The sequence below is a fragment of the Geotrypetes seraphini genome, chromosome 1, assembly GCF_902459505.1.
Source record: "Geotrypetes seraphini chromosome 1, aGeoSer1.1, whole genome shotgun sequence".
Lineage (NCBI taxonomy): Eukaryota > Metazoa > Chordata > Amphibia > Gymnophiona > Dermophiidae > Geotrypetes > Geotrypetes seraphini.
In genome coordinates, this window is record NC_047084.1 from 173126038 (window position 1) to 173186985 (window position 60948).

Here is a 60948-nt window from a genome sequence, read left to right on the forward strand (position 1 = left end):
GTTTCTGATCCATCTATGTACGTCTCCTTCCACCCCATGGTTCTTCAGTTTTCGGAGTAGACGTTCATGGGGCACCTTGTCAAAGGCTTTTTGGAAATCTAGATATATGATGTCTATGGGGTCTCCTTTGTCCATCCGTTTGTTGATCCCTTCGAAGAAGTGCAATAAGTTCGTTAGGCACGATCTTCCCTTGCAGAAATCATGCTGGCTGGTTATCAGAAGTTCATTTTTTTCAAAATGTTGATCGATGTTTTCTTTTATCAGTGCTTCTGCCATTTTTGAGGCGCACATAAATTTTAAGAGCAGATCACACGCCTAAGTTTAAATGCATAATCTAAATTAAAACAAATTAACGCTAATGTGCTAATGGGCTCATTTTAAGATGCACGTACAAATGGGTACGGACCCAAATTTGCACATGCAACTCAAAGCACTATTTATAGAATTTGTGGGTTTGCATGCACATCCCAAAACCAACACAGAATGCATTAACGGGTCCTGCATTAGGATGCATGTTAATGCTTAGCACAGCTTAGTAAAAGGACCCCATAGTTTCATTAATGCCTGCCATACTGAGCCCTGACAGGAATAAATAATGGATTTAAATTCTGCATGCATCACAACTATACTCTTTGTATGGAAAGTCTGAGGGCTCCTTTTACAAAGGCGCGCTAGCGGTTTAACGCGCGTAATAGCGTGCGCTAAATCGCCGGATGCGCTAGCCGCTACCGCCTCCTCTTGAGCAGGCAGTAGTTTTTGGCCAGCGCGGGGGTTAGCGCGTGATGAAAAGTCGCGCGTGTTAAGCCCGCTAGCGCGGCTTTGTAAAAGGAGCCCTGAGTTATGATGAACAGGAGTAAAATAGAGCTCAAAGTGCAAATTTATCACTAAGTAATTTCAGAACTTGCAGCAACCAAGGGAAACTAACTTATGGAAAGGCTAGTTGCACATGTCAGAGACCGCAGAAAAACATGGTGAGACAGAAGTTGTAAACCTAGGAAACTTGCAGACCAGTTAACATGCTGAAGAGAAGGAAATAATTAGACAATTCAGTGATCTGTTTTATTACACTTTGGATGAGCTGCATAAACCAGAACAGTTAGCAGAGCCTCTTCACTACTTAGGCTTAATCCTCAGAAAAAATAAAACTAAATCCTGCCGAGCTCCTCCTGCCTTTTCTAATGTGTTCTTCTCTCCCCTAGACTCATCAGCTATGATTTTCCTTATGTGGAAAACATTTCAAGTGCTACTTAAATCACTTTTTATAGCTTTATAAATAGCTATGCTTGGTACGTTATGACGTTGATAAAAGAACATTTTTAGGTTATGTACTTATCCTTTTCTCTTTTTACAAAGAAGTACTTATTCATATTTCAAAACTGGAGTAGAAGAGGGATAGATGCAAAAGTGTCTACACAGTACATTTGGGTGGTTTTTATTCATACCGTATTAAAGATTAAAATTTAGAGGATTACGATTAATAATAATGTACTATGGTCGCGTGCCCGCATTCAAGATGGCTGCCTAGCGATTCTGCTCCGCTCCAGCCCTGCCTATTAAGTGCCTCCACAGCTCCTCCGAGCGCGTTTTCAGGTCCCACGTCGCAGCCTGCACTTACCGGAATGTCTTCTAAGCCCAGTAAGTCAGACTCTGCCCTGCCTGCGAGCCCCGCTCCGCCGCACTCCGCCTCTAAACGCTCCAAACATGAGCCGCCGTCTCCAGCTAAGGCCCCAGCCGCCCACGCGGTCGCGGATCACAGCGCCTCCATTTCGCAAGACCTGCAGATTCTCCGTGAATTGATGCAGGAGAATCTCGCTGCTACTGCCGACATCAAAACAGAAATGACCAATATAGTGACTCAATTAAAGCAGCAAAACGCCCGCATTGAATTAGTAGAGGAACGTTTAACAGCACATGACGCCCAATACCTAGCTGTGCAAAGAGACTTGCTCAAAATTTCATCTCTACAATCGGATCTTGAAGACATTTCTAACCGCATGCGTAGGAGCAATGTGCGCCTTCTTGGCTTACCGGAGTCCACAGAGGGGAAAGACATGCTGGAATTCTTACATTCTTTCATCCCAAAAATGTTAAAGATTCAATTCTCTCCTCCTTTGGAGATCGAGCGAGCACACAGGGTCCCCTCGGGCCCCCCCTCAGCATCCAAGCCTCCGAGACCCATTGTTATGAAGCTTTTACGCTTCCCACATGCTCTCCAAATATTGCAATCCGCAAAATCTACCTCTAATTTATCTGTGGATGGAAAACGGATCACGTTTGTTCCTGATGTTTCAAAAACTACTGCTCAAAAGCGAAAGGCTTTCTTGTCCATGCGGCCTCAACTAAAAAGTATTGGAGCACAATATGGGCTCTTCTACCCGGCCCGGATGCGGGTGACTTACCACAACTCCACTAAGAACTTTGATTCGCCAGTGGACCTTCAAAAATACCTTGATGAATATGTGGGAGCAATGACCTGACTGATCAACCCTATTTGTTCTCTTTACCGCTCTAGAGGGCTGTGTTCCTGTTTCTTCTGCGTCAGCGTTCACCATGAGGCAGGCTGAGGAGCGGTTTGCTGAGCTCCTCTTGATAACATGCGACCCCATCTATGGAGCTTCGTTTATTATTCTGTTCTGGTTTGCTGTAAGCATGATTCTGCTACCTTCTTTTCCTTCCCCCTCCTTGTTCTGCCTGCACGGAGTGGTCATCTTCTTTCCATCTTATCATGGTCTCACCTAAATGTCTTCAGTTGCTCCTGGATTTCATCCTTCACTGCTAAAATAAATGGTTAAAATTCACCTAGTCTCTCTTAACGTCAATGGGATTAACAGCCCCATTAAAAGGAAAAAGATCCTACACTACTTCAAACACTTGGAAGCGGATATCTGTCTACTACAAGAGACTCATCTTTCCCTAGAGGAAGCACAGAAACTGTCAGGGGGCTGGGTCCAACACTGCTTCGCCGCACCGGCTCAGGGTAAAAAACATGGTGTTATCACCCTGATGAAGAAATCCCTTAATTTTCAACTTTCCTCTCATAAATACGACCCCAGCGGCCGATGGTCCCTTGTTGAAGGTTCAATAGAGGGTCAACCTTTAAACATCTTCAACATCTATGCCCCCAATGCTGATGACCCTTCTTTCTTTCATTCTTTCCAGACTGCGAGCTCCGTCTCTTTAACATCTCACACCATTTTCGCTGGGGACTTCAACTTTCCCATCGACCCATTCATAGATAGGTCTTCTACTTGCCGCCCTGCTAAGCTGGGAGTCCGCACTGCAGTTCACAAGTTAATGGACTTATATGGATGGTCTGACATATGGAGAATTTTTCACCCAACCACCAAAGATTATACTTTCTACTCTGCTCCCCATCAATCTCACTCCAGAATTGACTACATTCTAGGATCCAAAGACATTCTGAATCTTGTCTCTTCCTCACGAATCCACGACATCACTGTTTCAGATCACGCAGCTGTTTCTTGTACAATCCAATGGTCTGTTCCCTCCTCCTTTCGACAATGGAGAATGAATAACTTTCTCCTTCATGATGAGGACTTTCTCTCCCACATTAAGAAGGAATCTCAATCATTTTTCGACATAAATCTTTCTTCAGTTACAGACTTCTCCCTTGTCTGGGAATCCTACAAAGCTTGGCTCAGGGGAGAAGTGATCAGTTATTCTGCCTTTCAACTCAAAAAACGCAAATCTACCATTCTTCAACTGGAATCAGAGATCCACTCTTATGAGTCTCAGCTCTACCACCACCATGACCCTTCCACTTATAAAAAATTACAACTTCTTAAATTTCAATATAATGAAATCTTCAGCTCGCTTGCCTCAGCTTCCATCTTTCGCCGATCTGCTACATACTACTCCTCTGCCAACAAATCTGGTCGTCTACTGGCTACATTCCTTAAAGGCAAGCACTCCAAACACAGGGTCACTCATATTAAGTCCTCTTCTGGCCTCCTCCACACCTCTACCAAGGACATTTTAAAAGAATTCCAAACCTTCTATGAAGATCTCTACTCATCTGAAACCTCCTCGTCTGCTAACTCTATTCCAGACTTTCTTCGCTCACTGAATCTGCCCACTCTGTCTGAATCCCAACAGCAGTCTCTCCAACAACCACTTTCTTCTGAGGAAGTCCTTCGTGCCATCTCCTCTTTGCCCTCAGCCAAAGCTCCAGGTCCAGACGGCTTAACCTCAGAATTTTTCAAGACATTCTCAGATCTCCTATCTCCACATCTGCTCTCTTACTTCCAGAACTTATTGTCTAATCCTTATGGACTCCGTCGGTTCCTAGAAGCAAACATCATTGTTATACCGAAACCAAACAGAGATCCTCAACTTGTGAAGAACTACCGACCAATTTCACTCCTAAACCTGGACTACAAAATTTTTGCTAAACTCTTGGTATTCCGATTAGAAAAAGTTATGCCTCATCTGATCCACAGGGATCAGGTGGGCTTTATGAAGGGTCGCTATGGAGCGGATAATACTAGATTATTATGCCATGTACTCAACTCCACTCTGTCGGACACTAGCCCTAAAGCCATTGTCTCACTTGATGCTGAAAAAGCGTTCGATAGAGTGGAGTGGAACTATCTGTTTACTGTTTTATCTAAATTTGGTATTCCTCCACCTTTCATTCATATGTTATCTCTTCTTTACAATAGTCCCACTGCTAAACTGATTGTGAACGACGAAGCTTCCTCCTCCTTTACTCTACATAGAGGGACCCGTCAAGGCTGTCCTATATCCCCCCTTTTATTTAATTTAGCCTTGGAACCCCTCCTTGTAGCCATTAGAACCTCATCCACCATAAAGGGTATCTCAATAGCAGATATTGAATTCAAGATCTCTGCCTATGCAGACGACATCTTGCTATATCTTTCAGATCCTGAACCCTCTTTGTCCTCCTTGATACAGTTAATCTCTTCTTTTTCCTTGATTTCCGGATACAAAATTAACTGGGACAAAACTGAAATTATGCCCTTAAATGATTCCTGTCTCCCTTTTACTATCTCCTCTCAGCCTTTTTCCTGGGTTTCAGACGGGATTAAATACTTAGGACTCACATTTGGTAGAGACATCCGCTCGACTATACAACTAATCTCTTCCAAACTCTTCACTCAGCTCTCCTCCATTCTCTCTTCCTGGTCTCCCTTACAGCTCTCATGGTGGGGCCGATTAGACACCTTAAAAATGATGGTGGTACCAAAACTCACATACATCTTCAATATGTTTCCCCTCCTTTTTCCACCTTCTCTATACAAACAACTGGAATCCAAGATGGCGAGATTCCTCTGGCATGACAAACCTCATAGAATTGCGCTTTGTAAGCTGAAAGCCCCCACACACCAGGGCGGTGTCAACTTTCCAGATCTCTACTGTTATCATAAAGCCTTTCTATTAAGACAGGGAGCGGAGTGGCTCTCCTCTCCTTCCTTGTCGGACATACCCAATTGGTTACGTTTAGAAACGTCCCTTGTGAAACCTCTTCCCCTTCTCCGCCTGATGGGCACTGCGAACTTCCTTGATCACCTCAAAAATCCTATTCTCTCGATAACGCATAAAGTCCTCACTGAACTCGACTCCCGCCTTGATATCCCTTGGCATCTCTCCTCCTATTGTCCCCTGTGGTATAATAAGCACATCTAAAAGACCGCAATGTACCAAGTCTAAATAATCAACAGAACAACTCTACAATAGACTGGTATAACTAAAGGTTTAAGGATACCTATAGAATTGAATTGAGGTACTCTCAGATACCCACTACCAGGATCATCAAAGATCTCACTGGATTTATGTATGCGGGTTCAGATATCAATCATCGAGTACCAAAATATGCAAAGAAGTGCTCTAAAGTGTTTTGTGAAAATAAATAAATATTCAAAATTAAATAGAAATATATTGCACTTATCTTAATACACCCTACGGGACCCGTTTCACCCGACTTGGGCTTCTTCAGGGGTCAACTATCTAAAAAATGAATACAAAAACATGTTAGACACACTTAAACCCTCAGATGTGCTTATATCTATAAAAATAATACAGATGACATGCCTCTAAATTTAAAAAGTTAAAATTTTAAATATACTAACTTACGTGTGTTGTCTCGGATTAACAAGACAAAAATGGCGCTCTAGCATTGAGAACGCCGACGCATGCGTGTTTAAATACTAAATTCTTATCGAATAAGCGCATGCGTGAAAAACTAACTTTAAGTAAAATATATTGTCAATAAAACACCCTCCAATCTATCATGTTGTTTAATCCCTTTGGTGTCATGGTTTGAAGTCTATAAATCCATCTGATTTCTCTTTGCGCCAAACGTTTTTTCCTATCACCCCCTCTATAATTAGGGGCTTCCCTATCAATACAAAAACATCTTAGATCTTCAAATTTGTGTTTGGCAATAGAGCAATGCTCCACCAAAGGAGCCGACATTTTGTTATGTTTTATGTTGGACTTATGTTCTATAATGCGAGTTCTAAAACTCCTGGTGGTCATCCCGACATACACTCTCTTACAGGGACAAAAAATAACATAAATCACAAAGTCAGAAGAACAAGTCAGAAATTTGTTGATGAAATATGTTTTTCCATCAACTGGATTGGTAAAGGAATTTGATGTGATAGTCGAAGCACAAATACTACAATGGCCACATCTATGGAAGCCATTAGGTAAAAGATTTCTTTGAGGATCTTCTGTACAAGTGTCTCTGGTAGAGGAAAATAGTTCTTTCAGGTTACGTTCACGAGAAAACGCCATTCTTAATTGTGTTTGTTCAAAGATTTTCTTTGTCTGAACTATTTTCCAATTGCTTTTAAAGATCTTGGCTAATGTATTACCATCATTGAAATACTTTAACACACATGTCATAATCTCATCGTTCTGATCATTGGTCTTATTGTTCGTTTCGTCCATCAACCACTCTCTATGTATGTATTTCGCTCTCTTTTGCGATTGTTTTAATACATGTTGAGGATAACCCCTCTTTTTTAATTTTCTTAAAAAGTTCTTGGAATGAGTAGAATAATCTGTGTCTTGAGTGCAATTTCTTTTAATGCGCAAAAGTTGTGAGAATGGAAGATTTTTCTTTAAATTGTATGGATGACAGCTATTGTAACTCAAAAACGTATTCCTATCAGTGGGTTTAGAATACAGGTTGAATTCAAATTTATTAGAATTTTGTGTTATTTTCAAGTCCAAAAACTCAATCTCTTGTGAAGAATATTTCATTGTAAATTTTAAATTTTCATCACAACTGTTCAACCACTTGAAGAACTCATTTAAGCTATCTATAGATCCTTCCCACAACATGAGAATATCATCGATGTATCTGAACCATTTAAAAATAAATGGTTCAAATGGAGAATTCCGTATCCAGACTTTTTCAAAATCACACATATACAAGTTGGCAACAGAGGGTGCAAACACTGCTCCCATTGCTACCCCCGATTTCTGTTGGTAAAACTCATTATTATATATGAAAAAATTTTCTCTCATAGCAATTTGTGCTAGATTCAAAATGAAGCTAGATGGAATAAAATGAGGTCTTATTCTTTTTTCTAAAATGTCCTTGATGACATTTAAGGCTTCACTTTGCGGAATAGAGGTATAAAGTGATGTGACGTCTAAAGAGACCAACACATATGCGACCTTCTGTTCAGTAATCTTTTCAAGTTGCTTCATAATATCCTTCGAATCTTTGATGTAAGATTCTGATTTGGTTACTTCGTGTTTTAAAAACTCATCTATAAAACTAGACAATGGCTCCAATAAAGATCCCTTTGCTGACATTATAGGGCGACCTGGAGGGTTTTCTAAATTTTTATGAATCTTGGGTGCCGTATACAAAATGGGAACCATAGGATTAGGTGGATTCAAAAATCTATAATACCTGGTAGCGGGTATCTGAGAGTACCTCAATTCAATTCAATAATAAGCACATCACCATTGACAAAAAACCTGTCTCCTGGCCTCATTGGTTTAATCATGATATTTGGGACTTGGGTTCGATAAGTCACCCTAACGGAACCTTTTTCACATTTAACGATTTAATGGAATCTTTTTCTATCCACGCTTCCCACTTCTATCAGTGGCTTCAGCTAAGATCATCACTTAAAAAATCTGGCCTTTTCCCTGTATCTTTTCGCTCGGCTCCCTCCTTATATACCTTCTCTCGACAATTTCTAGCCCTAGGCCACACAGCTTCACACTTTTACAAACTTATCAAGTCTCTACTTCCTATATCACTATCCGCTTCACAGACTCCCTGGGAGACGGATCTTGGGATCTCCATCTCAGAGGAAGCCTGGTCCCATGTTTATCACTCCACCTTCCACACTTCCCGCTCAGCTTCAAATCTCCAACACATGGTCTTCCTACTACATAGAGCAATGTGGACCCCAATCAAATCACATAAAATTAATGCCTCTTATTCAGATCTCTGCTGGACTTGTCAATCTGACACAGGTTCCCTCAAACACCTTCTCTTTTCCTGTCCTGCAATTATTTCATACTGGACCTCTACCTGGGACACCATTTGTTCCATCTTTCATATCAATATACCCTTAACCTACCAGATGCTCCTTCTGAAATCCTTTGAGGTATCCACTTTGATTTCTGACTCGAATTTTTGTCTGTTTGATCTCTTACTCTCCTTGGCTTTAAAAATCTTACTTACCTGCTGGAAGGACCTATCCAAGGCCTCCTACTCTCAATGGTGGAATCTTGTATGCCTCACTTACAGAACTGAGGCTTATTTAGCTAAATCTTCTGATAGATTTTCTTCCTTTCAGGTGAAATGGTCACTGTTGAAATCTTACTTGCACTCCATCTCTTCCTCCTGAACTGACCACTCTTATCTATCTCTCTTTCCCTCCTTCTATTTCTCTTCCCTTTCTTCTCCTCTCTTTTGTATCATTGCCTTTTTCATGCTTATATTTGCTGTTAGGAGGTTTTTCTAGAGTTAATTTGGGATATGCATTTGTTGTCCCATGGAATTTATAGTTATGCAATCTTATTTGTTGTGTACCTTTGAGTGTTAATTGTACTCGGATCAGCATGTTTCCAGCTGTTCATTATGTATGTTTACTCTTTTCCATGCATTGTAAACTTAAAATCTTAATAAACAAACCGTGACTAAAAAAAAAAAAATATATAATAATGTACTATGCTCCAGCCACACAACAAGACCAACAAGAACTGAGCCCACCAGCTCAACAGAAAAATGGTTAGTGCAAACTTATAGGGATTTTAGAACTAATAAAACATGCTCATGTTTGTACCAGATACATTTTTTAAATTCTAGGATGTTTTCAAAGGCATGAAAAAAAAAATCACCTTTCCTAGAAACTAACCCCCCCCCCCCTTTTTTTTTTTTTTTTTACAAAGACACAATAGTGGCTGCCAAACGGCAAATACTCCGACACTCATTGAATCCCTATGGGCTTCAGAGCGATTACCTTGGCCCGCCGCGATAATTGCCTTTGTAAAAGAGGCCTAAGACAGTAGAGAGAGGAGAGACAGAGAAAACAAGACTAACCCCCTCCCTTTTTTTTTTTTTACAAAGTCGCACTAATGGCCGCCATACGGCAAAAGCCCCAAAGCCCTTTAAATCTCTATGGGCATTGGGGCAGTTACCGGTGCGGCAGCCGCTAGCAAGACTTTGTAAAAGGAGGGAAGGGAGGGGGAAGCTTTTAGAACTAAAATGAAAATACTTGCAAAGTTGTAGAGATGAATAAAAATTTAAAAAAATGTGATCCATGCTAGCTTGTTTCCCCAATTGTAACCCAGGGATTTTCTCTGGGTAGTTGAGTGGATTGTGCTATCAGGCCAAAAAAACAGAAGAGTCCCAGTTAAAGTACCTAATATGACAGTATGAGATTTTGCCATTTCAATTGTGCTACTAGATGTACACATTATATACATAAGAAACTAAAAGTTCACCAGGTGTGATTAAATAATAATGGTTAATTAAAATGAATATAAAACATTCAGTACTCTTAAGAAGTAGCTATTTTCTGAAAGCAGAAGTTCATTTATATATTGGATGCAATTTATATTTTTTACATTTTGGGGGGGTGACAGATAAGGGAGCATAAACAGATATTTGAAGATTGAAATGAGATAAATACATTTATTATCTATGTTTATGTATGTGTTTTAGGAGAAATATGAATTATATTCATGAATGCTTTAAAGAGAGATGTGTGAACTGATGCAGAAATTTTAGGTATGTATGAAAGATACACAGAATGATTTTGTGATAAACTTGAGAGATTTTGAAATTACTTTTGGAATTTGATTTCTGTATGTCCAGGTAATTTAAAAGAGATGCTCCAGTTATGAATCCTAATTCCAAATAATCCTCCCCTTTTACAAAACCGTGCTAGTAGTTTTAGTGCTGGTTGTGGCGGTAACAGCTCTGATGCTCACAGAATTCCTATGAGCTTTGGAGCTGTTACTGCCGCGGCTGGCACTAAAAATCGCACTACGGTTTTGTAAAATGGGGGGAGGGGTGGGTAGAATATGTGGTAGTATTGCTAATTTAATTGATAAACCACATAAATACATGGACAATATATTCATTATTGCATGTATCTATCTCTACATATAGCTCCAAACCTTTTTAAGATCCTGTTAAGCTAACCACTTTTACCACATTTTCTAGCAACAAATTCCAGAGCTTAATTGCACATTGCGGGCCATATTCTATGTATATATGTTGCCTAAAAAATCTGCACCAATGTGGTGCTAAGCGAAATGTTATAAAAGTTATGCATACTGTATAGAATCACGCTTAGCACAGCCTAAGCATCACTAAGCATCCCAACATTTGGGCAAACCCTATTTATGCAAGGGTTTCATTGGCCTAAATGCCTGCACCTAAGTTGTGTATACTACGTTTAAGTGAAAAACATGTGCTTAACTCAAAAACACACCCACGATCCACCCCCCTAACCATGCCCACTTTTTACAATGCGCTTTGCACAAGGCACATACTGGAGGATGCAATAATGTCATTGATCGTCGCTAAATCTGTTTTCACAGCTTTAGTGATGATCACTGTTACCGACCCGATGCACATAACGGCCCACCGTGTGTTTTTCCCCTCGATCACCCATTTTCCGATCTGGCCATGCATATTAGCTAAAACCCCATGCAAAATAGCTAAGCAAATTGATGCACTAACTTCGCTTGGCTATTTTGCATGGAGTTTTAGCGATTGTAAAAACCAATTGCTCTAGACCTGTGGGTAATTGTGTTACCAAAGGTCTGCCTGTTTTTGTTTTTTTTTCAATGGCCCTCCCCAATGACCCCGACAAACTGTCCCCCTGACTGCAATAAAATGCAGGAGGGATGCCCTCTCCCTCCTTCCATCAGACGCCGCACCCCCCAAAAATGGCAGTAGGGATGCTCACTCCCTTCTGCCAATGGAAGTCCCCTGCTGTCCCCTGCCACCCAAAAAAAATGGCAGGAGGGATGCCCCTCCCACCCCACCCGAAATCTCTCCCCACCACCCCAAACCTCTCCCCGAACTTCTGACGTACCTCTTTAAAACATTGGAAACAAGAAGCCCACAGAAAGGCTCCTGCTTCAACCACCAGTCCCAAATGACTTACCTTCCCCTCCCTAAGGAAGTTTTTATACTTTATTAAGCTAAGCCCCATTGACTGAAGTACCTGCTTGTCCCTCTCCATTGTATTTTTCCTTTCCATTCTTTACTATCTAAATATTGTAGTTCCTTCCTATTACCTTTCATACCAGTAAGTCATTGTCTGTCTGTAGGTTTTCGTCGCTGTATAGAAAATTTGTTTTTAATGTCTTCTTTTAATAACACTATGTAAAACCGCTTTGATATTTGATAAGGTCATATATCAGATTTTGAATAAACCTGAAACCTAATTGGTTCAATTGCTTAAGGCCCCTCCCAAGGGGTGGGGCCTTAGGCATCTGAGTCAATCAGGCCTTAGGCACCTCCCTCTATATCAGGGGTAGGGAACTCCGGTCCTCGAGAGCCGTATTCCAGCCGGGTTTTCAGGATTTCCCCAGTGAATATGCATGAGTTCTATTTGCATGCACTGCTTTCAATGCATATTCATTGGGGAAATCCTGAAAACCCGACTGGAATACGGCTTTCGAGGATCGGAGTTCCCTACCCCTGCTCTATATCCAGGGCCGGATTAAATGTTAGGCCCATTGTGAGGGGGGCCCACTGAAGGAGAGAAAATAGAACAACTCACTGTCATCTTTCAAATTATTTTTTTTCCAAACGGTAACTGCGGGAGGGATGGACGGCTAACAACAAGATCGGGCCCGCCCCAGCATAGACAGCAAGATCGGGCCCCCCGCCAGCATAGGCAGCAAGATCAGCAATGGCAACTGCAAGCGGTGCTCATCCCAAAGCTTCCCTCTGATGCAAACCGCCCAGGCAGAAACAGAAAGCTGTGGCAGAGGGAAGCTTTGGGCTGAGCACCACTTGTAGTTGCTGATCTTGCTGCCTAGGCCAGCAGGGGGCCCGATCTTGCTGTCTATGCCGAGGGGCCCCCAGATCTTGCTGTCGATGCTGGGGCCTGTCGTTGCTGTTTAGGTGAGGGGAAAGGAGGGAGATAGGCTTGGGGTGGAGGCTCAGAGCGGGAGAGAGAGAAGGGGGCAGTCAGGCAGATGATGGAAGTGGGGAGAACTTGTGCTGTCAGCATCAAGAGCATGTGGAAAAGCAGCAGCAGAGGTGAAGGGGCAGGATAACACGACAGAATAGGGGTGGAGGAAGAGAAGGAGAGAAAGGGCAGATGATGGAAGTAGGGAGAAGGGAGAGAGAAGAGGCACACGGATGTCAGTTGAGAGGGGAGAGCAGATGCTGAATGGAAGTGGAGAAAGAGAACACAAACTGGATGGAAGGAGGGGATAAAGAAAAATGGCATATGCTGGATGGGGGGGGGGGAGAAGAAAGTTAGTGAGATAGTGGAGGGGTGAAGGAAAGGGTGGCAATCTGTGGATAGACACAGTGAAAAGAGGGAAACTGAGGACTGAATAATAAGAAAGAATTTAATTTAGACAGAAGCAGAAAATAGAGAAGTGAGAGAGATGCCAGAGCATGGGGAGAAAGGGGGAAGGAGACAGAAATATCAGATGAGTGGAGGAAATGGCAGGAGAGATGCCAGACCATGAGGGGAGCAGAGGGAAGAAGATGGATGCCAGACCAAGGGGGCAGGGGGAGGGCAGGAGGAGAAATGGAAAGATGGAAAGAGGTTGTCAACAGTTTCTGGAAGGGGCAGACAGTGGATGGAAGGAAGAAAATGACAAAATGAGGAAAGCAGAAACTGGGAGACAAAAGTTGTTAGGTGCCATCAATTTGTGCTCAAGTCCTAGTCCAATGTTAGATGAATATTGGAAAAGAGTAAAGAATACCAAAACCCCTTATACCTTTGTTTCATCAACTACAGCAAAGCTTTTGATTGTATGGATTACAATAAACTATGGAGAACTCTAGTGCAAATGGAAATACCCAAACACATAATTCAACTGATAGAGAGCCTATATGAAAATCAAGACAACAAAGGTAGAGAAAAATTTCTATATATTTTTTTGTGCTATAGGATAAAGTAGTATTGTAGCTGTGTTGATGTTTATAAATAGAACTAGTCTTTAAGCCCGTTACATTAACGGGTGCTAGAATAGATGTGTGTGTCTGTCTTTCTTTCTTTCTCTCTCTCTCCTAGGCTGCTTTCTGTCTGTCTTTCTTTCTTTCTGACTCTCTCTCTCCTTGGCTGCTTTCTGTCTGTCTTTCTTTCTTTCTGACTCTCTCTCTCCTTGGCCGCTTCTGTCTTTCAGTCTCTATCTCTCCTCGGCTGTCCACCACCACCACTTGCCTGCTCCCCCTGTCCAGCAGTAGCCCTTCTCCCTTCCTTTTAACTCCCCCCTGTCCAGCAGCACCTCTTCCCTGCTTTCCCTGTCCATCAATACCTGCTCCCAAACCACGGCTGCTTCCGTTGCAGGTCCGGCCTCATGCTGAGGCTTGAACATTTGCAGAAGTACTTCTTTTCCCTTACCTTCTCTCAGTCCTTGCGTCCATAGTCCTCTTAGACTGAGTGAGGGCGGGAGGGGGGGAGTCACCGGCGTGTTCTCTGCCTCCTTGCATCCATGGTCCTCTAAGAACGGAGTTAGGGCGGGAGGGGGGAGTGGAGTGAGGGCAGGAGGGGAAGTCGCTGCCGTGGTGGTCGCCATTTCAAACTGCGTGCCTCCGCATGTGCAGTAGGAGCCAGAAAACTGCCGCACACAAAACACCACAGGCTCATTCTATTGACACGGAGCTACATATCAGGGATGCAGGGATCACGAAGTTTGAAGTGTGCATACGTGCTTAGGGTTTTATTATAGTGGATATGGAAATACGGTGATCGTTTTATTGGACTAATTTTAATACATTTTTGACTAACTTTCAGAGACCAAATTCTCCTTCCTCAGGTCAGTATACTTTACTGACCTACGGAAAGAGGGTTAAGACTTCTGAAAGCTAATTAAAAAATGTATTAATCCAATAAAATGATATCTTATTTTCCATTTTTTGTTTTATTTTTAATTTGTAAAGTGATTTGTTATTTCTCTTTTTTCAAATTTACATCTGCTATCTTTATATTTTGTTCAGTATTGGGGGATATGCACCACTGTTTCTTCACTCCCTAAACATAAGGGTTAAAGTTGGACGACAGTGAGGCAGCTGAGAGGAATTGCAAACTTGGTTATTAATATAGACTTATATTTTGGATAGTATTACTGCCTTACAATGCATTCGAACACTTTTATATACCTATGGAAAGGGTTCAGAGTTAAAGTCCTGAGCAAGTAGGTGGGAAAGGAATGAAAGGAGGATTTGTTCAGAGATGTTTGGGGCATGCATAGAACTAAAACTGTACACTGGCACTGGTATGGTAATCTTTGTTGTATGTTTTGAATTTTATAATAAAAGAAAAAAAGAAATACAAGTGGAAATAAAGAAGTAAATAAGAAAACAGGTAAATGAATGGGGGTGGGGGCATGGGTGGGGCAGGGCTAGGGGTCCCAGTGTGCCTAGGGGCCTTCAAAGAATTAATCCTGCCCTGTCTGAAACCAGGATACTGAGGGAGGAGCCCAAAGCACTGATTGGTCAAGCCAATCAGGGCCTTAGGCTCCTAGATACAGAGGGAGGTGCCTAACGCCAGATTGACTCAGACACTTTAGGCGACTGAATCAATCAGGGCCTTTGGCCCTCCTGTGCATCACATAATACAACGGGGAGGGTAAGGTGCATCATTTGGGACTGGTAGCCGAAGCTGGAGCCTCTCTGCGGGCTTTCAGCATCCAAAGAGGTATGTCGGAGGTTCAGGGGGAGGTTCGAGATGGGGTGGGTGGGGAGCGTCCAGTAGCAGAAGGGAGTGGGCATCCCTCCTGCCATTTTTTGGGGAGTGACAGGGGACAGTGAGGGACCTCCGGTGGCAGGAAGGAGTGGGCATCGCTCCTGCCATTCTTTTTGTGTGGAGGGGACCTCCGGTGGCAGGAGAAAGTGGGCATCCCTCCTGCCACTTTTTTGGAATGGCGGGGGCCCTCCGGTGGCAGGAGGGAGTGGGCATCCCTCCTGCCATTTTGGGGGCTGCGGGGGGCTTCCGGTGGTAGGATGGAGTGGGCATCCCTCCTGCTGCATTACTGCCGTGTGGGGTGGGGGTCATCACATTAGCAGGAGGGAGTAGGCATCCCTCCTGTCATTTTCACTGCGGTGGGGGGGTGTCACGGTGCCCTAACAGAAGTGGCAGGAGGCTGCTTCCCCTGTCACTACTGTTAGGGCTCTGCGCATGTCTCAATCACTCACTAAGGACTCCTTTTACGAAGGTGCACTTGCGTTTTTAGCGCACGCACCGGATTAGCGCGCTCTATAGCGCGTGCTAGCTGAAAAACTACTGCCTGCTCAAGAGTCGGCAGTAGCAGCTAGCGCGTGCTATTCCACGTGTTAAGGCCCTGACGCGCCTTCATAAAAGGAGCTCTAAATGATTGATCGGTCATGTTTGCATGCAAATGGCTTGCACCTCCATGCAAATCATTTGCATGCAAACTTGATAGTGCCAACAGCGATCGAGTCGCATTCTTTACTGCATCTAGTCCATACTTCTTTGTAATATGCACCTACTAAGTTATGCACCTAACTTTCAAATAACTCCAATTAGCAAGAATTAATTGCCAATTATTGGCGTCGATTAAGCCTATTTAATTAAGTTATGTGCATACATCAGCTAAGCATGCTGATATATGCAAATAACATTAGGCACCAAATTTTTCAGGCAGTGTGTAATGGAATACCTTGGTATTTATTGCGAGCTATGACATTGCATCACCCACATTGCCCATTAAGATCTGAGATGGTGATACGCTTGTCACTAGCTAGAATGCTGAGACAAGGACAAAGGCAATTTTGATAGCAGGGATGAAAATGTGGAACAACTTATTTGGACAGTTAAGAATGATGGACAATATACAAATTGTTTAAAAGCTGCTGAAAACAACCTTATTTGTGGAAGTGTTTTCTTAAACATGTGGTCAGATTTGTATAGCAGGAAATAACAGAAACAAGCACCAAAATACAAATTTAAATTCTGTTTGCGTTTTTAATGATACTATGTTTATTTAATATTTTATGTATGTATGGTTGTAATCTACTTAGTTTTTAGGCAGATGTAACAGGGTGAAGTTTCCTGTTACTGGCATTCCACAAGAGAAGCTGGAAAAGTCCAAGGCAGAGGGGGGAAGGATGGATAGCTGACCAGCAGAGGGACCAGCTTGGACAGTGGCGACCGGCAGAGGGACCGGTAAATGGCACCGAAAGCTGCCGAAGACCTGATAGGCCAATGGAAGATCTGAGAGGACATCTGGAGAGATGGAGTCCAGGACCTGGAGATGGCCAGGAGGGTTGTGAAGACCTGGTCAGGGATTTTAATGGAATGTATGATGTACGTAAGTAACCCTGTATGTTGTGTTTTAACAGAGTGTGGTAGAGAACAAAGGTGCCTGGAGGTGGATTTGTGACGGGTGTTACCACTCAGCCCGGTCACATGATGACAGCGGACTGCAAGTCTTTTAAATAAATATATAGAATTTGAGGATGAGTAAAGAAATATTTTCTCCAATTTTTTTCTACATGTACTATTTAATAACTGGATTATGCATTTCCTAGTTCTTGTACTTTGAAAAAAGTAAACATGCTTGTTCTACTCAATAGAAGGAGGCATAACCAGCAGAAGGGAGGAAGTGATAACCCTGTACAATCATTAAAGTATTGCATTCAGTTTGGGAGGTTGTAATTTTCTAGGGATAGAAAATGATTTCAAATATTTTTATTGGGTTTCCAATAACAGAAAGAAAAACAAGTAAAATAAATCAAATGACTTGAAGTGACTCAGAGGAAGGCAACCAAAATGGTACAGGGTCTAGACCAGGAGATGTATGAAAAGAGACATGAAGACTCTAGACCAGGAGTGTCAAAGTTCCTCCTCGAGGGCTGCAATCCAGTCGGATTTTCAGGATTTCCCTATTGAATATGCATGAGATCTATTTGCATGCACTGCTTTCATTGTATGCCAATAGATCTCATGCATATTCATTGGGGAAATCCTGAAAACCCGACTGGATTGCAGCTCTCGAGGAGGGACTTTGACACCTCTGCTCTAGACTAAGGAAAGGGGAGACAGGAGTAATATGGTATAGATGTTTAAATATTTCATAGTATTTTAAGCAAAAATATATTTTTCAAAGACAAGGAATCTATAGAACTATAGTGCAAGAAATAAAGCTGCAAGAAGATTAAAAAAAAAAATTAAACTAAACGAATCTAAAACAAAACTACTCTGGCTCGGCCCAAAATTCGAACACCTGCCCACACTTTTCACATACCCACAGGCGATACACTACAGCTCGAGTTCTCATGCAAGGTCCTTGGTATCACTATCGATTCCTCTCTCTCCGTCAATGACCACCTCAACTCCTTGGCAAAATCATGCTTTTTCAGCCTTCACATGCTGAGGAAAGCTAGATCCTACTTCAGCCAACAACACTTTGCCATCCTTGTCCAATCCATCATCCTCTCCAAACTAGATTACTGCAACGCCATCTACTTAAATCTATCAAAAAAAAGTATTCTAAGACTCCAGCTAATCCAGAATACTGCAGCCAAACTGATCTTCTCAAAACGCAAGTCTGACCATGCCTCCCCACTCCTTGCCAAACTTCATTGGCTCCCAATAATCTCCAGAATCCATTTCAAATGTTCCTGCCTGGCTTTCAAGATCATTCACGGAATCCTGCCTCCTCTTATCCCACTGTCTTTCAACTCCTCCAGTCCCGACTCCTCCAGAACTGCCCAAAGGCTTAAACTAGCCTTCCCCTCTCCACACGGCATCCACTATTCAGGCAAACTGGGAAAATCCCTTCTCTTCAAAATCACAGGTCTTTGGAACGACCTCACCACCCCGCTGCGGAACCTGAGCTCCCTTCAGTTATTCCGCAAACAACTGAAAACCTGGCTTTTCAGCAAATTGTAGCTCTATCCTTCCCCCCTTTCTCTCCCCCCTTCTACACATAAGTTCATGTAATCCTTTTTCTTCTTCTCTACCCACTATTTTAAGTTCTTGTAAACCGTGTCGAGCTCCATTCTCATGGAGATGATGCGGTATATAAACTTAAGGTTTAGATTAGATTAGATTAGATTTATCATCAAAAGAGTAGTGGATGCCTTGAATGCCCTTCTGGTGGATGTTATGGGGACAAAATCTGTCAGAATTCAAAAAGTGTGGGATATACTCAGAGGATCCCTGTCTAGCATTAGCAGTTGTATGAACTCTAACTGGGCTCAGGTTCCCCTCAAATGAGCCATCTTTTGCTGTGTAAGGTGGGACTAAACAAACTCCAAAACCTGAAGATTCCCTCCTTTTCCTACAGTCCAGTGGCTAGAATCCTGCAAGTGGTGACAACAGCTCAGTGACACTGCTGCCGGAGTCAGAGCTTGAAGAGTTCTGAAGCCAGACAAGGAGGAGGAGTCTTCAGCTAGTGGAGCTTGGGGGATCTCCACCAGTTTAGGTATTTATAGTTTGCATTCAGGCAGAGGGCAGGAGCCTATAGATTAATATATGTAAGGCTTCAGAAGATGCAGTACTGGAATAGGGGGAGAGTGTGGCACAGTGATTAAAGATACAGCCTCCATACCCTGCGGTTGTGGGTGCAAATCTACACTGATCCTTGTGACCCCAGGCAAGTCCCCCAATCCCTCCCATTGTTCTAGAAAATATGATGAAACCTTCTGCTCAAAGTGTGGCGGCAGCCAAAAAAAGCAAACAGGATGCTAGGAATTATTTAAAGAGGGATGGTTAACAAGACTAAGAATGTTTTAATGCCCCTGTATTGCGACCTCATCTGGAGTATTGCGTTCAATTCTGGTCTCCCTATCTTAAGATTTTATTTATGGACATTTAAACATACACATGCAGGATGGGGGGGGGGGGGGGATGGATTTACATTAGAATTGAATTAAGGGAATTTATGGATAGTTTCTTGTAAGTTTTCTTATACTTGATTGTTAGAAGAGAATAATTGTATATCATTCTCTGTAAGTTCATTGTGTTTTTCTTGTAATATTATTCATAGATGTTATTTGCTTGCACAATGGTAGTTTGGAAATTCAATAAAGATATATATAGATATATATATATCTATATATATATAAAAAAGAAAGATAAAGTGGCGCTAGAAAAGGTTCAATGAAGAGCGACCAAGATGATAAAGGGGATGGAACTCCTCTCATATGAGGAAAGACTAAAAAGGTTAGGGCTCTGCAGCTTGGAAAAGAGATGGCTGAGGGGGCGATATGATTGAAGTCTACAAAATTACAAGTGGAGTAGGACGGGTACAAGTGGATCAATTTTTCACTCCATCAAAAATTACAAAGACTAGGGGGACATCCAAAGTTACAAGGAAATAATTTTAAAACCAATAGGAGGAAAATTTTTTTTCATTCAGAGAATAGTTAAGCTCTGAAATGCATTGCCAAAGGTTGTGGTAAGAGCGGATAGAGTAGCTGATTTTAAGAAAGGATTGGACAAGTTACTGGTGGAAAATTCCATAGTCTGTTATTGAGACAGACATGGGGGAAACCACTGCTTGCCCTGGATCGATAGCATGGAATATTGCTACACCTTGGGTTTTGGCCATGTAATAGTGACCTGGATTGGCCACCATGAGAACGGCTACTGGGCTTGATGGACCATTGGTCTGGCCCAGTAAGGCTATTCTTATATTCTTATGTACCTTAGATAGATTGTGAGTCAGGGCAGACAGGGAAAGATGCTTGAGTACCTGAATAAATTCATATAAACTGTTCTGAGAGAACAGTATAAAAAATTAAATAAAATACTGTTATTTGCACACAGCTTTAATTTCAACAAATTGAATACAGCTAGTGCACTTCATTTGCCAATGTCTGCAATGAAGATGGTGTTTGATGATGTAAAAGAAATGGGCAATAGAAAAGATGTTTAAAAAGAAAAAAGTTGACCCCTGCCCCAGCTTCCTGTCCACACCCTACCAAATAAAACAATGTGCTTTTATTATATCCATTTTACAAAATGTTTTCTATTCATCTTCTCACCTCAAATTCAATCTTCCTTGAAGAATAAAATCAAACCTTAAAAACATATAGAATAATTAGCATATGCTACAATATATAACGTACTACTGTATTGATATGACTTCACAAAGGCACAATCAGTTTTGACTATATAACACTGGCAAACAAAATAATTTCAGTTTTCAGGCCTTTAAATCTGTTACAATTTGTTTTCTTTTCTGCGTATAATCTGTAGGTTAATTACTTGGCTACGTGCTGAAACAGGAAAGTACTCTGCATTTGCATGAGACAGTAAAACATTTAGAAATAATACGAGCGAATAATTTCTGAACAGCTTGTCAAACAGCGAAGTACCTGTAAGAATGGAAGCACATATGCATAACAAAGCACTAACCTACCATTAACATGAGTACTCTGTGACACTTAACACTAATGGTCCAAAAGATACCAATTTTGAGCAATTGTTCTCTATCTGTGCCTTTATTTTATAAAATATCATGCTTTTTGTTAGACCTTTTCAAAATAATGTATATTATATTGAGGTGCAGGAACATTTGTGATTCAGGAAAGCCTCAGGCCTAGTGTTTAGAATAGTGGGAATAAGAATGAGAGAAGCCAGAATTCAAATTAAGTCTACATCTGATGCTTCTTGTGCAAAGTACTTCACTCACCACTGTCCCAGAAGCTAATGTAAGCCCTAGAGAGAGATTTATATGTACCTCTTCCACTGCACGCAAATCTCTCATGAACATTCATTGTGGATGTCCTGAAAACCTGACTGGCTAGGAGTTACCCAGGATTTCAGGATATTCACAAAAAAATATTCACGAGAGATTTGCATGCAAGGCTGAATTGCTTAACAAATATTTCTGTTCTGTGTTCACGGCTGAAGCGCTGGGAGCGAGACCGCAGAAGAGAAAACGTGAATAGGGATGGAGGAGTGGCAGACCCTGATCTATTTTCAAAGGGTTGTGTTCGTGAGGAGCTAGCTAAATTAAAAGTAGGCAAAGTGATGGGGCCAGATGGTATACATCCGAGGGTGCTGAAAGAACTTAGGAAAGTTCCGGTGTCTCCACTGACTGACCTTTTCAGCGCATCTCTAGAGTTGGGAGTGGTACCTGAGGATTGCAGAAGGGCGGTTGTGGTCCCTCTACTCAAAAGTGGAAGTAAGGAAGAAGTAGGGAATGACAGGTCCAGTAAGTCTGACTTCTGTGGGAAGCAAATTAATAGAAAAACTTTCAAAACAGAGAATGGTGAAGTTTCTGGAATCTGGTGGATTACAGGACCGGATGCAACATGGATTCACCAGAGGTAGGTCTTGTCAGACAAATCTAATCAATTTCTTTGACTGGGTGACCAGAGAATTGGATAGAGGGAGTGTGCTAGATGTGGTGTATTTAGATTTTAGCAAAGCATTTGACAGTGTTCCACCCAGACGTCAAATAAATAAACTGAGTGCTCTTGGGATGGGTCCCAAAGTGACGGGCTAGGTCAAGAACTGGTTGAGTGGAAGGCGACAGAGGGTAGTGATCAATGGATATCGCTCTGAGGAAAGGGATATTACCGGTGGTATGCCTTAAAGTTCCATTCTTGGGATTGTTCTTTTTAACATTTTTATAAATGATATTACTGTCGGGATGGGCTCTTTGCAGATAATACCAAAATCTGCAACAGATTAGGCACTCCGAATGGTGTGAATAACATGAAGAAAGACCTAGCGAAGCTTGAAGAATGGTCTGAAATTTGGCAGCTAAAATTATATGCTAAGAAATGCAAGGTCATGCATTTGGGCTACAAAACCCCGAGGGAACGGTACAGTTTAGGGGTGATGAACTTATGTGCATGACAGAAGAGCGGGGCTTGGATGTGATTGTATGTGATGATCTTAAGGTAGCCAAACAGGTTGAAAAGGTGACGGCGAAAGCTAGAAATTTGATAGAATGCATAGGGAGAGGTATGGCTAGTAGGAAAAAAAAGGTAATGATGCCCCTGTACAAGACTTTGGTGAGACCTCATTTAGAATATTGTGTACAATTCTGGAGACTGCACTTTCAGAAAGATATAAAAAGATATAAAAAGTTGGTCCAGGGGAAGGCTACTAAAATGATGTGTGGTCTTCATCATAAGGTGTAGGAGGACAGACTTAAAGATCTCAATCTGTATACTTTGGAGAAAAGGCGGGAGAGGGGAGATATGATTAGAGACGTGTAAATACCTCTGAAATGAGGGCATAGGATGAAGCTAAGAAGTGATAGGCTCAGGAGTAATCTAAGGAAATACTTTACAGAAAGGGTGGTAGATGTGTGGAACAGTTTTCCCGAAGAGATGGTGGAGACAAAGACTGTGGCTGAATTCAAGAAAGCATGGGATAGACACGTGGGATCTCTTAGAGAGAGGAAGAGATAATGGTTACTGCGGATGGGCCATTTGCCCTTCTACTGCCATCATGTTTCTATGTTAATCCAAAATCTGCAAACGACACTGAAGTCATTCTCTTCTTTATTCTGCATGTTTAGTGGGTGATTAAAACTGTTCAGATCATATCAATAATCACTAATCTAGTGCTAGAGTACAGTCTGTCCAACAGACAGCTATGAACGTATCTGCATTGTTTCTCCGGGAACAGGGAAATAGCTGATGTATCTGAATATAAACCACCTGGAATAACTAAACTTAATTTTATATTGCACAATAATCCTATGTATGCATTGTGTGGCATAGAAAATGTCTTTCCTTCTAGTTTACTTTATATACTATATGGTATATATATGGTATTTATACATAACTAAGAAATATACATCAAGAAGAAAATAAAAGCCTTTCATAGCTCCAAATCATGAGCCAACGAAACCACGTTTTGCATTTCGAGTAAAAAACAACATACTGCAAAACTGCAATCAATTTACATTTTAAGGTGACAAATATATTCCTGAAATTAAAAGTGTCAAGAAATTGTGCTTATCCTTAAAGGAACATATCCCATACGCTATTGCCAGGAGTTTTCTATAATTTTCATTGTACATTTTTTTTATGCAATTGGGCTTGCTTGCTTCAAAGATGTTTTAGAAACATCCGTTTGCATGGTAGACATAGCTATAGTCTCATAATCATCCTCTCTGGATCGAAAGTCACAAAAATTAAAGAAAAACTGCAAATCCCTTTGGAAGTTCTTGTTGAGGAATCCATAAAAGATAGGGTTCACACAAGTGGAAATCATCGCTGTGAGGTGGCAAATCAGAAACAGTGAATTGTGGCTACATGTAGCAATGATCTCATAATTCCAGTCAAACACAATGTTAAAAATGTTAAGTGGCAACCAACAGACCGCAAATGCCACCACGATAGAAATAAGCATGATGTTGATTCTTTTCGTTTCATTTGATCTATACTTATTGTCTCTCATTTTGTCCATCATGTTGTTTCTTCTTTTTAATCGTATGTATATCTGAAAGAAAGAAAGAAACGCTAAATGTAGTCTTCAAGTGAAAACAATTTAGTTGCTATAGTTAAATGACAAAAAGAAAGAGAAATAAATGATCAATTGAATTATTTTATGAATATAAACCATTACGGGCCCAATAGTCAGTCACCGATAGTGAGCAATTTTTTAAAGCATTGACTGCCAAGAGATTAATTTGACCGGACATTCAATTCTGGGCCTAATCCGGTTCCCAGCACTGAATATCTGAGTCTTTTCTTGCTGTTGGAAGTTATCCAGATGCCAGCCAATTTTCAGCATCGGTAACTATTCGGGCAAGTTAGCACTGCTAATCATGCAGTCCTAATTTGCCCAGAGGGCTACATGGGCATATGATTTCCAGATACATAGAAACATGATGGCAGATAAAGGACAAATAGTCCGACCATTCACAGCATCCATTATCTCCTCCTCTCCCTAGGAGATCTCACAGGCCTGTCCCATGCTTTCTTGAATTCAGACACAGTCTTTGTCTCCACCACCTCTACCGGGAAACTATTCCATGTATCTACCATCCTTTCTGTTAAAAACAAAAAAAAAGTATTTCCTTAGATTACTCCTGAACCTATCAGCTCTTAACTTCATCCTATGCCCTCTCCTTCCAAAGTTTTCTTTCCTTTGAAAAAGACTCACCTCCTGTACATTAATGCCATGGAGATATTTAAACATCTCTTATCATATCCCCTCTCTCTCGTCTTTCTTTCCAGAGCATACATACGAGGGCTGTTCAAAAAGCATCAGACCTTTATTCATAAAAAATACTCGCATTCAGATACAACAATACTAATATCCTTCAAAGTAGTTCCCTTGGGCTGCCATACACTTCTTCCTACAGTTCTGCCACTGACGGAAGCAGTGCTTGAACGCCTCTTTTGAGATTGCTCACAACTGGTCCATTGCATTCTGTATGATGTCTTCTCTTGACTGAAATATGGTCCCTTTCAGGAGCATTTTTAGCTTGGGGAAAAGCCAGAAGTCACACGGAGCCATGTCGGGAGAGTAGGGAGCCTGAGGAATCACCAGTGTGTTGTGTTTGGCCAGGAAACTCTATCAAATGTGAAGAATGGGCAGTTGCGTCATCGTGATGGATTTGCCAATTGCCCGCTGCCCACAGGTCCGACCGTATGCGTCTCACAGTGTTAGAGGGCGACGCAGAACCTCTTGGTAGTACCCTTTGGTGATTCAACAATCCTGCATCACCAGCATCCTCACTTGGTCAATGATGATCTCATGTCTGTATGTCGAGGGCCTACCAGAACATACTTCACTCTCCACTGATGTGCGGTTATCTCTGAAGCGGTTGTACCACTCCTTTATCTGTGTGGTGCCCATTGCTTCGTCCCCAAAGGTCTGTTGAATCTTCCTGATCATTTCCACTTGGGAATCGCCAAGCTTTACACAAAATTTAATGTAGTAGCATTGCTCAACTTTTTCTGTCATTTTGTCAAAAATGAAAATCGGACGATGCTCACTTACACTTCCTCACTCATCAGTTGTCTGCCAGCAACTGACAGCTTCTGTAGTTGGGAAAAAATTCAAGCATGCGCATTAGGGTCGCCTACATACATGCACCAAACCACGCCTCCCTAGCTTTATTTGTTTATGCAAAAAAAAAAAAAAAAAAAAATTAAGGTCTGATACTTTATGAACAGCCCTCAAATTAAGGTCTCTAAGTCTATCCTCATATGATTTATGACAAAGACTATTAGCAGCCATCTGGACTGACTCTATCCTATTTACATCTTTTTGACGGGGCAGTCTCTAAAATTGCATACAGTATTCTCTCCATTTTCCTACTGGCCATTCCTCTCCTTATGCACCCAAGCATCTTCCTGGCTTTGACCATCGCCTTTTCTACCCATTTTGCCACTCAGAGATCATCAGACACAATCACTTCCAAGTCCTGCTCTTTTCCATGCACTGAAGTTCTCCTAAATTTCTGCAGCCCAAGTGCATTTATGACACTGCATTTTTTTAGCATTAAATCTTAATGATCAATCATCAGACCATTCTTCAAGCTTTGCCAGATCCCACCTCATGTTATCCACACTCTCCAGGGTGTCTACTCTATTACGGAGCTTGGTATCATCTGCAAAAAAGAAACTTTGCCAGACAGCCCTTCCACAATATCAATCACAAAGATGTTAAAAAGGACATATTCCTGTGGCACTCCACTAATAACATCCTTTTCCTCCGAGCAAACTCAATTTACCACTACCCTTTGTCTCCTTCCACTTAACCAACTTGTAATCCATTTGTCACTTGAGGGCCCATACCAAATGTATTCAGTTTATTTATCATCTATGCAACACTGTGTCAAAAGCTTTGCTAATGTCCGACTACACTACATCTAGCACCCCTCCTATATCCAACTGTTTGGTCACCCAGTCAAAGAAATCAATCAGATTTGTCTAAGACCTGCCTGTCATAAAATCATGCTCTCAGTTCTGCCCCAACTCTGCCCTTGGCCCTCCCTCCCAATACTAACTGGACAGTGTCCATGTGGTCAGAGCAGATATTCAATGGCACTTTCAGTCAAGTGCTACTACATATCTTCTCTAGTGCTGATCAGCATGATATAACTGAGGAGAAGCCTCTCTTGCTCTGATAAAATCATTTTCAATATCAAACCCTGTCTTTCTAGTTTGCTGGCTTAAAAGTGGCACTGCCTGACTGGTGATAAAATACCTCTTTTGGCCTATCTGAAATAAATTACTAGTCCAAGTCCAGTTATTGATTAACTAGCATCCCTATCAGTACTCAAGTTTGACTCAGAGAAATTTAAAAAAAACCCAAAAGCACAAAAAAACCCTCTTTAAACTGAACAACCCACTCATGCCAAGAAGGGATCTTTTCCAAACAAGACTAACACAGTGAGAACTTCTATATCAGGGGTGCCCACACTTTTTTGGTTTGCGAGCTACTTTTAAAATGACCAAGTCAAAATGATCTACCAACAATAAAATTTTTAAAAACATAGAGATCGCAGAGAAAATGTTAATCATCATTTATATTTTTTTTGGGGGGGGGGTCAAAGAGGTCAAAGCAGATGACTTTAAAATATGCAATGCACCTTAGTAACAACTATACCAAAATAGACAAAATATACCCCCCTCCCTTTTTACTAAACTGCGATAGCAGTTTCTAGCGCAGGGAGCTGCGCTGAATGCCCCGCACTGCTCTTGACACTTATAGGCTCCCTGCGCTAAAACCGCTACTGCGGTTTAGTTAAAGGGGGCCATAGTGCAAAATATAGACAGCAGAGATATAAATTCTCAAAATGGACACATTTTGATCACTAAATTTAAAAATAAAATCATTTTTCCTACCTTTGTTGTCTGGTGATTTCATGAGTCTCTAGTTGCACTTTCTTCTTCTGACTGTGCATGCTATATTTCTTCCCTCCTTTCTGCCTCCTGCATGCTTAGTTTCCTCCAGACCTCTTTCCCTCCCCAACCAACATCTCTGTCCTTCTTTTTCTTTTTCTCTCCCTGCCACCCGACACACTCCATTCCCTCCCCCTTTTCCTTCTTTTTTCCCTGCCCCTCTCCCCTTTCTTTCTGTCTCCATGTCCCTCTTTCTTTCTTTCTGTCTCCCTGTCTTTTTGTCTCCCCAAGCCACCACCATGGCTGTCGTCTGGAAACAGGCCCCCAAGCCACTGTCGACATCTGGGAAAAGGCCCCCATTCCACCACCGCCGTTGCTGCCGAGTTCTCCCTGTTTCCCGACGCCGCAACAGGCCACCAGTCTCCCCCCCCCCCCATGTCAGTTCTGAATTCAGAGAGGAAGTTCCGGGCCATCTAGGCAGCAATTGGCAGGCCCGGAACTTCCTCTCTGATGTCAGAATTGACATCGGGGGGGGGGGAGGGGGGGAGGCTGGCTTGCCCGGCGCTTCTGTAGTTGCTGCTAGCCTATTGTGGCATCGGGGAACAGGGAGAATGCAAAGGCAACACGAGTCTATTGTGGAGCCCGGGATGGGCTCCTCACTCGACTCGTGTTGCCTTTGCGATCGACTGGTCGATCGCGATCGACCTTTTGGGCACCCCTGGTCTATACTGTTATTGCTAATGTCATATACAGTATGCTCTGCAGATGAATGCAGGCATTTAGTTGTAAATTTCATTAATAGGGCATCTTTTACTAAATATGTAAATATGTGGAAGAACATTTTGGAAGCCAGAATTGAGACATTTAGCTCATTATGTCAAACCCCACACTCAACCATCTTAGAGCTATTTTCAAACAGGAAAAACATCTATGATTCGCTTTTGAAAATGGTTCAAGGATAGACATTTTTACACAGAAGGTATCTAAAAAGAAGAGCCGACATGTACAACTTATAAATGCCAAAAAATAAACCCCAAGCACAAGAATGCCTGTCTGGCACCATTTTGAGACAAATGGTCACACAGCGCTGTAGATCAGAGGGGCAGTGCAGTAAATTTTAAACATGGCAGCTAGGTACAGTTCACACCATAACTCCTTTCTGAGCCCTACAGGAACAGAATAAGGCTTATTGTACCTAACTATAATGTATACCACTATAAAAGCCTTCCACCCTGCAGGTGTCTCCTATATTTACGTAAAGAAGGTAAATTTGTAGTTTTGGAAGTCTCACAATTTCCACCACAAATGTACTAAAGGGAGTAGGATTCAAATTGGATCCTCTTGTTCATAGTCCACTGCACTGACAAGGTTACTCCTGGGAGCTGCTTATTGCTCTGTTGGGTATGTCTATAACACCTAATGCATCATATAGCCTGGTATCCCTTTTCAGTTTTGCTTCTTAAGAGAGTGGGAAGGGTATAGCATCAATTGAGGGATTATAGAGGGGTCATGCCAGTGATCAGCTGGTCAATCAGAGCACCTTTTTGTTTCTTGGACATGACTGAAACAAGTATAATACAAACACCCTTCGTTTTTGTTTTGGGTATTTTTTCCTTAGGACATGTCTTCGTGTTCCATTATCACTAAAAGTCATCCTAATTTTGGGCTCACCCTAGTGCCATTCAAAACATATTCACAACACACAACCTTACTATATGGGCAAACTCGCTGGAAAACATCCAAATTCTGCCTTTTTGACAATCCCAATTTAGACGTTTTCAGCACATGGACATCTTTGTGGTTATTTTGAGACTTCTAACTGCTTTGAAAATGAGCTCCATAGTATATACATTTTCCCAAAATAGAATTCAGGTAAAGATAAATGCAACTGATTTTTCTTACCTTCGCATAACAAACAAAAATAAAGCAAAGAGGACCAAAGTACTGGATCACAAGAAGCGTAGTGGTATAAGAAAGTCTGATCGCTTCCAAAGGAAATCTTTCAACACACACAAATTTCCCTTTGAAAGTCTCAATTGTCACATTTCTGAAGGGCTCATCAGTTAATACTTGATAGATCATGTAAGGAAATGAAGAAACCATGGCTGCTATCCAGATGGCAGAAATCCCTAAGCAGGCATGTCTGTTATTTGGCCTCCAACCTCGTGGGTTGATTATTAGTTGATGGCGTTCAATTGCAATGAGAACCAAAGTAAAAATGGAAACAGTTATAGAGACACATTGCACATATGGGTTTAGTTTGCACATTACTTCTCCAAAGACCCAGTGGTCCATTAAAGTGTAAACCAAAGTTAAGGGGAGACACATGATCGTCACTAGAAGATCAGAAAAGGAGAGATTAACAATTAGGATATTGGTGACATTCCGCATCTCCCTTTGTTTTAAGATGATGATAATTAGGGCCAGATTTCCAGAGAGGCCTAGAATAATGACAGCACCATAGGCCAGTGCTAAGGTGAAGACCACGGCCAATGGCATATGACATTCTTCTTCTTCCTCAAATGGTAGAGTTCTAGAATGCGTCTCTGAAAAGTTAAGATTAACAGAATGATTTTCAATGGAAGAAAACAATGCAGAATTCATCTTTTTGTATGTCTTTATCCATTCAACATCTTTGTAAAAGATTTCTTCAGAAAGCTTAACATTCTCTCATTCTTTATGACTGAAATTGTCACGATAGTCCTAATTCTTCTTTATGGATGACTTCATGCAGTCTGTGAAAAGAAAAATATATACATTTATTTTTGTTGTCATAACACTATTAATAGTTATATATATTATTAGGCTAGCGATAAGAACTGACATACATATGAACATAAGAGTTGTCATACTGGGACAGAACAAAGGTCAATGGCAATATACCTCACTTTTAAACACCAAAGAATTTTATCAAAAATAAAATTCAAAACTGACTTTAGGTTAAAAATGATTGTAAACCAATTCATCAAGGTTTTTCCCCACAGAAAAAGGAATTCTTATTATCCTATCAATTATATATCATGAATGAGAGGAATGTTTTAATAAGCCAGGGCTTTTGTGCTGTGAAATGTTAAAAGGTTAAAAGTAAAAAAGTAAAGTGTCATAGATTTCAAATAGTTAATATAATGGATCAGACAAAGTCCATATAGCCCAGTTGCTATCATAATTTGGGTTAATTATAACAAATTGCAAATCAGACCAATGACCATTGAATGCAGTATACAAAAATGTACCGTATTTTTCTCACTATAAGACACACCTGACTATACAACGCACCTAGGTTTAGAGGAGGAAAACAAGAAAATAAAATATTCTGAACAAAATGGTATACTAATATATTTAATAAAATATACCAGGCTCTGCACCCAGCCCCCCTCACTTCCTGCTAGGCTCTACACCCTGCCCCCCTCCCTGCTAGGCTCTGTACCCTATCCCACCTCCCTGCCCTGTCCCCTGTCCCCCCTCTGGTAGTCTAGTGATAGGCCAGGACAGGAGGCATCTGTCCCAGCAGACTAACAATTCCCCCCCCCCAGCCCCCCGTTACCTTTTTTCACCTTTTAAATCCTGGTGGTATATCAGCAGGAGCGAGCTTTCTGCACTCCTGCCCTGCACCGAGTCTCAGTTCTTGCAGCCAGCAGCACACAAGGCAGGAGCAAGCTTTTCATGCTCCAGCTTGGCCCTGCAGTACCCCCTGGGGTACGCATACCGCGCATTGAGAAACTCTTACTTGTTGTACCAATGCCCTGATCGTTTATAAAGATGTTGAAGAGCACGGGTCCAAGCACTGAGCCCTGCGGCACCCTGCTGGTGACACTCTTCCAGTCTGAATATTGTCCATTTACCCCCACTATGTTTCCTATGCTCCAGCCAGTTTTTAATCCACATGAGCATTTCACCCTTGATTCCATGGCTCGCAATTTTCCGAAGTAGTCGTTCATGTTGAACGCCTTCTGAAAATCCAGATATATAATGTTGACCGGGTCGCCCTTGTCTATCCGCCTGTTTACTCCCTCAAAGAAGTGCAGCAAGTTCGTCAGGCAAGATCTGCCTTTGCTGAAACTGTGCTGGCTGGTCCTCATTAAACCGTGTCTATCAAGGTGATCAATGATGCGGTCCTTTATCAGTGCCTCTACCATCTTTCCCGGTACCGAGGTCAGACTTACTGGTCTGTAGTTTCCCAGATCTCCCCTCGAACCTTTTTTGAAGATCGGCGTAACATTCGCCACCTTCCAGTCTTCCGGAATCTTTCTCGATTCGATCGACAGATTGGCTATTAGTTGAAGCAGTCCCTTTCAGTTCCTTGATGACCCTCGGATGGATGCCATCCGGTCCCAGGGATTTATCGCTCTTAAGTCTATCGATCTGCCTGCATACCTCTTCTAGACTGACCGTCAACCCTGTCAGTTTCCCGTATTCATTTCCAGCATATAGCCTGATGGGGTCCGGTATACTTAAAGTTATTAATACACGGCGGAACTTTATCTTCTCTGTTACAGCTCCTCAAACTTGGAACTCCCTCCCTATTTATCTCAGAGAAGAAAAGAACTTAGATAAATTTAAAAGTAAACTTAAGAGCTTTCTTTTCAAAGACGCTTATGATATTTAGGAGTCTCAGCCTATTTTTGCTTATTTTCATAAGGCTACTTCTTTTATTTCCCTCCTATTTTTTTTACCATAATCGTCCTTCTTTCTATCATTATTATTGTATTTCATTACCCTGCCTTTCCCTTTGTTTTCCTTTTCTGTTTATTCTGTTAGTCGTTAATTTAATATGTTTTGTTGAGTGTCCATCTATCTTTTATAACCCCTGTATTATCTGTAAATTGAATGATTTGTTCATCGCTTAGATATTTGAGTAAGCGATTAATCAAATACTTAATAAACTTGAAACTTGTATATACTCTTCTGTAAATACAGACGCAAAAAATGTGTTCACAGTTTGTTTGCGATTTCTTTGTCCTCCTTTAGCACTCCCTTTATTCCATGGTCATCCAACGGTTCCACCGCTTCCTTCGAGAGTCATTTCCCCTTAATATAGCGAAAGAATGGCTTGAAGTTTTTCGCCTCCTTGGCTATTTTTTCCTCGTAGTCTCTTTTGGCTCCTTTTACTGCCTTATGGCACCTGCGTTGATGTTGTTTGTGTTATTCCTGTTTTCATCCGTTTTTGACCTTTTCCATTCCTTAAACAAAGTTTTATTGTCTCTGATCTCTTCCTTCACCTCTACAGTGAGCCACGCCAATTCTTTATTCTTTTTCCTCTTGGATCCTTTGTTGTATATATAGATTTTGCGCCTCAGTGACTGTGTCCTTAAAAAGGGACCAAGCTTGCTCTAGCATTTTTACAGTGCTTATCCTCTTCTCAATCTTCTTCCCTATCACGAGTCTCATCCCTTCGTAATTCCCTTTTCGGAAGTTCAGCGCCGTGGCCAACATTCTGGACCGATGTTTCTCCCCTGCACCTAGGTCGAAGCAGATCATATTGTGATCGCTGCCTCCCATTGTCCCTTCTACTTCTACAGTCCATTTAGAATTAAGAATCTCCTCTTGTATTTTCCTTTACAAGTTGTTCCTTGAAGCAGTCGCCTACAGCATCCAGAACTTGGTCTCCCTAGCGCAGCCGGAGGTGCCTAGGTCCAGTCTATCCTCGGATAGTTGAAGTCACCCATGATAACTGTGCTGCCTCCCTTGCAGTTGCGTTTAATCTCGTTCGTCATTTCTCCATCAATTTCTTCGGACTGCCCTAGGGGTCAGTAGTTGATGCCAATCTTCATTTCCAGTCCATTTGTTCCTGGAATTTTGACCCATAGAGTCTCTAACTTATCCGTCAGTTGTGGTGTAGTCTCTCCAGTAGATTCAATTCCCTCTTTGACGTATATGGCAACGCCCCCACCATTTTGAGCCACTCTGTCTCTGCGGTATAGTTTGTGTACCTGTAGCACAGTGTCCCAGACGTTTTCCTCAGTCCACCATGTTTCTGGTGATACCGATGATGTCCATGTTATCTTTTTGTGCCATAGCTTCTAATTTGCCCATCTTACTCCTTAGGCTCCTTGCGTTCGTGTACATACACTTGAGTTTGCAGCCTGTTCTTTTCTTGCATTTCCTTCCCTCTTGTGTCCCTTTCGGTCTGCCTTGGTAATGTATGTCTAAAATAAACAGAATGATGTATAAAAAAATAAACTTAGAAAACAATTAAGAACCTAAACATGGCAAAATATGTAAAAACTTATATCTGAAATATGTAATAACTTATATCTGAAATAAACAGGCTGATGTGTTTAAAAAAAACATATAATAAGCTTAAAAACATAAGATAAAATAAGCGAACACATATAAGGAATATTTATGTTGACATGACATGCAAATGACATACTCTTGTGCCAAGATCAGCGAGATATCATGTACAGGCTAATCATGAACTGAGGAGTGGAGGCAGTGGAATATGGACCAGAAATGTGCAAAAGGTCAAGGCTTCTATAGGTGACCCGTGGTAGTTAATAAAGAAACTATGGAGGAAAAAAAAAAATCAGGGTTATTATGGTCATGATAAAACTGGCCTTTGTACACAGGAAAGACTCGTGCTGAGGGTTTATGAAGGCCAAATTTTATTGCAGCTTTGTAAAAAGACGCCTAAATAAAGAATCCTGTAGTTCTTAGACAATTTGTGATCTTGAACCTTGAAAGATGTTGAATTCCTGACATTTATTTTCCTTATGGCACCTTAAAGATAAAAGGGACTTGAGTACTGACAAGAATTATCTAGTAGAATCACGAGAGTGGCAGGCTATTTGGAAAGTGCCAGTGAAGTAACAGATTGCCTGACCATGCAAAACTTTATGTGCAGGGGAGGCTGAATTAGAAGGAATGAATAAAAAAAATGCAAACAGCATATCAACATTCTTTCTGTTATTATTTTTCTGGAGACTTTAGGGCAACAGAGGGTCTTTTTTAAATAGGACATTTTCCTTTTTCTAATGGAAAGCAATCTTTATTGTGAGAGAAACAGAGAGAGAAAAAGAGGGTACAAAGGATACAGAAATATTCTATTTGTTCCGCTTATGTTACTCCAGGTCCTAAGCTTATCATTTAGAAAACAATTATTGGGGGGAGGGGGGTAGAGAATAACACGGAGACAAACTTTTCCCCAACCCCGCATATAGAATTGCCCTGATTGTGAACTTTGATGCATGTACTGTATTACCCCACATATAGGCCAGCCCCTATATAGGCCACCCCCACATATAGGCCGCAAAAAATGCCTATAAGAATTTAAAAAACTGGTATATAAGCTGCCCCATTTTAGTATCCGCGGCTTATCTACCAGTAATTGGGCGGCCTATACAGTATTTTTAAATCATCCCCCTGCCCTCCCTTACCTCCCTCGCTGGCAGTGGCCTCCTCGAATCGCGCCACCAGCGTTGCAGAGAAGGAGTGATCTCTGTGTCTGCAGGCCGGCCCCGTACTGCTTCCTGTATGGCTTTGCCGTCAGTTCTCAAGAGAACTGCAAAAGGAGGATGGGAGTGTGCGGGAAGCCCCGTCGTTCACAGATCAGAAGTGGAAAAGAGACGTAACAGTGACACAGACCGCTTTTACTTACTGCAGCAGCTCTGCGATGTCTTCTCCTAATAAGCACCATCGCTTAGGTACAGCGGCATCAATCCCCTCAATGCGATTGAAAAGGTAAGGGAGGGCAGAGGGACGATTTTAAAATGCTGTATAGGCCGCCCCAGATATGCAAACCACAACCACACTGGGCCGGCTTGCAAAACCCATATATAGGCCGCAGCCTATATATGGGGTATGTGGCTTCATGCATACAGATTACTCAGATAAGATCTCTGCATCAAAGTCACCTTTAATTACTGATTTCACATATGTGCAAGTAAGGGAAAAATGCCTGAATAATTTGAAATTCGCATAGAATTGTAGGATATGCAGAATATAAATTATTTTTAAAAATAAAATAAAGCCTGAGTTCTCAAAACGGCTCCAGTCGCATGTCACTCAAACTACGGCACCATTTTGAGAATCACAATCTGCGTTGAAGATAGGCACCAGAAATGTAGGCCAGAATTTTACAAGCTTACATTTCCAGCATCTATCTTCAACACAGAATCATGCTTAGCGGCGCCAAATGTCAACCTCACCCATTACCACGCCTCTTTTGACGTTTGGCACTAGTAAGCGTCTACATAGACGTGGTTCAGGCATCTACTTTTTTCTTAATTAGTTTTTAATTGGTTTTTAATGGTGCGGTCAGTTACCGCACCATTAATGGCCAATTAAAATCCTCAACTTAGGCACCATTTGGGCACCTGCTGGTGCCTTCTGAATGACACCATTTTATGAATCTGGGCCTAAGCACTATTCTATAAAGTAGCACCTAAGTGCTATAGTGCATAACTTCAAAGTAGGCATAAATGTGGGCGGGATGTGGGCAAATCATTGGCGTGGTGCCAACTGATGCATGCACCTTGTAGAATAGTATCAGTTACAGATATCACTTGACACACTTAAATGCAATCATTTACACTTGCCATTGACATGGCGTAAGATGTTGTGCCTTGTCAATGGCAAGTTTTGGCATATCAATGCAAGTTTGCTCTAGCATCATGGTTTAAGTGCTCCTAGGTTCCATTATAGGATTAGCCCTAAGTACCTCATTGTAGTGCCTATATATTTATAGAATGATGGTTATAGAATGATGTCCCATGCCTTCAGAACCAAACCACATAAAACTGTGGAGACAAAAGCTGATCAGAGCCCATGGTGATGATAAGTTTTATGGTCCAGTGGGAGTCTGTTCCAGATGTTCATTTTGAAGTCAGTCCCAGTGTTTCACTGGTGCAATGTGCTCGATGCAATGTACCAGTTGCTATAAAACCAGAGGTGAAATGTCCGATTAGAAAAGCATGAAGCCAAAAGGTTCATATCACAACTGTGAGAGAACCAACTGATTGGATCAGCTATATGGTCATAGGGGGGAAAAAAAGCCTGAAAAGCTGAAAATTTGTATTGGCTACAAAGTTTCTCAATTTTGCATTAAAGAGCTGTGATGGTCCATTTTCAATAAGGTGTCTAAATCCAAATTTTGGCTGTTTATTTATTTATTATTTTGGGTATTTATATACCACCTATTAAAGTTATCTAAGCACTTTACAATCAGGTACTCAAGCATTTGCCTTCTCTGTCCTGGTGGGCTCACAATCTATCTAACATACCTTGGGCAATGGAGGATTGAGTGACTTGCCCAGTGTCACAAGGAGTAGTGCGGGATTTGAAACCACAATCTCAGGGTGCTGAGGCTGTAGCTCTAACCACTACACCACTCCAATCCAAAAATCAAAGTTTAAAAAATGGCCATTTTCAAACCAGAAAAAATGTCCAATACTTTGTTTCAAAAATATCCAGTTGCTAGATGGTCCTATCTTATAGGACCATAAAAAAAAAAAAAATCCAAGGGAAAAATGCGCAAAAACAAGCCATTAGGATATACAGGGGACCAGCATTCTTAGTAGACTGGCTACACAGACATCCCAGTAGGGCTCCCTTGGGAGAACAGTATAGAAAACTGAATAAATAAAATAGGGAAGATTGTCAACATGTATAGGTGCATTTGATTGGTAAGGATGAAGAGATACCCATATCAGCTGACAGTGCCTTCTAGATGTATCAAAGGACCCATGAAAACATTCCCCAGACAATAACGCTGCCACCACCAGCTTGTGTATATTCAACAATGGTTGCTGGGTGTTTGTTCTCGGCAGTTTCATGTTTGACATTCCAACATCCATTCATTAGATGGAGCTCAAAATGTGACTCATCGAAGAAGGCAACTCTCTGCCAGTCACTCCTTTACAAATTGCAAGCGTTCTTTGCAATGAGCCATCGTGAGCATGGGTGCAGTCAGCAGCTATCTGCTCTGGAGCCCCATTCGCAACAGGGTTTGCTGCACAGTCATTTTGGATACACATCTGGAATCCCCCTGGTTCATTTGGATGGCAAGTTGCTTCACAGTAGCATGCCAATTGGCTCACACCATCCAGCACAGCCAATGTTTAGCTCTCGTATTGATGGCTTGTGCTGCCCCACAGTTACCTCATCGGGTCATTGAAAAGGTTCCATTTGTCTACTTATGGTACACTAACCACAGCAGCCCATGAACAGTTCACAAACTCTGCTGTTTCCAAAATGCATTTATCAATATCTCAAAAATTTTGCTTTTTCCCCCATGACAGCCACAGTTGCTATCTTGGCAACTTGCTGACATCCCACCTTATAGAGCCTTGAAGTCTACGCGTGACACATGCATCCATTCACTGGCTGTGCGTCCCTGACGTCAGAGGTAGGTGGTAGTCATAATAACGAGACTTGACCATGTATATGTAGGTACAGTAGGTTTTGAGTGGGTTTTGGAGGGCCCAGACATTCCACCACAAGTCTACTGGTTAGAGTAGGATATGGGCCCGAGTCCCCTTCTCTTCAGTCTATTGCATGATCACTTATTCATTACTGAAACAGGTCTAGACTGAAATGTCCAATTTTTGCCCTGGATGTTTTCTACAATGTTTCATTATTACAGAAAAACATTTAAATCATAAGCTCACCCTAGTCCCACTTAAAACGCATCCCAAGAGGCCCCCTTTAAGATTTAGATGCACTGCATTTGAGCTGCTTAGGAAACCATCTACAATGGGTTTTGAAAACAGTATATCTGGACATTTTGGTGAAAAAAAGTCCATCTGCCACTCTATGCTGCTTTTGGATATTTTTCTATTTTGAAAATTAGCATCTATCTATATCATGCACATACTCAAAGATGCAAGCTTTCCAAAGCTCACTTGTTTATTCCTGTGGCTGCACACGATGCATTCCTGCAATGTAATCTAGATGAGAACAGCAGTCTTAGGACCTTACTCTGGACTCCATAGTGTAGGAAAATATGGCACATATTACCATTAAAAATTTCTGTCACACCAGAGATGTATCAGCAGAAGCAGAATGAACTTTTGGCTGGACTCACTGGCATTAAGTCAATAGCAGATGACATCCTCATTGCTGGTTGTTGTGGCTCTAATAAGGAAGCAGAGCATGACTATAATAACAAGCTTTTAGCCCTAATGGTTCGTTGCAAGCAGCTGAAGCTCCAGATCAGTGTGAAAAAATTACAATTCAAGACGAGAGAAGTCTGCTTCCATGGGCATTCCTGTCTTCACAAGGCCTAAAGGCAGACTTGGAGAAGAGCTATACAGGATATGCCACTGCCTATAGATGTAAAATCAGAGCATCCGTTCACTGGGTTTATAACTTGCCTAGCAAAATTCATGCCACGTCTGTCTGAGAAAATGTGAGCATTTGAGAGGGATTCAACATAAAAATGCAGTTTGAAACTGGCTTCCAAATTATGACCAGATAGTTCAGGAAATAAAATGCTTGGTCACAAATATTCCTGTGTTGGTACTATGATGTCACTTGTAAACCTGTTGCTTATTGCAAGAGGATCAGCCAGGGGCTTTTGCATCGAGGGTGTCTTTTTCAGCTGAGCAAAATTATGCACAAATTGGAATAGAATTTATCAGTATTGTGTTAGGAGCTAGAGAGCAGCATTGGAGAAGGGAGTAAGGGGAGAGGGCTGGAGAAACAACATGGATGGGAGGAAAAGAGGGAGGGCTGGAGAAACAGCATGGATGGAGGAAGAGAGGTTTGGAGAAACAGCACAGATGGAGGGAGAGAAGGAGGAAAAAATAGCATGGAGGGGGCTGAAGAAACAGCATGGATAGAGGCAAAGTGCAAAGAAGGAGGGAGAGCGGCTGAAGAAACAACATGAAGGAAGGGAGGAAGGGCTAGAGAAACAGCAAGGAGGGAGGGAGAAACAGCATGGCGAGAAGGAGGGCTGGAGAAAAAAGCATGGATAGAGAGAGAGAGCAAGGGTGGAGGAGGAAAAGGAGGGAGAAACAGTATGGAGGGGCTAGAAAACCAGCATGGAGGGAGGGAGGAGGGCTGAAGAAGCATTATGGAAAGGAGAGCTAGAGAAAAGAGCATGGAGTAGGGTAGTGCTGGATGGGAGGGAAGAGATGGAAACAGCAGTAGGGGAGGTTGGAAAGAGAGAGAGAGATAGAGAGGGGCATCTGCAGGAGGGGGGTTGGAAGTAGGGTTACCAGACATCCGGGGAAACCGGATTTCCAAAACCCAGCAGTTTGTCCAGGTTTTGGAAGGCCCTGAGCTTGGGGTCATGTCTGGAGGGCCTTGGGTTAGAAGTAGGGTTACCAGACATCCAGGGAAACCTGGAAATATCCTCTTTTTAGAGGACTGTCCAGGTATCGACAGGAATTTCCAAAACTCAGCAGTTTGTCTGGGTTTTGGAAGGACCTGAGTTTGGAGTCATGTCCATGTAAGGATTTTGTACACTTCAATCATATCTCCCCTCAGCCGTCTCTTTTCCAAGCTAAGAGCCCTAACCTTTTTATTCTTTCCTCATGAGAGGAGCTCCATCCCCTTTATCATCTTGGTCGCTCTTCTTTGAACCTTTTCTAGTACCGCTATATCTTTCTTGAGATAAGGAGACCAGAATTGAATGCAATATTCCAGTTGAGGTTGCACCATGGAGCGATACAGAGGCATTATAAATTTCTTATTCTTGTTAACTATCCCTTTTTTAAAATAATTCCTAGCATCTTGTTTGCTTTTTTGGTCACTGCCGCACTTTGAGCGGAAGGTTTCATCGTATTGTCTACAATGATATGCAGATCCCTTTCTTGGGTGCTAACCCCCAAGGTGGACCCTAGCATCTGGTAACTGTGATTCGAGTTATTCTTCCCAATATGCATCACTTTGCATTTGTCCACATTAAATTTCATCTACCACTTGGACCCCCAGTCTTCCAATTTCCTAAGGTCTGCCTGCAATTTTTCACCATCTGCATGCATTTTAACAACTTTGAACAATTTAGTGTCATCTGCAAATTTAATCACCTCACTCGTCATTGCAATTTCCAGATCATTTATAAATAATATTACAAATCATATTTACCTCATATCAGGATATAAAAACACCTTTAATCCTTAAAAGAAGGAAGGGTTGGAATCTGCCTCAGCTCTAGGGGAAGTTTCAGTTGGAAGGGCCACTCAGCCTACATACTCATCTTTCCCATACTTCTGATTACCCTAGAAAGATCTCAAGCTTCTTCTAGAGATATAGCTCTGAATTCTGTTTCACAAATGCTAAAGTTATCTCCAATTAATCACTTTAAAACCCATAATCAACAGTTTGTGTTAAAAAAAAAAAAAAAGCAATGCTCTTTAAGGAGAAGTAGGTACCATAGTTAGATTGTTTGTGAGTCTGCCAGGACAGATAGAGAAAATACCTGAATAGATTGAGAACCAATTGTGAACGGCTCAGATGGCTGCATCGATGGGTGGTATATCAAATACAGAAAACAATAAATACTAAAATTCCACAGTCAAAAATCACAAAATTGAAAACAAAAATGGAATTCAAAATTTATCAAACAACATTCATCTAATCATCTTACATATCTAGAAGTTGGTATATCCAACCGATTCGGTTGTTGATTTGTTGAACTGTAAGTGGAAATGAGGAAAGACACCAGCCGAATGTCTGTTCAGCCAGTACGAACAAAGATGTAATCACTGGTCTTCCTCCACCACCATTATTCTATCTACATGTGCAAATTCTGCAATATAAATATGTGCTTTAAATACTTCAATGGTGCAAATCACTCAAAAACACTTATCTGAATGGTGCTGAGCATTTCACGCTGAATACTGGCTGACGGGCCCGTTTCGCCACTTCTTCTTCAGAGAATCAGACAAACAGTGCAAACCGGACAACCAGTCTGCAAGATCGTTATGATCAACACCTTAAACCTAAAAAATGGTACACACAATGTTGACCAACAAAAGATACAGCGCTTTCCGGAACAAGAAATCAGGGGCTGCGTGCTGGATCTGCAGATCCTTCTGGGGTCTTGGATCCTGAGGATGATCCTACTGTCCTGCGCCTATTTAAGTTTGCGGCTTTGCCAAACCTTATTTTTGAGTCCTTGCAGGAACTGAACTTAGTTACTCAGCCGGCTCCGTCCACTTCTTCCTCCTGGCTTTGTGGTGTGCGCTCGCAGTCTGCTACCTTTCCCAGGCAACCTGAAATGAGCGTTCTGGTCTCGGAGCAGTTTGACTCTCCAGAGGGTGCTCTGAAAATTGCTAGAGCTATGTCACACTTGTATCCCCTGGCACAGGAATGTCAGTAGCTTTTGGGTCAGCCCAGAGTGAATTCTTTGGTGGCACAGGTGACTAAGTGCACCTCTCGCCTCAGGAAACTCTTTAACACAGTTGCTTTAGGCATCAAAGCTGCTTCGGCGACGTCTTTTGTCACACGCACCTGTCTCTCGCAACTGCACACACTGGAGAATGAGGTGTTGGATCTCCCTCCTCAAGTTCTTTTGGAGATTCTATGGCTGATGCATTGTATGACCTTATGCGAGTTTTGGCAAAGGTGTCAGCGTACTCCTCTCTGCCCACAGAATGCTTTGGATCATACAATGGGCTGTTGATTCCACTTCCAAGGCCACTCTGGGTAGGCTGCCTTTTAAGGAGCAGTTATTGTTTGGCAAAGGTCTGGACGACCTTATGGATTCCCAGCTTTCCACCTCCCATGGTGCACCCTCTGCCAAAAGGCTGAATGACACCAGGCTGAACATAAAAATTGCCGCTACTGGGTCAGACCAGTGGTCCATCGCGCCCAGCAGTCTGCTCATGTGGCGGCCCCCAGGTCAAAGACCAGTGCTCTAAAATGAGTTCAGCCTCACCTGTGTACATCCCAGTTTAGCAGGAACTTGTCCAACTTAGTCTTGAAACCCTGAAACAGACTCCTTGGGTGAAGAAGAACTTCCTTATGTTTGTACGGAATCTATCCCCTTTCAACTTTAGAGAGTGCCCTGTCGTTCTCCCTACCTTAGAGAGTGTGAACAGTCTGTCTTTATCTACTAAGTCTATTCCCTTCAGTATTTTGAATGTTTCAATCATGTTTCCTCTCAGTCTCCTCTTTTCAAGGGAGAAGAGGCTCAGTTTCTCCAATCTCTCACTGTACAGCAACTCCTCCAGCCCCTTGACCATTTTAGTCGCTCTTCTCTGGACCCTTTTGAGTAGTACCATGTACTTCTTCATGTACGGTGACCAGTGCTGGACGCAGTACTCCAGGTGAGGGCACACCATGGCCTGGTACAGCAGCATGATAACCTCTCTTCAGATAGGGGGGCCTGCTCTCAGCATTTCTTCTCGCCTGGATACGCATTACGTCCCAGTGGGTCTTGGACATTATTTGTTCAGGCTACAAGCTTGAATTTGCCCAGCCTCTGAAAGATTGGTTCATGGACTCTCCTACAGGTCGCTTGGACAAAGCGCTCAAGGTTCAAGCCACCATTCAGCACTTGCTGGATATTCAAGATATAGAGCCGGAGCTGCCTGAACACTTGGGCTCAGGCAGATACTCTATATACTTTATTGTGCCAAAGGCTCAGATTGGAGGCCTATTCTGGATCTTCATATATGAATGCGGCTCTCAAGGTTCCACTCTTTCGAATAGAGACCATGTGTTCAGTCATTGCAGCAGTGGCCCCAAGAGAGTTTCTTGCCTCTCTGGATCTCACAGAAGCATACTTGCACATTCCCATTTTACCAACCCACTGTAAGTTTTTGCAGTTTCATGTTCAGGAACAGCATTACCAATTCTCGCCTCTGCCTTTGGGGCTGGCAACAGCGCTCTGGACCTTCACCAAGGTGATGGTTGTCGTGGCAGCTTACCTGTGAAAGATGGGTCTTCAGGTTCACCCTTACTTGGATAACTGGCTGATCAGAGCTCCCTCATTGGCTGAGGGATGGCACATGGTGAAGCGGGTGCTCCAGGTGCTAGAGGACCTGGGCTGGATTGCCAACTTCAGGAAGAGCCATCTGATGCCCATGCAGTCGCCGAAATACCTGGGTGTTCTCTTCGACACAGCTGTGGGCCGCGTCTATCTACCAGAAGCCCGCAGGCAGAAACTGTGTGCCCAGATTTCTTCCCTTATAGAGCGGCTGGCTCCTTTGGCATGGGATTATCTTCAAGATCTGGGATCCATGGTTGCCACACTGGATGTGGTTCCTTGGGCGAGGGTGCGCATTCTTCCTCTTTAACAGCGGTCTCAAACTCAAACCCTTTGCAGGGCCACATTTTGGATTTGTAGGTACATGGAGGGCTGCAGAAAAAATAGTTACTGTCTTATTAAAGAAATGACAACTTTGCATGAGTTAAAACTCGTTATAGTTTATAAAATCTTTCCTTAATTGCTTCTGATAATTTCAGCTATACATAGCTGAAAGCAGTGCAACATGCAGAAAGTGAAGTTTAGATAGCTTTTCACTTTCTGCATGTTGCACTGCTTTCAGAAGCAATTAAGGAAAGATTTCTAAACTTTAAAGAGTTTTACCTCATGCAAAATTGTTATTTAGATTCTAAAGTATAAACTGCTAGAGACAAGATTTTGGTGTAGTCCTTTAGGCATTTTTTAGAGGGAAGAATCAATATCCAACTTGTGCCTGGAAAACTTGTGCCTTAAGAGTCTGGTGGTTGCGTCCGCAACCGCCATCCAGTTCTACTGGCTTTTCTGTTGCCCCCAAAATTCTGATGCCTTTGGAAACAGTGGCATAGAGAGGGTGAGAGGGGAGGAGTGGGAAGGAGCGGAAGGACAGAGAAGAGGATGGGTATCAGTGCACATTACGGGGTTTCAAAGAAGGATTGGATAAATTCCTGATGGATGCGAGGATTGAGGGATACAGATAGAGGTATAGATAGGATTATACAAGGATACAGACAGAGGGATAAAGGGGATTGAAGGGTTTTAGGCAAAGGATCATCTTACAGGTCATGAACCTGATGGGCCGCCGCGGGAGCGGACTGCTGGGCATGATGGACCTACGGTCTGACCCAGCAGAGGCAACTTCTTATGTTCTCACCTCCTCCAGCACCGGACACTACTGCCATCTTACATCATTTCATTGGCAAGTTCAATCTACATTGGCAAAAACAGAATACACAACAAAAACACAAAAACACAAATATGAACACAGTAACCACCCGTGGCATTATTAACCCAACCGAATTCTGGACCCACTACGAGTTACAACCCATAAACACAGAAATTCAGGATTTCCCCGCAACATGGGAAATCTACAGCAAAGAACTCTTAGATCAAATAGCACCTTATAAAACATACAAAAAGAAAAATAGACCACCAAACGAATGGTTTGACGGTGAACTTCTAACCACCAAACAGGAATTAAGAAAACTGGAGAGAATCTGGCAAAAAACAAACAATGATTCAGACAAGTCAAACTGGAAACAAAAAATGAAAATATACAAAAATCTGATCAAAGAAAAACGCACTAAGCATTATGCAAATAAAATCGGTACTTCAAAAATAAACAGCAAAGAATTATTCAAACTAGTAAAAACTATAACCGATACAACACAAATACTGAAAAAGGACACTGAGCCCACTCCATCGGCACAAACCCTAGCCAACTTCTTTCAAAACAAAATCACCGAATTAAGAGCAACTCTACCCACATCCACAACAAATGCTCTTCAATTCCTGGACCCCCATGACCAAGACACCAGAGTAGACATGCTATGGGACCACCTCGAATACCCAAACTGGCAGCAATTCCTAAATTTATTTAACAAGTACACCAAATCTAACTGCCTACTTGATGCATGTCCCCCTAAAATCATGACAATTGCCCCCCTAGAATTTAAAAAGGAACTTTTTGCATGGCTAACATCCGCCCTTGCAAACGGAACACTAAACAAAAAAATGGGACATATACTAATCACTCCTATCCCCAAAGACCAAAAAGCCTCCTCAGCACTGACACCCAATTTCAGACCCATAGCAAGCATTCCCCTCTTCACAAAGATACAGGAAGGATTGGTCAACCTTCAACTAGTCAATTACCTGGACAAATTTAACCTCCTTAGCGAACACCAATCAGGATTCAGAAAAGGATACAACACAGAAACTGTCCTAGCCTCCTTGCTGAACCACCTTTATGATCTCTTTAGCAAAGGCAAAAGCGCACTGATCCTACAATTAGATCTCAGCAGCGCGTTCGACCTGGTAGACCACGAAATCATGCTACTGTGCCTTGAAGCAATGGGAATCTCGGGAAAGGCAAAGAAATGGTTCCAAGAGTTCCTAACAAACAGATCCTACCGAGTAATCAGTAATGGAAACTACTCTAAATCATGGAAAAACCCTTCAGGCGTGCCTCAAGGTTCCCCCCTATCCCCCACACTTTTCAATATCTACATCGCCTCCTTAGGTCACCTACTACAAAAACTAAATTTAATATACTACATCTATGCGGACGACATATCCATCCTTATACCCTTAAACGACATCACAAAAGAAACTGTAGATAATCTCTCAAACACAATGACCGCAATCGATAAATGGACCACTAATTTCAAACTAAAACTAAACGCAGAGAAAACAAAAGTCTTTCTGGCTAGTTCCAATGACAAAATTACGAAAACATCGATAAAAATAAACAACCACGAATACCCAATTTCCAAAAACATAAAAATACTGGGTATCACTCTTGACACTCACCTAACTATGACTGACCACACAAACTCACTTGTGAAAAAATGCTTTTATACGCTATGGAAACTAAGAACCATAAAAAAATTCTTTGACCCTTCATCATTCAGGTTGCTGGTACAGGCACTGATCCTATCCCTTCTTGACTACTGCAACATCATCTACCTAGGCATCCCACAAAAAACAATAAAAAAACTAAGATTAATACAAAACACCGCCGTTCGCCTAATTTTCGGACTTAGAAAAAACGACCACATCAGCCCCTACTACAAAAAGCTGCACTGGCTTCCAATAGAAGCGCGAATTCTATTCAAATTCGCTTGCACCTGTTTCAAACAAGCCTGGGGACTAGCACCTTCATACCTACAAACTCACTTCACCCTACACAACCCCACAAGAACGACCAGAAACAAAAACATCTTTGCATACCCAAAGACCACAGGCTGCAGATACAAATCCTTCTTGGACAGAACCTTTAAGTTCCAAGCGAACAGACAGCAAACCTGGCTGAAAAACCACATAAACGAACCAAATATGACTTATAATACATTCCGCAAATCGATCAAAACCACCCTATTCGCTAAATTCATTGACTAAAACGGTCCCCTCCCCCACTAAGACCCCCCTCATGGATGTTCTAAATCTTTCAGACACTCATTACCCTTAGATCTCCAATTAATATGTAAGTTTACCATTTAGACTATTGTACGGCATCTAGACTCTTTGTTCGGTACTGTATTTAAACTTATTGTATAGTATTGTATTTAGACTTACTGTATTGTATTATATGTGGACTTATTGTATTGTATTAGCATTGTACTGTACTAAGACCTTTGTTATTCGCTGAATGTCCAGCCTTCTTACATTGTAAACCGCCTAGAAGTCGCCTGACTATGGCGGTATAGAAAAATAAAGTTATTATTATTATTATTATTATCAAGCAGTCACCGCCAAGAGAGGTGCCGAAGTTCACAAGAGTTCACAAGATTGCGTACACATGCACAAGCTGCACTGCCTCCAATGGTTACCTTACATTCTGGAACATTGCTCGCCTCACTGTTGTAACCTCATGCAAGCACTTTTCTGCGTCTATATGCGACTGTCCTCTCCACTCCACCTCACAATTGCGTACAGATGCAGGAAAGCACTTGTGTGAGAGCCTCAAAATAGTACCTGGTGGGCCACTGCTCTCTTGCTGGACTCCACATAGGGGCGCCTTGCAGGCCTGTCTACCTTGGTGCTCCTCTCTTTTTCAATCCTTGTGCTACCTGGGCGAGCCCTACCACAAAGCAAGCCTAGGTGGTTTCCAAGCAGTGGCGTAGTAAGGAATGGGCGAGGGGTAGTCTGCCCCGGCGCCATCTCGGTGGGGGCACTGATACCCATCCTCTTCTCTGTCCTTCCGCTCCTTCCCACTCCTCCCCCCCCCCCCCGTTGCACACGCGCCTTCACTTCCCACCCACCATACCTAATGCCCTTTGCTGGCGCAAACAGCAACTCCAACCTGCTGCTGGTGCCAACGTTGGCTCTCCCTCTGATGTCACTTCCGTGCCTAGCAAGTGATATAGGGAGAGCTGACGCGGGCAGCAAGTTGGTGATTCTGCTTGCGCCAGGAAAGTTAAGAGGTACGGGGGAAGAGAGGGGCACATGCACACACATGTCAGAGGAGGGAGGGAGGGACACCACCATCTTGGATGCCTTTCACTCTCTCTTTGTTTCTAAAGGCATCAGAATTTGGGGGGCAACAGAAAAGCCAGTAGAACTGGATTGGTGAAGCAGCGTAGCAAAGACAGAACTGAGTTGGCCAGATATGACGGATAATTCTATATTTCTCTGATCAACTGAATCTATTTTCATCCCAAAGGCCCTTCATGTTGTCTCCTTCCCTCCCCTGACCCTCGTTGCTATTGTAAACATTCCTTTCATTTTTTTTTCCTTATGTTCCAGTAAAGTCTCATTCTGTTTGTGTTGTCACACTCCTTCATTGGTTCGTGTTACCACTCCATTTTTTTTTTTTTATTGTAAATCTCTTAGATTTTAACTATGTCTTATGTTTGTGGCCTATCAAATAAACCAAACTTGTGGTGGGAGCCTATACTACGGCTCTTCATTACTCTCTTTTAGGTCTGGCACTGTGGACATTTAAAACAGTTGGTCACAGGCTACTATTTGAGGGGGGGGGGGTGCTCAATGCTGACACGATCTTTCCCGCAAACACACTCTACTATACTTACATTGGCAAACCGACAATTCCCCTTCCTTCATGTGCACACTTGTCGGTGCGTGCAAATGTCGGGGTGAGATTGGCGGCGTGCCAATGTCCTGCACGCCACTGACTGTGTACCCATAAGTACTATTGGTGCAGTCCTATATTTAACTTCTATAACTTAACCAGTCAACTGTTGAATATTGACTTAACCATTTACATTTTTGTTGCCACACTGAAAAATGGATATACAATACCGGTTGTTGGAAAGACCTGGCACTGAATTTCTGGGTTTAATGCCAGTGGCAGGCTGTCAAAGCCCACCTCTCAATGGCTGCTTACCAGCATCATAGTTTCTTAACATACATTAAGGTATGTCATTTATCACAGGTTCCGCTTTATGAAATGGGGCCTATTTAATAATAAAGCATGCTAACATGGTAGCACAATTGGGGGGGGTTGGATTCATCAAGGGGTGCTAACCAATTTAGCATGTACTAATCACATTCAGGCGTGCTAAATGCTAAGATACCCTTTATATTCCTATGGGTGTCTTAGCATTTAGCATGCACTAATCATTAGCATGTGTTAATGCAGTTAGAACCCTTTGATGAACTTCCCCCTTAATAAATCTATCCCTTAGTTCTTATGATTTCACTCCTCTTCTATCCATTTCACATAAGCCAATTTTATTTATTTATTGGGGGGGAAGAGTGTGGTGCAGTGATTAAAGCTACAGCCTCGGCACCCTGAGGTTCTGGGTTCAAACCTACACTGCTCCTTGCAGTGGCATAGAGAGGGTGAGAGGGTTCAGGGTAGTGGTGCCACTCCCCCCCCTCGCTCCAGAAACTCCTTCCCCGCCCCCCAGCCAATTCCCTTCCTCCATACCTCTGTAACATTCCTGGCGTGAGCAGCACTTCCAAGCTGCTGTCGCGCCAGCGTGGGCTCTTCCTCCGATATCACTTCCTAGGCGCGTGTCCAGGAAGTAACGTCGGAGGAAGAGCCGATTCTGGCACGACAGCAGCTTGGAAGTGCTGCTCACGCCAGGAATGTTACAGAAGTACGGGGGAAGGGAAGCAGCATGCATGCAAGGCAGTGGGTGGGGCGGGGAAGGAGCTGGGGGGGGCAGAGAGGAGGATGGGTGCCTCTGCCCTCACCAACATAGTACCCAGGGTGGACCCCCCCTCCACTCCCACACCGCCGCTGGCTCCTTGTGATCCTGGGCAAGACACTCAATCCTCAATCCCCAGGTATTGTGAGCCCGCCAGGACAGACAGGGAAAATGCTTGAGTACCTGAATAAATTCATGTAAACCATTCTGAGTTCCCCTGGGAAAACAGTATAGAAAATTAAATAAATAAATAGTGGGAAAAGTTTCAGCCTTTGATAACCAGAGCTGGTATTGTGACATCATAATGGCCAAAAGCGAACCTCATCAGTGATGTCACAATGGCTTCATTGTACTATACCAGGTTCACTTCTACTACATTTTGATTTCTAGAGTGGCACAGTGGTTAAAACTTTAGCCTCAGCACCCTGAAGTTGTGGGTTCAAACTAGTGCTGCCCGATTCATGATTCAAATCGGTTCACCGATTCACTTCAGGTGAATCTATTCGAATCACTTCAGGTGAATCTATTCGAATCGATTTAAAACAACAAAAAAAAAAATCGGCCTCTCAATTCGGTAACTGACCCTCCCCCCTTGTCCCCTAAAACAGGAGCGGCAGTGCTGCCTCTTGCTGGCCGGCCGCTGCCTCACCTGCTTTAGAAGGCAAGGGGAGGGTCAGTCGGGAAATGCTGGTGTCCAGCTTCTCCTCTGGCCTCCCTCTGGTATCCGGCTTCCCCCCTAACCTCCTGCGCACCATTTACCTAATATCAGCAGCCTGCAGAGAAGATCGCCGGTATTAGCGGTCTTTGCAAGTTGCCATAAGTCTTCAGAGCTGTTTCCTCTGCCACAGTCTCGCCCCTCCTCTGACGTCAGAGGCAGGATCGCGGCAAAATAAACAACTCCGAAGATCTATGGCAACTTGCAAAGATCGCTAGCACCAGCGATCTTTTCTGCAGGCTGCTGATATTAGATAAATGGTGCGCGGGAGGCCAGGGGGAACACGCATGCCTTCCGGGGGGTGGGGGGGGTGCAGTTCTTCAGGGGTGGGATGCAGGCCTTCAAGGGGAGTGGCGCAGGCCTTCAGGGGGGCCCTGTTGTAGAAGTACATGGAGAGAGGGAGGGAAGGGGGTGTTCAAAGAGACGTGCATATGCCGGACTTTGGGGGGGGAAGAAATAATGGGTCTAAAAACAGAGGAGAGGGAGAGAAATGGTGGACAATGGGATTCAGGGAGGGAAAGAACAGAAAGGGAGAGAAGTTGGACACAAGGGTTGGTGTGGAGGGGGATAGAGATACTGGATAGAAGGGTAGTTGGGAAAATAGGGAGAGATGGTGGACCCTGGGGTGGTGGGGAAGGAGGGAGAGATGCTGGATGAAAGGGTAGTTGAGAAAAGGTGAATCTGTGGATGGAGATGAAAAAAAAAGGAAAGATGCCAGACCTCCGAGGGAGGGAAGGGAAACGAAAGGGGAGGACAGAGATAGAAGATGGATGGTTAGCATGGAGAAAGAAGAAAGAAGGAGACCCTGGCAAGCGTTATCAGAAGACAATCAGAGTCTGGGACCAACAAGATTTGAATAATGACCAGACAACAAAAGGTAGAAAAACTAATTTTATTTTCTGTTTTGTTATTACAATATGTCAGATTTGAAACGTGTATTCTGCCAGAGCTGGTATTAGACCGCGAACGTGAGCTAGGATTTAACAGAGAGAGGAAAAGCCTTTTTGTTTGTTTACACCATAGCACCAGGGTGGGTAGGAGAGGGCAAAGGGGGTGGAGTGGGTGAAGAGGCTATAAAATAAACCCATCAGGATGTTTGAAAAAACACCCAATTGGGCAGGAAAATCGAATCGAAAAATCGATTCAATAGGCTGAATCGAATCAAAATTTGATTTCCTGAATCAGGCAGCATTTCCAAGATGCTGTCGCGCCAGCTTTGGTTCTTCCTCTGATATCACTTCCTAGGCCCATGTCCAGGAAGTGACGTCGGAGGAAGAGCCGATGCTGGCACGACAGCAGGTTGGGTGTTGCTGCTCATGCCAGGAACATTACAGAGGTACGGGGGAAAGGAAGCAGCATGCATGCAAGGCATTGTGTGGGGCGGGAAAGGAGCTGGGGAGGCAGAGAGGACAGGTGCCTGTGCCCTCACCAAGAGGGCACCCATGGTAGACCCGCCCTCCCCCCCATGCCGCTGGTTCCATGTGATCCTGGGCAAGTCACTAAATCCCCTCATTGTCCCAGGTATATTAGATTGTGAGCCCGCCAGGACAGACAAGGAAAAATACTTGAGTACCTGAATAAATTCATGTAAACCGTTCTGAGTTTCCCTGGGAGAATGGTATAGAAAATTGAATAAATAAAGTGTGAAAAGTTTCAGCCTCTGATAACCAGAGCTGGTATTGCGATATCATAATGCCTCATTCTACCAGTGCCTAAGAGCCAACCTCATCAGTGATGTCACAATGGCTCATTGTACTATACTTGGCTCACTTCTACTACATTTTGATTTCTAGAGTGGCACAGTGGTTAAAGCTTTAGCTTCAGCGCCCTTAGGTTGTGGGTTCAAACCCATGCTGCTCCTTGTGATCCTGGGTAAATCACTTAATCCCCACATTGCCACAGATACATTAGATATATTCAGTGGCGAACCAAGGGAGGGTGGGGAGGGAAGGTCCGCCCTGGGTGCACGCTTCAAAGGGGTACACAGCCGGCCGGGTCTGGAAATTCCTGCACTGCTCAAAACGGCATCTCAACGCGGCTGCCGACTCTTCTCTGAAATATGAGTCGGCAGCCGCACTGAAGTGCAGTAAGTTCCTGCGATGACTACTTCTGATGCCTCTGCTCCGGAAGAGGTAAGTGAAGTCGGGTGGGGGGGGGGGGTGAACCGGCAGCTGCAGTCATTGTAGGTCCTTGCTGCAAATCCCTGCGTCTGCCGGCCCAGTCCCCCTCCGTCACTTACCTCTTCCGGAGCAGAGGCAGCAGAAGTAGTCATCGCAGGATCTTGCTGATGTCGAAGGAGAGAGAAAGGAGCATAGCAGGGTAGTAGGAGAAAAAGGGGATCAGGGTGGTATGGAAGCATGGTGAAGGGTGATAAAGGGGGTCAGGGTGGTATAGAAGCATGGTGAAGAGTGAGAAATGGGGTCAGGGTGGTATGGAAGCGTGGTGAAGGGAGAGAAAGTGGGTCAGGGTGGTATGGAAGGGTGAGAAAGTGGGTCAGGGTGGTATGGAAGAGTGGTGAAGGGTGAGAAAGTGGGTCAGGGTGGTATGAAAGGGTGGTGAAGGGTGAGAAAGGGGGCAGATGCTGATGGAAGAGGGGGGAAGGGAGAGGAGAGAGTGAAACACAAGACCATGGGGTGTGGGAGAGGGAAGGAAAGGAGAGAGATGCCAGACCATTGGAGGAGGGAAGGAGGATGCCAGACCAATGGGGGTGAAGGGAGAGATGGAAGGTGGAGGCATAAACTTTCTGGAAGGGGAATAGGAGAGAAGATGCCATATAGAAGGGGCAGAGAGAGGGCAGAGAGTGGATGAAAAGAAGAGAATGACAAGAAGATGAGGAAAGCAGAAACCAGAGAAGACAAGGTAGAAAAAAATTATATTTGTTTATTTTATTTTTTTTGCTTTAGGGGAGATGCATTGCTGTTTCTGTGGTGTTGCATTGTATGCAGAGTCCAGCTTCTTGGTGCTTCAGTTTAATCTTTGTCTACGTATTTTTATTCTATCTCCCCATTTACAAAACTGTAGAGCGTTTTTTAGCATTGGCTGTTACCACCATGGCTAAAAACCACATTACAGTTTTGTAAAAGGGGGAGGGGTTAGTTTGTGATTACATACTAAGCGAAGGTGTTTTCTGTGTTCTGTGTGTTCGAAAAGACATGGTTTTCTGTTAGGATTGACTGTGTAGGATTAATCTCTACTAGTCTGGCTTGTTTAGTTTTACAATGGGTTTATTGATATACTGCTCACTGCAGTATGTAAGATGCAGCCTTTCACTAGGTACACTCTTGTGTGACGTGCGGATTGTTTCTAAAAATCATGTTTTTCATACAGATGGGGGATTGCCAAAAAATGATGGGCCCCAGGTGTCACCTATGCTAGGTACACCACTGGATAGATTGTGAGCCCACCAGGACAGACAGGGAAAAATGACTAAGTACCTGAATAAATTCATGTAAACCATTCTGAGCTCCCCTGGGAAAACAGTATAGAAAATTAAATAAATTTTAAGGGGTAGAATTCTGGAACCAGCACATTGCAGAAAAAATATATGCAATGGGTCACATGACACAAGCACAGTCCTGTGGTGTGATAACTGAAAGGCTAAATTAGCAATAAGATACCTGACTGCTAATAAATGAGGTGTGAAATCACTTTAGATGTGTCACATTTTGAAGCCGAGAAATATTCAATGGTACTGTGTATATCATATCATCGTCTCAGATGTGTAATGCATCTTGAGAACCTAACAGTGTACCCCACCACAAACTGTTTCTTCAGTCTGAGGGAAAGCCAGAAGAAAAGAAACAAAGACCCCAAATAAGTTTACTAAATAGCTATAGTTTCTATGGGACTCAAAAAAAAATAAAAAAAAATGAAACATCCAAAAACCGTCATAAGTCGGCACTTAGACATCCTAATCACCAGGACATCCAAGTGCCGATTTTCGAAACCAGTATTCTGGACTAGAGAGTTGCACGGGGACAGAAATCCCACCCATCCCCGCCAGAATCCTCTCCGTCCCCGCAAGGAATTACCTCCGTCCCCGCCCGTCCCCATAAAAAGCAGCAATTACTTCTGACAGGATCATCAATTCCACAGTTTCTTTTGTATTTGCGCTGCTGTTTTCCTTGTGGAATCTCTTTGGTGGAACCCTTTTTTTGTTTTCTGTTCAGGTAATTAACTTATAAACCCCCTCTTTTACTAAGGCTGACGTGTCTATTATATTATATGGACGAGCCCTGCTTCCAAAGCCTTCCATCCCCGTGGGAGTCCCGTTGGCTAGAGGTGGGTCCCCGTGGGAGTCCCGCGGGCCAGAGGAGGGTCCCCATGGAAGTCCCGTGGGTTAGGGGGGCATTCCCGCGGGACCCCCGGGATTCCCGTGATCCCCGTTCTCATGCAGACCTCTATTCTAGACATCTAGCAAGGCGTTTTGTCTGTTGTCTATCCACAGTTCACTAACCGCTTTCCACCCCCCCACCCAAAAAAAAAAAAATCTGAACAAAAGAGTACATACATATCTCTAGATCTTGGTATGGGCAAGCCTAGTAAAGCGTCAAACAGATGTCTTATGTAACCTGTTGGGTGGGGTAGTGAACTATAATGAGGAGGACCCAGGTCCATAAGTCACTCTAACCAGGTTCATAGTCTAAAGCGCGCGAGGACAAGGCGCGCCAACAACCCAGCGCAAACAACTGAGCGCAGGGCTTGATCGGGCTGAAGAAAAACCGTATTTTAAAGGGCTTCGACAGGGGGTGTTGGTGGGGAACCCCCTCACTTTACTTAATAGAGATTGCGCTGGCATTGTGGGAGTTTTGGGGGGTTGTAACCCCCCTCATTCTACTGGAAACTTAACTTTTTCCCTGTTTTTTAGGGAAAAAGTTAAGTTTTCAGTATAATGTGGGGGGTTACATCCCCCACACCCCCCAACATGGCAGCGTGAGGCAGCGCAAACCCTATTAAGTAGAGTGGGGGGTTCCCCCCACCACACCCTCCGTCAGAGCCCTTTAAAATATGGTTTTTCTTCGGCGTGATCAAGCCCTGCGCTCAGTTGTCGGCATGCCTTTGTCCTCGTGCACTTTTGACCCGTCACCCTCTAACCATTATGCTTATGGTAGAAAATGCAAGGCCACCAAAACCCTACTATACTGCTATATGGGTGTCACCTGTAGCTATAAGGGCTATTTGGGATGGTAGCTAAGTGGGATATAGTGAATTTTGGGGGTGTTTTTGGGGGGCTCACCATAAATTATAAGGGGGTTATGGTGAGATGTACTTCTGGCACTCTTTATGTGAAGTTCACAGCAGTACTCTCTAAATTGTCCCACGGCACTGTTGGCATGTCTGTATGGCCAGTCCATCACAATGATGGCTACTCCCACATCTAAATGGCCTGGATTTGGACGTTTTCAATTTTGGCAGTTCTGTGGTCGAAAATGAGGTATAAAGTTAGCCATCTCAAGGGTTGGATGTCCTTTCGGCCTAGATGTCCAAATAGGCAATAAAAATTTTTTTTTAAAAAGTATTTTTGAACATCTAGTAGTTTAGTTTTTGAAAATGGACATTTCTGTGCTTCTGACTTTGGACGTTTAGCAGGAGACGTCCATGTCAGCCTTAGAAGTCCTTTTTGAAAATGACCCTCTAAATATACAGAGTCGCTTACACTTCTCCCTCCGGATTCACGGGGGATAGGTGCAGAGCCGGACCGTGAATGGTGAAATACCGTGAATATCTTCTGGTCCGGCTCTGACCCACCCCCGCCTCCCCCCTTCCTTCCCCCAGGCATCCCGGCCTTACCTGGTGGTCTAGCGGGCTTTCGAGGCAGGAGCAATCTTCCTACACTCCTGCCCCGTGCAGATCGCCATGAGGAAATGGCTGCTGGGAGTTCCCGTAATCTCTCGAGACTACGACGGGAACTCCCCACAGCCATTTCTACATGGGGCAGGAGCGTAGGAAGATCGCTCCTGCCCCGAAAGCCCGCTAGACCACCAGGTAAGGCCGGGACGCCGGGGGGAAGGCTAAATTGTGGGGATTTTTCCTTTTTTCCCCCTACCCAAAAAATCGCGAATATGTGAAATCGCTATTGCCGAAACCACAAATGGGGAGGGGGTAGTGTATAAAGCATCACAAAAAAAATTGTTATGGACTGCACTTTCCATTCATCAGATCCAGGCAGTTGTAATGCACTATTGTGCATTGTCCTGTAAACTAAAGATAATAATTATGTATGGTTAATAAATTCCAATAAATAAAATAGAATTAAGTAAATATATGCAGAGACAAGAAGACAGAAATGAGGCACAAGCTTCCATTTCATGAAATGAAATTTTCAAAAATTACCGCACTATGCTCTTCATTCTATAAAAGGCACCATTTAAGCATACAAAATTGACCTTAAAGCCTCCAAAAGTCAGGTATGGCATTGACTAAGTGGTACTCCATAGAAGCAAAAAGTATTTGGATCATGTCATGAACACATAGGCGAGAGTTTGCCCGGCGGGTGTGGTCCCGCTGAGTTTAGAAGTTGGTGGCGTGTTCTTCCTCGCCCGCGTTGGACTCTTCCTCTTGAAAAAGAACAGTTGAAACACAATCTGGGTCAAGGAAGTAGAGGGGAGTTTCATATCTGTTTGGATTTTATCGCTATGGATGTGGAGTGTCTATGGACTATTTTTTGATGCAGCTTTGAATTCGATTTTGACTTTGATTGAATTTTTCACTGAAGAGTTTTTGGGGACAGGGGAGCACAAGATCTTGTCTGCCAGACAAGACAGGGCGCCATGGCACGCTAATCATTGCCTTCGTGATCAGGATAGGACATTGGAGATAAGCTGAGAAGTATTTGTCTTATCTTTTTACTCTGCTTATTCATATATAGAGGGAAGGAGGGCATATGCTATGATGTATACATTTAACATCTTTTCAGCCCATCTATGGCATATTTGATGTTGATTTAATTTATTTTGCTAGATTTTTTTGTATGCGTGTTATTTTTTAAATTTACTTGAATTCTCTTGTTTTATGAATACTTAGGTGCCATAAAAGGGATGCATTTAGGGCAGGCAGTGGGTAGCTGTTAGTGGGACCAGCAATTGAGAACACAGAAACATTAAAATATAACAACAGAAAAAGGTCAAATGGCTTGTCCAGTATGCCCATCTCCTCCTCTCCCAAAGATATCCCACCTGCTTATCTTATGCTTTCATGAATTCCAATACAGTCTCTCTCTCCACCACTTCCATCGGGAGGTTGTTCCATGTATCCACTACCCTTTCTGTAAAAATGTATTTCCTCCTAGATTACTCCTGAGCTTGGCCTACAACTTTTAAATTTTAGCCTATACCCTCGTGTGCCTTTCTTCCAGAGCATACCTACTGAGGTCTAAAAGTCTGTGCACCTATGCTTTATGATGGAGACCAGAGAGCAATGTTATTGCCACCTTCTGGACCGACTCCATCTTGTTTATATCTTTTTTGAAGGTGCAGTCTCCAGAATTGCACACAGCTTTCTAAATGGGGTTCACCAGCGACACTATCGCCTCCTTTTTTCTGCTGCCCATTTCTATCCCAGACTTTGGCCATCATCTTTTCTACCTGTCTGGCCACCTTAAAATCATCAGATACCAAGACTTTCAAGTCTCACTCTTCTTTCTCTTGGATTTTTGCAGCCCAAGTGCAAAGACCCTGCCTTTTTTAGTCACTGAATCCTAGTTGGCAATTTCTGGACCATTCTTCAGTTGGAAATGGCAAGAATTTGTGTGTTTTCTTGTGCAGGTCCCACCGAATGGAATAATCTCCCAGTCTATATCAGATAGCAGAAGGAATTATGTAATTTTAAGAAAATGTTGAAGCATCATTTATTTTGGAAGATGAAATATGATTCTTGACATTTCACTGTAATAGAGGGTCATTTGAGATATTTTTCTGTATTGTAAAAAATTTGTCATATTGTATTTTTATTATGTATGTAAGGTTATAATCTGCCTTGTTAAAGGCGGATTATAAATAATAAACTATAATTATTCTGTGAAAAGCACGCCCCTCCCCCCAAAAAAATGCTGAGCATGCTCAAGCCCCCAAATACCACAGATCTGAAGTTCACTGTCCTCCTGAGTAGAATATTTGGTATGAAGGCATAGGGCAGAGAGGTAACTAAACTCTGACAACTAAAACACTTATTTAATAAAAAGAAACGGATCAATATTTACCCAAGGAAATATAAACACATAAAGAAAGCCCCATGTTCTGGCTTCACACACCTGCATCTCAGGAAATCACAGAAACTAGGACATGTGCCTTTGTGTTTATTTACATCCTTTTTGATAGCATTCAAGCCGGAACACCTCTGCACCAACCACCGGTGTAGTTAGCAACAAGCCTAGTTAGTCTGGAATTTTCTCTCTCTGCCAGTTCCATGCCAGCTATATAAAGCCGATGTTGAACATTTTTGTCGCTCTGCTGCTACGATAGGTAAAGGGAGCCAGTGATAATGAAATGGAGCTAGGGCTTTCAGTTATCATCAGAGTCTCCCTCCAGTTACAGCATAGTCAAAACGAATAAGCTACTTTCACTGGCACCAAAAAGTGACATTTTAAGTACGGCATCGCGGATAGCAAATGGTACTTATTTAGAAAACTCTAAGACTGTCATTAACCCTTTCAGGACCATAAGGATCGTAGGCCAATTTTTGTGGTTTTGACGACATTTTTATGGTAAAAAGGGCTTGCAGATGCCAAAAAATTGATTTTTTTTGTGAAATATCATTATTTTTATTAAAAAAAATCACACTTCTGGCTTATGGACAGTGTGGCAAGTGAATCTTCTCGTCAATCTAGCAACGACGCTAATGAATGAATGTCGGAACCAGTTTGTTTACATAAAGGCAGTATCATATGGAATCCGTACATATCAAATTTAGAACTGTAGACTATCCCAATCAAAATTTATAGGATTTTAAAGTTATGGGACAAATATGTCCCTTGGTCCTGAAAGGGTTAAAGACTTGCTTAATGCTACCTTCAGTCTGAAAACTGTGCATTTATCTGGAAGGTGAAAGAAGCGACCAGGCAGTGAATGAGCATCCAAACTTGAATCATGCACCTTCTGGTGCAGTTTTCTCTTCCCCCAAATCGTATAAAAGGAGCCGCTTTGCTCTGCCTGTATATCTAGCAGTTGGCAGCACACAGCTACCAGGCTGTAATCAAACATAATCATTGCAGTCCTTGTGCTTCTAATTACCCCCCAGGTCCCAGAAAAGGAACGCCAGCACTAGAGACTGTCCTAAAACATTAACTAAAGTTTTCAGCTCTGCTTCGCCAAATAAGGTATTAGAATTTAAAAAAAAGAAAAACCTAATTACTACCTGTAACCATGCATTGAAGGTCAATGTACAATATTCTTGGCAAGTTTTTTCCTTATATGCTACAATAAAGATAAACCAAGGATGCAGCTGGTTTGTTCATACAGTACTACAATTATATAGATAGAAAGCCTTTCTTTGAGATAAGGTTTTAACCCAAAAATGTCTAAAAAGAACAGAAACAGCAATGCGAAATAAACAAGCCTAAACTACCACCTCATTCTCAGTAGAATAAAGACAGAAAAAACAACAACAAAAGAGTCTTTTCAGAGATGGGTTTGTCTGAGTTTCATTTGCAACACTGGGAAACAGTCCATTTTGTGCATTGGTTTTCGACCACTGCAAGTCAGAGCTGTCTCACTTTAAGTAACCAAGAGGTAGAAGAGACATGGTTAGAATACAGGTTTCTTTCACAGAGGGCAATCTCTCCAAACAGGTTGTTTGGTGTATTGCACGACCGTCATGAAGCTGGTAATGTGCATATCTCTAGCTCCAAATGAATGATTTTCTGCCAATGATCTCTGTGAATTTCTTCCATCAGGGGGGGTGAATGCAACAGTTGTACAGTGTTCTAGGTGAAACTAATGCCCATGCATCTTTATTACAGCTGATCAATTAATGAGCGGCTGTTCCTGCTACTTCTTGCCTCAATCAGCAGTGGGTTTCATACCTATGATGCTTTTACAGCAAAACTTTAAATGGCAGGAGACAAACACAACGCACAGCTGAGACGTGCAAATCCTGTGTAAGAAATTGAAGGCAAATGCCCCCAGTGTGCCTAAGATCAGCTAACTAGCAATCAAATATTAACATTAATTCTGACAGCAACTGAAGAATAAATTCAACCAGCATCCACACTGTCAAGACAGTCATGATAACACTCCACAATAGTGCCCAAAACTCCAATATATGCAAGGCAAAATGTAACGTACCTTTACTCGATTTTCACCCCACTTAGCGAATCTTGTCTGGATCTTCAGCAGAGAGAACGAATGAATGGGATGGAAGGATGGAGGGACGAAAACGTGAGAGACACGAAAGGGACGAGGGTGAAAAAGCAGTGGCATTTCTCCGGTGTGGGATTGTGAAGATTGAAGAAGAGAGCTAGAGACGCCCCCTTAAAGCTGAACTCCACCTTATCCTGGCATCACATGGTGTGCACTGAGCTGTAGAGTCATCTACAAACGCATCACCTTTAAATCACCCGTCTGGGGGGGTGTTGCCTAGTAATTTCTGAAAGAAACGCAATTAAGTGTAGAAGCATAGTTTGAACTGAGAACAACTTTGGAGGGAGAGGAGTCTCATCAGCTGCCTGTCCTGGAGCGTTCCTACAGTTTCTTTGCAAGTCAGCGCCATCTTGTGGTGAAAAGCAGCCCTGATTTCTCAAACTGCATAAATGTTATTTTCAGCTTTGGTAAACAGTTGCATTGAATGTTCTGACTCAGTAGGTATAAGA

The 60948-nt window shown here is 42.7% G+C and overlaps 1 protein-coding gene across 1 annotated transcript; it reads right to left on the minus strand.

The window, feature by feature from the left end:
• Positions 1-23010: 23010 nt before the first annotated feature.
• On the minus strand, positions 23011-60709 carry NPY1R (neuropeptide Y receptor Y1). Its single transcript, XM_033944910.1, has 3 exons — positions 60425-60709; positions 29363-30195; positions 23011-24101 (listed from the first exon to the last, which is right to left on the minus strand). The coding sequence occupies exons 2-3, from the start codon at positions 30062-30064 to the stop codon at positions 23685-23687; spliced, it is 1119 nt and encodes a 372-aa protein (XP_033800801.1). The 5' UTR covers positions 30065-30195; positions 60425-60709; the 3' UTR covers positions 23011-23684.
• Positions 60710-60948: the final 239 nt, after the last annotated feature.

Bases quoted from the DNA above. Each gene is read 5' to 3' on its own strand.
- NPY1R (XM_033944910.1), bottom strand. From the start codon at position 30,064: ATGAATTCTGCATTGTTTTCTTCCATTGAAAATCATTCTGTTAATCTT. The intron at 24,102-29,362 runs GTAAGAAAAATC...TCTTTCTTTCAG, and splicing joins TTTTTGTTTGTTATGCGAAG to ATATACATACGATTAAAAAG.